The 72,089-nt window shown below is 38.4% G+C and overlaps 1 protein-coding gene, 1 long non-coding RNA gene and 1 other non-coding gene across 3 annotated transcripts; 2 read left to right on the forward strand and 1 right to left on the reverse strand.

Moving 5' to 3' along the window:
* Positions 1–18,339: 18,339 nt before the first annotated feature.
* TRNAD-GUC (transfer RNA aspartic acid (anticodon GUC)) lies at positions 18,340–18,413 on the reverse strand. Its single transcript has one exon. It is a non-coding gene; the product is annotated as a tRNA-Asp (tRNA).
* Positions 18,414–30,820: 12,407 nt separating this feature from the next.
* Positions 30,821–31,461, forward strand: LOC149254691 (uncharacterized). Its single transcript, XR_016266307.1, has 3 exons — positions 30,821–31,021; positions 31,122–31,193; positions 31,289–31,461. It is a non-coding gene; the product is annotated as an uncharacterized LOC149254691 (long non-coding RNA).
* A 3,708-nt stretch (positions 31,462–35,169) lies between these two features.
* Positions 35,170–39,215, forward strand: LOC149254692 (phytochrome-interacting ankyrin-repeat protein 1-like). The gene is made up of 3 exons (XM_089460211.1): positions 35,170–36,021; positions 38,208–38,379; positions 38,677–39,215. Exons 1-3 carry the CDS (start codon positions 35,890–35,892, stop codon positions 38,889–38,891), a joined length of 519 nt encoding a protein of 172 aa, XP_089316337.1. The 5' UTR covers positions 35,170–35,889; the 3' UTR covers positions 38,892–39,215.
* Positions 39,216–72,089: the final 32,874 nt, after the last annotated feature.

The following is a 72,089-nucleotide window of genomic DNA, read 5'->3' on the forward strand; positions in this document are numbered from 1 at the left end:
GAATCTCCTGAGTATCTCATTGGCATACTTGCCTTGAGACACAAACACTTCCCCATCTTTTTGCCACACTTCCATGCCTAGAAAGTAGTGCATGAGACCCATGTCTTTCATCTCGAACTCTCTTGCAAGGTCCTCCTTGCAAGACATGATCAACTGATCATCACCTATCAATATCAGATCATCAACATAAAGAACAATGATCAACTGCTTACCTTCCACCATGATGTGGTATAAGTTCGCATCTGCTTCACTCTTTGTGAAGCCCAACTCGGTGAAGTAGTTGTCGATCCTGGTGTACCAAGCACAAGGTGCTTGCTTAAGCCCGTACAAAGCTCTCTTGAGTTGTCACACATGCGACTCACGATCAAAGGTCTCAAATCCTCCTGGCTGCTCTATGTACACCTCTTCCTCAATCTTTCCATTGAGGAATGTCATCTTCACATCCATCTGATGGATCTTCCAACCCATCTATGCTAATAGTGCCAACATCGATCTGATAGATGAGTATCTTGCTACTGGAGAAAAAGTCTCATCATAGTCGATCCCCTCGACCTGTGAGAAACCACGAGCAACAAAACTTGCCTTATGTTTCTCCACACTACCATCAGTTGCTTGCTTTACCTTGTAAAGCTAATGGGAACTCACCACTGACTTGTTCTCCGGTCTTGGAACAACATCCCAAACACTGTTCTGAACTATGGAGTCATACCCCTCCACCATAGCATCAACCCAGACTGGCTGCTGCAATGCTTCCTCGAAGGAAGATGGGTCGGTCTCTATACATTCCCCAATAAGGGCCATGTAACTAGTGTACTACTCAGGTGACCTCCTCTGTCTGCGCTGAGAAGATGGCTCTCCCACATTCTCTCTCGCATCCATCAACAATCTGTTAGCTTCCCTTGAGAGTTTCCACCGATCTCTGGAAGACTCTACATGAGTGGATGTCTCCACTCCTGGATCCTTTGCATGTGGCTACTCTGCATCAGTCTGAGGCTCCTCCTCCTTAGGAACGAAGAGTTCCTCCTTTGCATGCAACTTGAGCTCCCTCTCAAGGGAAACTCGCATGGCCTTCTACTCGTCAAACTTAAGATCTTTGCGAACCACTGTCCTCTAACTGCTAGGCAAATACACCCAATAGTTATGGGGAGTATCAGTGTACCCCACAAGTATCTCCAACTCTGTTGTTGGCTTTAGCTTCTTCCAAGCATCCTTGGTCACATGGCAATAAACCGATGAGCCAAAGATCTTGAAGTGACCCACATCTAGTCTCTTCCCAGAGAAAGCCTCCTCTAGTGTCTTCATCCCAAGTGTGCAAGACGGGCTTCTATTTTGCAAGTATACCATTGTATTGCATGCCTCAACCCATAAATGAAGTAGTAGGCCTTGGTCATGCAACATCGCCCGAGCTTCTCCCACAATCGTTCTGTTCTTCCTCTCAGCCACCCCATTCTGTTGTGGGTTATGGGGTGCCGTCAACTCTCGTTTAATTCCTTCTGCTGCACAGAAGTCCTTAAACTCTTGAGAGACATACTCTCCACCATTGTCGCTTCGCAAGGCCCTGATCTTCTTTCCTGATTCTTTCTCAACCAAGGCTTTGAACTCACAAAACCTTGAGAAGGTTTGATCCTTCTTCTGCATGAAATAGATCCAGCATCTACGAGAAAAATCATCAATGAAAATAACATAGTACCTTTGTTTAGTGGTGGAGGCTGTCGAGAATGGTCCACACACATCTGTATGAACTCGCTCCAAGATTGCTTAAGCTCGACTGTCTTCATCCTGAAAGGAAGATTTTTCATACTTATGCAAGGTACAACCTTTGCATGTATCTACTTGCTCAAGTTTACCCTTGGTAAGTCCAGTAGAAATCTGCTGACCCGTGGCGATGTGTCTCAGGAACGCCTTTCCTTTACTGAAGACTACATCATAGCCTTTGTCTTCCAACATTGCGACGGATACCAAGTTCTTTTTCAGTCCAGGGACATACTTTACATCAGTCAGGGTGAGAGGAGCTCCATGCTCCCTCTGAAACACAACCATACCTTCACCTGAAACACGGTACTTTCCATCATCGCCCATCTCTATGCACATCTGGAGGTCCTTCTCCTCCAAGGTACTGAATAAACTCTTGTCGCTGGTCATGTGGAATGAGGCTCCACTGTCCAAGTACCAAACACAACCCACCATCAATGAAACCATGCATGCGATGAGGGTAAAATCCAATTCGAACTGTGAGGCCAGTGCCTCACCATCTGATCCTTTCGAGGATCCCTTCTTGGATTTCTTCTGTGGACAATTTGTTGCATAATGGCCCACCTCATGACAATTAAAGCATTGCACTTTAGATTTGTCAATCTTCTTCCCACCATGGGAAGAACTCGATTTGGAATGGGAAGCCTTCCCTTTCCCTTTCCTCACCTTACTTGCTAAGGCTAGATTTTCTTCATCATCATGCTTTGATGAAGAACCATCTCTGGTGCTTCTCCTGATCTCCTCCTGCATCAGATCCGACCACAGTCATTCCAAATCTGGTAGTTTCTCTCTTCCATTCACTGAGTTTTGGTAGCTATGCCAGCTCTTAGGAAGACCGAGGAGAGCAAGACTCACCATGTCATCATCGGCTGTTTTGATTCCTACACTTCCAAGCTCATCCCTGCAGGTGGTGAGCTTGTTCAGATATGTAGAGATCATGTTGCCCTTTTCACACTTGATTTTCTGAAGCTTGTCTTTCAGCACTAGCTTCCTCTGATCGATGTTGTTCTGATATAGATCCTTCAATGTCTTCCACATTGAAAACGGTGTCTCCTTCCCATGGAGACTCGAGACAATATGTTCTCGAACTCCCTCCAGAAGAATCCTCCTCGCTCTAGCCACACATTTCTTCATTCCGCCAATTCTTGGGCATTAGCTGCTGCTGGCTTGGGGACTTCTTGATCAATGAAGTCCTTCAAACCATTGTCCTCTAATACAGCTTCCATGCGATCCTTCTAGGCTATATAATTCAAGCTACTATCCAGGGCATACTCGAGTCTCAAACCATTGAACACCATTGATGAACTTTGAGATGTGATAAGAATTTGATTTCTATAATCAAGAATTGCAAATTGTGAACTTCTCCCTTCTTTGTATACTATTCTTCGCTTTGATCACCTTTGCTCTGATACCATGTAGAAATTCTCACTGTAGATCACCTGATAATGCAATATACTAAAGCAAAATACTTGATCGACTTCTACAAACAAACTTGTCGAAGCTTAGTCGATTTTGAGCAAGATCAAATAGAACACATATAACAGATGAAGAAGAAATCAATCACACATGAACACAGAAGAATACTTTGGGGAAAGCCTTAGCTAAAAACTCCACTATCTGTATTATCATACAAGTAGAAATATCTCAGGATTACACAAAGCTTTAGCTCACAAGCTATCCAGCTCTCAGTACAATCCCTCACTGCTGCTCATAGACAGAATAGACAACACATATGCCTTCCTTCAGTCCTCCAAGCCTCCTATTTCCTTGCGTAGTTTCTCTTGGGTCCTCAAGCTACCACCTGTGTGTAATTACCTCACACACTACTCACTAAGCTCAGAAATAACTGCACAATCCTCAAGGAAAGAATTCCTTCTGCATGCAAGAGATATCCTCATGGGAATATTCCTACAACTGATAGTACACTGTCCCATCCTTTTATCTCAACCGGGTCTTTGTCTAAACTGACATGCATGAGTTATTTATGAGAGAATATTCAGTTATCTGGAGAACACTAGTTGCATGCATGCATGCATTAACTGACTGAACTCACAATTAGTTCCTCCAACTGTTTGGAACTAATTTAACTGGACTTAACTCAGTTAACTGAGCTAACTAATTACAACTCAAATACAACTCATCCTTATATCCTTAATTAAGGAATAATTGTTGCATGTCTTCACAAAGACTTCATGTTTGATTTTCTCCAACTAATTAACTCAAGATGAATTAATTAATTAATTTTCAAACAGCTGCTGTGATCAAATTCGAATTTTAATTCTCAATTTTAATTTAGGGACTAATTAAAATTGGAATCTATCCCGAAATGCTATCTATAGCAATGCTATTTTTAGCATTTCTTGTTGCTTTTTTCAACGCTCCCTCTCAACAAGAAAGGGATTATATGTCACCTTGATCCTGTCTCTGTGGAACTCGAATTTGCATTTTGACAATGCCTTAGTCAAAATTTCTTCATCTGGCTCCTCGGTCGAAACATACTGCAACAACATGATCATCTTCACCACACAATCTCGAAGATGATGATACCAGATATCAATGTGCTTGGACCTGTCATGGAACACTGGATTCTCAAAGAGTTTGATACAACTCTGACTATCGCAATAGATCACAGTTGGATCCATCCTCTGATCAACCAACCCAACTAGAATTTTCCACATCCAAATGGCCTCACATGGTGCCTGGATTGCAGCCATGTATTCAGCCTCTACTGAGCTAAGTGAAACTGACCTCTATTTCCTACTGTACTAAGAAATTGCAGCTGAACCAAGGTTGAAAATTCCTCGTGAAGTGCTCTTCTGATCTAATGGACTCCTTGCCCAATCTGCATCTGTGAAGCCCTGAAGCTTCACTCCCTCTGTCCATTTGTACCATAATCCATACTGAGATGTGCCTCTGAGGTATCTGAAAACATGCTTCGCTGCCTTCCAAAACAACTTGGTAGGCTGAACCATAGCTTGACTCAGCTGGTTCACCGCAAAGCACAAATCTGGGCATGTGTTCACTAAATACATCAGTGAACCCACAAGCTACCGATACACAGTAGCAGCTACTACCTCACCTGAAGTAGCATCCTCCTTCCTCCATTTGCCTCCTAGAGGATTCTGCATGGGCTTGCACTTCTCCATGTGGAATCTCCTAAGTATCTCATTGGCATACTTGCCTTGAGACACAAACACTTCCCCATCTTTTTGCCACACTTCCATGCCTAGAAAGTAGTGCATGAGACCCATGTCTTTCATCTCGAACTCTCTTGCAAGGTCCTCCTTGCAAGACATGATCAACTGATCATCACCTATCAATATCAGATCATCAACATAAAGAACAATGATAAATTGCTTACCTTCCACCATGATGTGGTATAAGTTCACATCTGCTTCACTCTTTGTGAAGCCCAACTCGGTGAAGTAGTTGTCGATCTTGGTGTACCAAGCACGAGGTGCTTGCTTAAGCCCGTACAAAGCTCTCTTGAGTCGGCACACATGCGACTCATGATCGAAGGTCTCAAATCCTTCTGGCTGCTCTATGTACACCTCTTCCTCAATCTTCCATTGAGGAATGCCATCTTCACATCCATATGATGGATCTTCCAACCCATCTGTGCTGATAGTGCCAACATTGATCTGATAAATGAGTATCTTGCTACTGGAGCAAAAGTCTCATCATAGTCGATCCCCTCGACCTGTGAGAAACCACAGGCAACAAACCTTGCCTTATGTTTCTCCACACTACCCTCAACTGCTTGCTTTACCTTGCAAAGCCAACGCGAACTCACCACTGACTTGTTCTCTAGTCTTGGAACAACATCCCAAACACTGTTCCGAACTATGGAGTCATACTCCTCCACCATAGCATCAACTCAGACTGGTTTCTGCACTACTTCCTCGAAGGAAGATGGTTCAGTCTCTATACATTCCCCAACAAGGGCCATGTAACCAGTGTATTGCTCAGGTGACCTCCTCTGTCTGTGCGGAGAAGATGGCTCTCCCACATTCTCTCTCGCATCCATCAATAATCTGTTAGCTTCCCTTGAGCGTTTCCGCCCATCTCTGGAAGACTCTGCATGAGTGGATGTCTCCACTCCTGGATCCTCTGCATGCGGCTGCTCCGCAATAGTCTGAGGCTCCTCCTCCTTAGGAACGAAGAGTTCCTCCTCTGCATGCAACTTGAGCTCCCTCTCAAGGGAAACTCGTATGGCCTTCTACTCGTCGAACTAAAGATCTCTGCGAACCACTGTCCTCTGACTGGTAGGAAAATACACTCGATAGTTGTGGGGAGTATTAGTGTACCCCACAAGTATCCCCAACTTTGTTGTTAGCTGTAGCTTCTTTCGGGCATCCTTGGTCACATGGCAATAAACCGATGAGCCAAAGATCCTGAAATGACCCACATCTAGTCTCTTCCCGGAGAAAGCCTCCTCTAGTGTCTTCATCCCAAGTATGTGACGTGGGCTTCTATTCTGCAAGTATACTGATGTATTGCATGCCTCAACCCATAAATGAAGTGGTAGGCCTTGGTCATGCAGCATCGCCCGAGCTGCTCCCACAGTCGTTCTATTCTTCCTCTCAGCCACCCCATTATGTTGTGGGTTATGGGGTGCCGTCAACTCCCGTTTAATTTCTTCTGCTGCACAGAAGTCTTTAAACTCTTGAGAGACATACTCTCCACCATTGTCGCTTCGCAAGGGCCTGATCTTCTTTCCTGATTCTTTCTCAACCAAGGCTTTGAACTTACAAAACCTTGAGAAGGTTTAATCCTTCTTCTGCATGAAATAGATCTATCATCTATGAGAAAAATCATCAATGAAAATAACATAGTACCTTTGTTTAGCGGTGGAGGCTGTCGGGAATGGTCCACACACATCTGTATGAACTCGCTCCAAGATTGCTTCAGCTCGACTGTCTTGATCCTGAAAGGAAGATTTTGCATACTTACCCAAGGTACAACCTTTGCATATATCTACTTACTCAAGTTTACCCTTGGGAAGTCCGGTAGAAATCTCCTGCATGATCTTCAAGGCCCCATGGTGCAAGTGGCCCAATATTCTATGCCATAGCACACCAATATCTTAGCTTTGCACCAACTCTGCTTTGGAACTCAATGCAACACAGTCATCTACCTCCAGCTTGTAGAGATTCTTTACTGGAATCCCAATCCTCTTGGTCTGACCCGTGGCGATGTGTCTCAAAAAGTCCTTTCCTTTATTGAAGACTACATCATAGCCTTTGTCTTCCAACTTTGTGACGGATACCAAGTTCTTCTTTAGTCCAAGCACATACTTTACATCAGTCAGGGTGAGAGGAGCTCCATGCTCCCTTTGAAACACAATCGTACCTTCACCTGAAACACACTACTTTCCATCATCGCCCATCTCTATGCGCATCTGGAGGTCCTTCTCCTCCAAGGTACTGAATAAACTCTTGACGTCGGTCATGTGGAATGAGGCTCCACTATCCAGGTACCAAACACAACCCACTATCGATGAAACCATGCATGCAATGAGGGTAAAATCCAATTCAAACTCTGAGGCCAGTGCTTCACCATCTGATCCTTTCGAGGATCCCTTCTTGGATTTCTTCTGTGGACAATTTGTTGCTTAATGGCCCACCTCATGACAATTAAAGCATCACACTTTAGATTTGTCAATCTTCTTCCCACCATGGGAAGAACTCGATTTGGAATGGGAAGCCTTCCCTTTAACTTTCCTTGCCTTACTTTCTAAGGCTAGATTTTCTTCATCAACATGCTTTGATGAAGAACCATCTCTGGTGCTTCTCCTGATCTTCTCCTACATCAGATCCGACCATAGTCGTTCCCAATCTGGCAGTTTCTCTCTTCCATTCACTGAGTCTTGGTAGCTATGCCAGCTCTTAGGAAGACCGAGGAGAGAAATACTCAGCATGTCATCATCGGTTGTCATGATTCCTACACTTCCAAGCTCATCCCTGCAGGTGGTGAGATTGTTCAGATATGTAGAGATTATGTCACCCTTTTCACACTTGATTTTCTGAAGCTTGTCTTTCAGTGCTAGCTTCCTCCGATCGCTGTTGTTCTGATATAGATCCTTCAATGTCTTCCACATTGAAAACGATGTCTCCTTCCCATGGAGACTTGAGACAATATGGTCTCGAACTCCCTCTAGAAGAATCCTCCTCGCTCTAACCACACATTTCTTCCATTCTGCCAATTCTTGGGCATTAGCTGCTGCTGGCTTGGGGACTTCTTGATCAATGAAGTCCTTCAAACCGTTGTCCTCTAATACCGCTTCCATGCGATCCTTCCAGGCTATATAATTCAAGCTTCCATCCAGGGCATACTCAAGTCTCAAACCATTGAACGCCATTGGTGAACTTTGAGATGTGATAAGAATTCGATTTCTATAATCAAGAACTTCAAACTTCGAACTTCTCCCTTCTTTGTATATTGTTCTCTGCTTTGATCACCTTTGCTCTAATACCATGTAGAAATTCTCACTATAGATCACCTGATAATGCAATATACTAAAGCAAAATACTTGATATACTTTTACAAACAAACTTGCGGAAGCTTAATCGATTTTGAGCAAGATCAAATAGAACACATATAACAGATGAAGCAGAAATCAATCACACATGAACACAAAAGAATACTCTCGGGAAAGCCTCAGCTAAAAACCCCGCTATTTGTATTATCATACAAGTGCAAATATATCAGGATTACACAAAGCTTTAGATCACAAGCTATCCAGATCTTAGTACAATCCCTCAGTGCTGCTCATAGACGGAATAGACAACACATATGCCTTCCTTCATTCCTCAAAGCCTCCTATTTTCTTGTGCAGTTTCTCCTGGGTCCTTAAGCTACCACCTGTGTGTAATTACCTCACACACTACTCACTAACCTCCGAAATAACTGCGCAATCCTCAAGGAAATAATTCCTTCTGCATGTAAGATATATCCTCATGGAAATATTCCTGCAGCTGATAGTACACTGTCCCATCCTTTGATCTCAATTGGGTCTCTGTCTGAACTGACATGCATGAGTTATTTATGAGAGAATATTCAGTTATCTGGAGAACACTAGTTGCATGCATGCATGCATTAACTGAGTGAACTCACAATTAGTTCCTCCAACTGTTTGGAACTAATTTAACTAGACTTAACTCAGTTAACTGAGCTAACCAATTACAACTCAAATACAACTCATCCTTATCTCCTTAATTAAGGGATAACTGTTGCATGTCTTCACAAAGACTTCATGTTTGATTTTCTCCAACTATTTTTTTTTCTAAGTTAAGTTAATATATTAATATGTAACAAAAAATGTACAATGAGGCTCAAGCCTCAGCAGTGCTGAACATAGTTTATCAGAGAATATCTTGACTGCCCCAACATTGGGGAAACCAGTCCGCAGAGGCAAAAATACCCAGATATGGGATATCAGTCTTTAAGACCAGGAAAAACAAAACGAGAGAAGTTTCACCAGGACAAAAATAAATCCAGACAAATTCCAGTAGAGCAAACATATAAAAAAAAGACCAGTCAATAAAGGAGACCTTAGCCGATGACACCTGGTAGCCACGCATCATCATTTGAACTCGTCTGGGATGGGTATCTCTTCAATCGGACATGCATACTGCTCCCAGTCATCCTCCTCCTCCGACGCGCCGCCGTGTGGCCCACACGCAGGTTGGACGCCACCATAGCTGCCAGTCGCCGCCTGCGGAGCTAACCCTTCAGTCCCGCTTCCACCTAGGGAGCGCGTGGTGCCAGAACTACCACCCTCAGCATGCTGACCGCCACCCATGGTATGGCCATGCAGAGCATCCTTTTCCTCGTCCAACAGATTCTTTCCAATGTCATGGCCATTCCTGTGTCTGTGAGCCTCCTCTTGCCACATTTCAGAACTTTCTGCCTGGGTAGCTTGCAACTCATTATCTTCAGTGAAAAGGATGGTGATTGTAGCAGTAATCACCGGTCTGTTCAGGTTGCTGCGAAATCTGAATTGGGTCGAGTGGGGCGCAGGGTGAGGGGGCAAAGGGAAATTGGCAGTGTGAATCATGAAATCTCTGCGACCATCACCTAGAGACAGAGCACGACCTCGACCACTGCGAGTATTGGGATACCTTCCCAAAACATAGCTATGGGGGTGAGAAAGTTCAGGGGAAGGAGAGGAGGTGGCGGGCTCAGGATTCGGCATCGTCTAAGGGCAGGCACTACCTCCCCGAGTCCCCCCTCTGCGGCTCCTCATGCGATGACGAACCATGATGAAATGCTTGGCTGAATGTTTAGTGGGAGCGATGGCAGAGGAATTGAGTAGAGGAACAAGGACCGGCTGGGCGGAGATTAACTGGCAGAACCTGGAATGGGAATGGTGATGCCCATTGCCGAAATCAACACAGCTCGCTAACCAGCAGCGACACCCAGTGACTGTGCAGGAGCTAGGTTCAGTAGCTTGGGGTGGGCAATTGCAGTGGAGCAGGGGAGAAGGAGACACAATAAGATGAGGGGAGTCCATGTCTGGGCAAATGATAGCCATTTCTCGACCCAAGCATTCATTAAATGCTGCTTGTGGTCTGTCATGAATTCGGCTCAAACTGGTGTGGGGTGAAGCGCCGACGGCCAAGTGGCCCATCTTCTCGCCGCCTTCCAATCTATTCTTCATTAGTTGCATTGAATGTCACCCACATCCGGGTGATTTTCTCCAACTAATTAACTCAAGATGAATTAATTAATTATTTTTCAAACAACTGCTGAGATCAAATTCGAATTTTAATTCTCAATTTTAATTTAGGGACTAATTAAAATTGGAATGTATCCCGAAATGCTATCTATATCAATGCTATTTTTAGCATTTCTTATTGCTATTTTCAACAAGCACGAATGAAAATACTCGACGAGAGTGCAAGAATCAATCCCGTGACATTATCACAAGACATGCCAGAGGAGGAGCTCCAATTTTCTAGTAAATTTTCCATCTAAACTTGACCCATCAAAATCGATCTTTACAACAAATGAAATAAACCTGCACTCTTTTCCAAAATCAACAAATACTGAGTAACAACTTGTGAAGGTTCAACTTCTATGTTATAGCTCTGATACCACTTGTTATAGTTCTAATACCACTTGTTATAGATATGATATGAAAATATAAGACAATGCAAATATACCCATGAAATAATTAGATAGAAATAGATAGAAATGCTTCTTTATTAATCAACCCTTAAGGTAGGGCAACACCATGGAAGGAGAACAATCCACAAGCCATATGCCTGTTCATACAATATTGCTTGACATCTCTCAATGGACAGTCTCTAACCTCTATATAGGCCTCATACATACAATACCATGGGTCATTACCATGGTTCCCTCAATACCATCTATTTAATACCATGGGCTATTACATTATTGCTAACTACTTGTGGTCTCTTACATGATATGCGTTAACCACCTTATTTATTACTATGGCCCATCCCATTATTACATTATTTCCTTGGGTACCTCCCTTTGTACCCCATATTAATCCCCCTAGGTATATTACATTCCACCCCCCTTAACATGTTTTGTCCCCGAAACATAGGAAGAACATAAATAATAAGATCTCCTCAAAAGAGTAGTCAATTGGTACCATGCACGTGCATCTAGCCATCCAAGAGAAAGGTGAACTCTCGATCTAGCTGGTGCCTCGCTTGCTTGAGATGGAAGTTGATCCTTGTAGCTCTTCTGTGTTGATGTATAGTAGGTGGATCATCGTCCCTCTCTATATGCCATGCGGGGGTTGTTGTCCTTGTAGCTAATTTGTTGCCATCTTGTTGGCTGTTTTCTTGCTGGGTGATGTGGGTGGTGATATGCTGAAGTTTTAACCAACAATGTATCTTTCTTTAATTTACCACCTAATGGAGCCTGATTGGTATCTGGTACATGTTGTGGTGCCTGTTGTTGTTTCTTATCTTCCAATATTACTTCAACCACTGAATCCTCATCTGATGTAACATTTTCTGCTTCAGCCTCCTTGGACTCTACCTGTTTTTCTGGTACCTGGTTTGACGTTTGTGTTTGGTTGTCGACCATCAATGGCTCATCATCTGATATGTCAGTCCCTGGAACATCTTCTGCTTTAGCCTCCGTGGACTCTACCTGTTTATTGATGGAAATATCCTGTAATGTAATTTTCTTCTTTTTATACCAAAGCTTCAAGAATTTCTTCTGCACATTAATATTCATAGTACCACCACTTCCATCCAAGGGTATCCCAAAACAACATCCACATTAGCCGTATCTGAAGCATAAAAATTAGAATGCAATACATACTTGTCCATAGAAATCTTCAAATCTTTATAAACTTGCACCTCCTCATTATTAACCTGTGTGTGCTCCCTTTGTTTTGCTAGGACTTGCAATTTTTTTGTCAAATTGACATTTATAAGATTCTGCTTGCAACTAAGATTTATAGAAACAATGATCTTCTCCTTCTGAAGCAATCCATGAACCTGCAATAAGGAGATACCAGTAGGAAATAACCCCACATGTTTTTCATTATCTTGTTTTCTAGCATGAGACCATCTGTCTAAAAGTAATTTTTCAAATTCTTCATCTGAAAGGTTGTAGAACTTCTTTTTGTTCAGTAATTCCCACCATGTGGCTGCCTCATCTGAAAAATGAGCCACTGCCAAAAATCTCCAATGTTGTGCCAATACTGACTTTTTTGCTTTTATGTATTCTTCAGTAGTAGGACCATTATCTTTTCCTGTAAAATATAGAATCACCATGATGAGGGTTTCGGAAAAATTCACTTACTTGGTGAAAATTTGGAATTGTCACAATTCTGTCAATATTGCTTAGAATCCCTATTATGACCTGTTTTTGGAAATGGAACAACCATTCTGCATTTGCCCATGTGATAGAAATCCCGATCTCGGTGCTGGAATTTTTGAATCATGCTGCATTTATCCTGCCGTCAAAAAAAAATTCTGAAAAAAGAGCTGATTTTAAATTAGCGATATCTCCTTCATCCGGACTCCGATTCGACTGATTTATTTTTGAAATTGGGTATTTTTTCACAAACAATCTAGATCTGCAATTAGATTCTGCAGATTTTGCACCAGAACGTACAGATATGCTTCACAAATTCGTCGCCCTGAAAAATGTCTGCAACCCAACTGATTTTTAAATCAAGTATATCTCCCTCATCCAAACTCTGATTCGGCCAATTTTTTTTTTGAGCTTGGGTATTTCTTCACAAACAATCCAGATTTGCAATTAAATTTTGCAGATTTTATACCAAAATGTACAGATCTGATCTGCAAACTCGCCGCCCCAAAAAGTTCCTGCAAAAAAAAAAATTCTCCACTTTGCCCAAGAAAGTGCTCTGATACCACTTGTTATAGCTCTGATACCACTTGTTATAGCTCTGATACCACTTGTTATAGCTTCGATACCACTTATTATAGATTTGATATGAAAATATAAGACAATGCAAATATACCCATGAAATAACCAGATAGAAATAAATAGAAATGCTTCTTTATTGATCAACCCTTAAGGTAGGGCAACACCATACGTTCACTCCTTAAGGAAGGAGAACACTTCACAAGCCATATGCCTGTTCATACAATATTCCTTGACATCTCTCAATGGGGAGTCTCTAGCCTCTATATAGGCCTCATACATATAATACCATAGGTCATTACCATGGTTCCCTCAATACCATCTATCTAATACCATGGGCTTATTACGTTATTGCTAACTACTTGTGGTCCCTTACATGGTATGAGTTAACCACCTTATTTATTACTATGGCCCATTCCATTATTACATTATTCCCTTGGGTACCTCCCTTTGTACCCCATATTATCCCCCTAGGTATACTACATTCTGACTTCGACAGGCTTGGAAATCAAACAAATTTTAAGAGAAGTGGAAAAAACAATCAATCTTTATAAAAATAAAAATACAACCACCTAATCTCACCAAAATAAAAAGAATCAAAACCAATAATAGTAATGTGGACCTCATGCCAGGGCCTCCCTTGCATGAGGCCCACCTGGCGTCTCTAGTAAACTGTCAAACCTTCCTCACATAGATTGATTAGGGAAAAATGAATGGACAATCTAGTCAATAAAGAATCATGCCCCTTCCTTCCTGCCTGCCTTTCGATAAAGATGCAACGAAACTAAGATCGCCTATATAGTGGGAGAGGAGGCTCACTGATTGTTGGTGCATACTAGAGTGGCTTTGCTTTATTGGCATCCTAACGAGCATCCTTTCCTAGTCCCAGCCCCCCCCCCGGTAGGTTTAAGATCCCTTTATATGAGCAGAAGCACTAGAGCAAGCAACAAAGAAATCATCCAAGTCATGTTTCGAGTTACAATTGGGTTGTTGACTTCGGGAAGTAAACATGGGTTATTATACTTCCTTTTTTCATTGTAATCCCCCATCTCTTGGGAAGAAATTTCTCTATCCATTGAATGCATTTTCTTCCCATACCAAACATAAACCACACTCGCTAAACTAATTGTAGCTACTTCCTTCCAACTAGGCTAAGGAGAAGAATGGATCGGGGCCGACACACATGACAATGATTTTGTGCATGGTGAATTGCCTAATTTGGTCACTAGTAAATAAAATCTCGGTGAATGTCAATTGGGCCTCTTTCAAGCTGCATGATTGGGAGGTTGACCAGGACATGAAGTTATCTGCTTCATGGAAGAACTTATGCAAGTTGCTCAATAGCTCAACAAAATTTTCTCCATCAACTATTGGGTAGTTACATGGTTCAATTGAATGGTTCACTTAGCGGGTTAGCATTATATTTTTGTTTTTGTTTATCCGAGGTTAGAGAGCTCCTTCCCATTCCCTACCCTAGATGAGTTGTTAACAATACATCTTCCTAACCTGGTTGGAAAGAAAGGTAGGTAGGCACGAGTCTTTTCACTGGAAGAGAAAAGAGATAGGCAACACTTGGAAAAAAGAGATAGACGACACCTATATAGAACACCTGGAGGAAGAGAAAATCTCTACTATGGAAGACGACGAATCTCTACAATGACTGAAAGAAGAACCACACAAGAAGACACCAATTGACGTAACAATGTTGGACATGTAAAAACAAAATATTATAATTTTATAGTCAATTAATATTATTAAATTTTATTAGTTAATATATAATAACTCATTACTATTATTTAATTAAATCACATTAAAATTTATAGAACTTATTAATAAAAACTATATGATTATAAGGGAAGATTAAAGTGAATCAAGAAATTGAAATTACTTCAAATGATTTCATCTCTATTTTCTCTATTTTTTCTTATAATATGAGCAAGAGTGAGGATCAATACAACAATATTTCTCATCCCTATGATATGTTACAAAGAATTGAATCTAAGTAAAAGAGATAAGGACAATTCTACCAATCACCTAAAATAATTCCAATTGACTATTTTATTTTTAATAATAATTTATATGTTTCTGTATTCAAGCTTTTGTGATCCATAATGAATTAAACAAAGTCTTTCGGTAGAAATCACATGAGAGAATTTTTTGGCCGACGCGTTTCGAACCAACAAGTGTGGTTCATCATCTGGTCTTGATGATGAACCACACTTGTTGGTTCGAAACGTGTCAGCCAAAAAATTCTCTCATGTGATTTCTACCAAAAGACTTTGTTTAATTTATATGTTATTAATTTAATGCTCAGATTTTTTAGAGAAATCACACAGAGAACAAAGGGTTGACGCGTTTTGAACCTAGATGTAGGTTCATCATGAGGACGAGGATGAGGAAGATCAAACCAATAGTATATAAATCTCAGATATGCAATTGTAATTTCCCAACGGTTAAAGAATAAAAATTAAAAGTTTTATAAAAATGAACATTAAAGGACCAAAGTCAAATTAGTTAAATTTGAATTTCCGAAACACCGTATTTGCTTAAAGGACAGAGGATTCTAAGGCCCTCGCGAGGGTTGATAATTTCCAACACCGAAAATTAAGAGAAGCCATTGAAATTGAAAAGAGAAGTAATAGGGTTAATAATTTCCAACACTGAAATTTAAAAGAAGCCATTGAAATTGAAAAGAGAAGTAATACTCTTTGCTTGGAGGATTCTAAGGTCGTTGTGATGGTTGATCATTTCCATCACTGAAAATTAAGAGAAGGCATTGAAATTGAAAAGAGAAGTAATACTCTTAATAGGGACGATGGATGGAAGTTAAACAACTCGTAGGTCCCTTCTCTTTGTTCTTTCCTCCATTAGTTTCCTTTTTCTGTCTATTTAAGTTTTTTTAATATATTCTAAATGATAATATAGTTGTATTTATTGATAATTTTATTTATTTATTATTTTTTTTAAGCCATCCTTTATTAAATTAATAAAATTCTAATATATTTATATTTATTAGGTGTTTTTTTTATAATATAGTTATATCTTAAAAATATAATAAATAAATTATAATATAAAATTTGTTAATAACAAAATATTAGAATACATTAAAAAAATAAAAATAAAATTCCTTTTTTTAATCTTAAAAATATAATAAATAAATTATAATATAAAATTTGTTAATAACAAAATATTAGAATCTATTAAAAAAATTAAAATTAAAATTCAATATTTTTTTTTAATAAATAAATTTTTGATTTATCAATTCAACATTTATAAGGGGATGCCCTTCTGGGCAAAGAGCTAGTTCCGCTGGTGAAGATCAATTGCATATAGAGCATGCATATCTATAGGTGCTAAGGCATGCGGTACGTGGGCATTCGAAATGTAGAATGGGTCCCGTGATGAATCCCAACCGAGTAAGCTAGGTGATAGAACTAAGCGATGACTAGCGGAGGGATTATAGGTATGGATGACTACGCGGGTTAACTACAGAAGGGGAGGTTGGGGTGCAGATGCGGGGTGCGTGGGCTGAGCATCTCAACTAAGCCAGGTATGGGTGGGCATAAGTGAAGTAGAAGGTGGGATGCTCCCGAATGGGAAAAGGTTGAATGCGGCGGGGGATGGGAAATACCATGCACGTGCTAAGGACAGCCCAATCCATCACCAGGCATACATACATATTTCTCCCACCCCAGCTGGGGTAGCAAATCCAGTGGGAACATCTTCCGATTGAATGAACAAGGTTTACGATTCTGCCCCGTCCCCACTAACCAATATAGACCACAGAACAAATCTCACGTTTACTGGTCCACACGACTTCGGGCAAATAGAGCAGCTATAGCGGTATAACTCGGATCTAACGGAATCAGTTTGGGGGTGATGAGTGGGTGAAATGTAAAGCTACGGACGTATATGAGACTTCTATACATAGTTTATGGGACCCTTTAGCGGTGATTCTCGATCCCGCCCGTCATCTTGAATTGAAAGCCAGCCCCCACTCACTCGAAAACCAGGAATGACCGCTAAGCCACCGAAGACGGAAGAGTTGCTATTTTGGTTTGTGCGGAATTGAAGTAACCCGAGCAATCAATGAGTTAGTGTTGGGAGGGAGGGGAGGAAGATAGAATAGGAGCAGCAACCACGAATGCCTTGTTCGCAAGCAGAACCAGAGAGATACGTTATGTGCTATAGTTCGGTGATGTACTGCTTCCGGGATCACTAAAGGTAATTCCTTATTACCGTTAGCAGAATCTTGTGAGTGAAGGAGGATTGGATTGAGCAACCCATCTTTCTTCGGGAGTTACCTATCTTTCTTAAGGTCTTTTTTTTGCCCAATCTGAGTCTTGATACGCCTCGGAAGGGAGGGGGAAAGAATGGCTTGATTCTCTAACAAACATTTAAGGTTAGTAAGGCCGCTCTATTGCTAAATAGAGGATTCTGGTCAAGAGATCGCTGGATGGAAGGCTTCCAGAAGAGATTCTCTTTGAATGTGAAGGTGAGCAGTGATCTCAGATCTTGGATTACGAAAAGCTTCCATTTAGATGTAATTACTGCAAGATTCACGGTCATTTGATCCGGGAATGCCCGTCTAGGGCTAAGGTCACCCTAAAGAGGAAAAGCCCTAGTGCTGCTTCTCCTTCCACACTGGATCGACAAGTTTATGGTCCCTCTGGATCTGATTGCATGGGTATGGATCCAAAGGTTAGTGTGGGCAAGAATCTTCCTGCAGCAGAATCACCAGAGCTGGATCCAAGGGTTAGTGTGGGCAAGAATCTTCCTGCAGCAAATTCGCCAGATCCGGATCTAAGGGTTGAGAGTAGAGTGGAGGATTTGGAGGAACCTTGTTCTCGGAAGAACAAGCGGCTTCGCACCTTGTGTAACTGCTCAGAAGGATATGCTTCTGTTTATCAGATCGGGGATAAGGATTGCAGGGACGGAGTCACTCACTATTCATATGGTGAGGGTGCGTAAGCACGCTCGACTGTCCAGGCCGCCATCGTTTTACAGCCCTCTACTTCTCTAATATATATATATAAGGAAGGGGCAATAAATGAGAAGGGTGAATCAGGATCATATCTGTCTGTTATATAAGGGTTGGTTAGGATCATATCTGTAGGTAGGGATCGAGGAGCCTAGCCTACAGGCAGGCCGACCAAAGGGAAGGGAGAAGCTCGCAACCTTATTCATGCCACTTGGCATGATCGGGGAAAACGGGGTTCGAACCCGCGACTTCTGGCGTGACAGACCAGCACTCTAACCGACTGAGCTATTTCCCCCTTCCAGATTCGGCCCCCCACCCAATAAGTAACTCAAGGTCGAAGGTTTCAAGCTACGCATCCTAGTAGCAAACGCCGGAGACCTACCTCGCGTAGAAGTACTTTGGGCGGCGTTTTTGAACTAAACAAGACACTTCGCGTTTCCACCCTCGCCCTCTTAATTACTTATTGGTTAGTGGGGGTATTTAGAGCGGCTCGTTTGCTCCTCGCCCCTATTAGGACGTCCCTGGGGCCCTTTTATTACTTAGTGGGGGCTGCTGGTCATGAATTATATACGTAATTACGCTTTAGCGAACAATGTTGCTATGGGCATATGTCATTATGCATTTCTGATTCTTTTCTTCGACAATGCTGCTATGGGCATATGTCATTACTTACGCTTTAGGCTCTCATAATCGATCCATACCTAATATCGTATACAAAGAGATATCTCATTATATATGTCATTATGCTTTTTCACTTTTCTTCCAGTCATGATGCGCAAGCAGGCTCGACCATAAGCCCACCACCCAATAAGCATCAAGGACCGGCAGGGTGAGGTACGTTAAGTGACTCGACCTATGCCCCCCCACCCAATAAGTAAAATGAATACGTCAGTGACTCGACTGATAAGGACCGGAGGCGCTCGACCATAGGACCTTTAGGTGCTCGACCATAAGGTCCGTCAGGGGCTCGACTGTTAAGGATGCGTAAGCAGGCTCGACCATAGCCCCCACCCAATAAGTAAATTGAACCTTTAGGTGCTCGACTGTTAAGGATGCGTAAGCAGGCTCGACTGTTAAGGCCGCCATCACCTTTAGGTGCTTGACTGTTAAGGATGCGTAAGCAGGCTCGACCATAGGGAGAGGACCCTTTAGGGTGCGTTAGCACACTCGACTAATAAGGATGCGTAAGCAGGCTCGACTGTTAAGGAGAGGACCTTTAGGTACTCGACCCCAAGGACCTTTAGGTACTCGACTGTTAAGGACCCTTTAGGGGGCTCGACTGATAAGGAGAGGAGAGGGAGAGGAGAGGGGGCTCGACTGATAAGGACCTTTAGGTACTCGACCCCAAGGATGCGTAAGCAGGCTCGACTGTTAAGGAGAGGACCTTTAGGTACTCGACTGTTAAGGATGCGTAAGCAGGCTCGACTGTTAAGGAGAGGACCTTTAGGTACTCGACCATAAGGGAGAGGAGAGGGAGAGGATGCGTAAGCAGGCTCGACTGTTAAGGAGAGGACCCTTTAGGGTGCTCGACCATAAGGACCTTTAGGTGCTCGACTGTTAAGGAGAGGGAGAGGAGAGGAGAGGGAGAGGAGAGCCCCCCCACCCGATAAGTAAATTGAGAGAAAGATGTTCAAACCTCCGCCTAAGGGGATTGGGTGGGTAAATAGTGGTCGAGCCTTAAAGCGCATCCCCAAATCGAGTTATCGCTTCATTCTTTGGGGGGTTTATATATTGCTCAAGGCTGCCTCTAGCTAGGAAATCACTATCATTATATATGTCATTACGCTAAGGTAAGGATTCGTTAGAAAGAAAGTATAGATAAAGCAACTCTTTGGCAAGCGAGTTCTTCTACGGATAAAGGAAGAGCTTTTATTGATGTTGCGATCGATGACTTAGGTAACTAGAGCTACTTAGGTTCCGATAGAGACTTACGAGGCCGAGGCTCTCTTAGTGTTTCCGGTTCTCTATTCCCATCAATCCCACCCAGCCATACCAGCCGTACCACGAAGCGAGGAGACGAGAATGGAGTTGATTAGAGAATTCTTAGTCAAACTCCGTCCCATCCAGCAAGCAAGACCGAGCCCTAACTTTCTACGTAAGAAGGGTAGAAAGGGCCGCCATCGAGCGATAGCTTTAACTGGAAGCAAGGGGACTCTTATGAGCGAATTCATTATCCCAACTTCACTTCATAATCCCAACGTTCGCTTTTAGCCAGCCAGTTGCCTTCCACTTCCGAATACAAGAAATCTCTCTAGCCAGTTGCCTTCCTTTCTCGCCGGTTCTCGCTAAAAAACTCGTTGGGCTAGAACTCCAATTAGCCTCCCAACTATTTGGTTAGGGCTAGACTACCTTAACTATAGTTAGTACAACTCTGTCGGAGATTTGAGTGGTGAAAAAATGTCCCACAGATGCCCGCCTTTACCCCTTCAACTTCTGCCTTCATCACCAAGTCCCACAGCAGAAGGAATCAGCCTTTCACCCAACAACCTATGGAGTGGGAGTGGAGTGTTGCCCAACCTCTTCTGAAGCCAGGAAGGAATATCAGTAGGGAGGGGACGACATAGATTCTCATTCCTTACCTTGTTTCCAACCCACCCACCTGCAAGAAAGAACTAGACCTGGAGCCATTCATAATGCACTTAGTTAGTTGGTACTGTTACCTTCTCTTAGAAACACTGGATGGAGGATAGATGGGGTCGATTAGCCAATAGGGACGGTTTCCCTTTCTCTTCTATCTTGAACTGCAGGCCAGATGGCTTGCGTGCAATTATGGTCCATCAGAGAACCTCGTTGGATTGATAATAAGCTTATTACTGATAGGAGATGCCTAGACAGCCAGCACTGCCAGGAAAAGTATTTGATTACACTTGATTAAGAAATTGCTTAGTGGGGAATGCTATGAACCCTTCTCTTATAAGGGACCGGTATAAGGACCGGATCACCTTACCCAGACTTGTTGATTACTGCCTTTCATCCTTTACTTATGAGCATCCACCGGTCTAACAAACTTGAACTTACTGCCTTGCCTTATTATGAACAACTCTTACGGGTACCACATATCCCTTTTGGGTACCGCTATGAACTATTCCACTTAGGAACGAAGTGAGTGAGACAAGTCTGTAATTAGAACCAAATCTTGTACCTTATAACCGACGATGGATGGAGTCCTATAACAAGGATGCTCAGTGGGGTCCAGTTGAACTAGCATAACCAGCAAGGTAGGGCCTGCTGATTGAACCGGAGGGAGGGGAAACAAAGGAGGTAGGCAAATAGAGAACATCGAGGACGGGCTCCTTCACTCAAGGCAGGAACTTCAGAATGCTCGACCGCCCTACTTTTATTAATTGGGTTGCCTTATTATAGGAGGCACAGTAGAAAACAAAGTCTTACCCCGCACCAACGGTTTCACTAGTTGAATTCCGATTAGTCCCAGCAAGGATGGATGGCTAGGATGGATACTTTATTTCACTCCCGGCTGAAATCGATCCTGCTGCATGAGAAGACTTTCTTGAACTATCGTTGACCTTACTTCCTTCAGTTGGGGTCCCTGCCTCCCTCGTTCATTAAGTATGGGGTCCCGGTTGATACAAACAAACAACTGTCTTGCCTGCTCGGACCAGATCTTGCCTCCCCGGCAGAAAACAATCAGATGGCCACGGTCCAGCTAGTGGAATGAAACTACCCGGTGAAGAGAATTGCCTGCCTCATTCATTCTCCTCGTTGAGTTCCGGATGGATAGGGTTAAGTTCAGTCTGTTAGCAGGATAGGCTCCAAAGAGGGGGTGCCATCGTGGGTGAGGGAAGGAAAGGCACCCTCGGTTAGGGGGCCCCAGGGCTCAAACTACAACTAGAATACTCCCTGCTTTGTTGAGCTACCGATTAGATTTGTTGAGTTGGAGGAGAATGAAAGAAAGCGGGCACCTCCCCTCTTACACATAGCCCAATGTCACCATCAGGGTTAGGTGCCTCACTACACACCATAGAGACCCATTACTACTTCTTACTCGATCTTCTCTTTCCTCACTTTTCTACTAAAGGAGAACCCCCAGCTCACCTGACAACCTGCCTGTGGGCGCCTGTTTATCACCAAAGCCTGTGGGCGTTTTTCACTTACGACTTGATTCCAGCAACTTGACATGCAGCCAGACAGCTCCTTGAACAGTCATTCTGATCCATCCAACTGGCTCTCAGGCCTGGCTCTCGTAATGACTTGTGCAGGCTCATGATTCCAGTGCAGGAGGATCTTGCTTTCCTTCATTGATCTATCATCAAGGTGCGAAGCCGCCAGAGAAGAAATAGGAGGGGCAAGGTTATTCCCCTTTCGCAAGTCGCCTACATTGGCAAACCTATATTTGGGGCGCCGCCAAACCTATATTTGGGGCAAAGACGTATTTGAAGGGTAAAGGACCCCCGGCACTAGGGCGGTAGATCTCGGTTCGAGTCCGAGCGTCTTTTCTTCGTTAGCACCTTAGCTGGATTGCTTTCTGTGTCTCGGTTCCACTGCGGAGTCCGCCATAAAGAAAGGGTTCGTTTGGGAGCATGCTGCACGTATGATTGTTCGTGATCTTTGAAACGTATCAAGTGAGGATGCGTAAGCAGGCTCGACTGATAAGGATGCGTAAGCAGGCTCGACTGTTAAGGCCGCCATCACCTTTAGGTGCTCGACCAAAAGGGAGAGGAGAGGATGCATAAGCATGCTCGACTGGCCGCCATCGGCTCGACTGTTAAGGATGCGTAAGCAGGCTCGACTGTTAAGGAGAGGACCCTTTAGGGTGCGTTAGCACACTCGACTGATAAGGATGCGTAAGCAGGCTCGACTGTTAAGGAGAGGACCTTTAGGTACTCGACCCCAAGGACCTTTAGGTACTCGACTGTTAAGGACCCTTTAGGGTGCTCGACCATAAGGGAGAGGAGAGGGAGAGGATGCGTAAGCAGGCTCGACTGTTAAGGATGCGTAAGCAGGCTCGACTGTTAAGGAGAGGACCCTTTAGGGTGCTCGACCATAAGGGAGAGGAGAGGAGAGGACCCTCACCATATGAATAGTGAGTGACTCCGTCGATGGCGGCCTTGACAGTCGAGTGTGCTAACGCACCCTTTAGGGGGCTCGACTGATAAGGACCTTTAGGTACTCGACCCCAAGGATGCGTAAGCAGGCTCGACTGTTAAGGAGAGGACCTTTAGGTACTCGACTATTAAGGATGCGTAAGCAGGCTCGACTGTTAAGGAGAGGACCTTTAGGTACTCGACCATAAGGGAGAGGAGAGGGAGAGGATGCCTAAGCAGGCTCGACTGTTAAGGCCGCCATCACCTTTAGGTGCTCGACCATAAGGACCTTTAGGTACTCGACCCCAAGGATGCGTAAGCAGGCTCGACTGTTAAGGAGAGGACCTTTAGGTACTCGACTGTTAAGGATGCGTAAGCAGGCTCGACTGTTAAGGAGAGGACCTTTAGGTACTCGACCATAAGGGAGAGGAGAGGGAGAGGAGAGGGAGAGGAGAGGGAGAGGATGCGCAAGCAGGCTCGACCATAGGGAGAGGACCCTTTAGGGTGCGTTAGCACACTCGACTAATAAGGATGCGTAAGCAGGCTCGACTGTTAAGGAGAGGACCTTTAGGTACTCGACCCCAAGGACCTTTAGGTACTCGACTGTTAAGGACCCTTTAGGGGGCTCGACTGATAAGGAGAGGAGAGGGAGAGGAGAGGGGGCTCGACTGATAAGGATGTGTAAGCAGGTTCGACTGTTAAGGAGAGGACCCTTTAGGGTGCTCGACCATAAGGGAGAGGAGAGGAGAGGACCCTCACCATATGAATAGTGAGTGACTCCGTCGATGGCGGCCTTGACAGTCGAGTGTGCTAACGCACCCTTTAGGGGGCTCGACTGATAAGGACCTTTAGGTACTCGACCCCAAGGATGCGTAAGCAGGCTCGACTGTTAAGGAGAGGACCTTTGGGTACTCGACTGTTAAGGATGCGTAAGCAGGCTCGACTGTTAAGGAGAGGACCTTTAGGTACTCGACCATAAGGGAGAGGAGAGGGAGAGGATGCATAAGCAGGCTCGACTGTTAAGGCCGCCATCACCTTTAGGTGCTCGACCATAAGGACCTTTAGGTACTCGACCCCAAGGATGCGTAAGCAGGCTCGACTGTTAAGGAGAGGACCTTTAGGTACTCGAATGTTAAGGATGCGTAAGCAGGCTCGACTGTTAAGGAGAGGACCCTTTAGGGTGCGTTAGCACACTCGACTAATAAGGATGCGTAAGCAGGCTCGACTATTAAGGAGAGGACCTTTAGGTACTCGACCCCAAGGACCTTTAGGTACTCGACTGTTAAGGACCCTTTAGGGGGCTCGACTGATAAGGAGAGGAGAGGGAGAGGAGAGGGGGCTCGACTGATAAGGATGCGTAAGCAGGCTCGACTGTTAAGGAGAGGACCCTTTAGGGTGCTCGACCATAAGGGAGAGGAGAGGAGAGGACCCTCACCATATGAATAGTGAGTGACTCCATCGATGGCGGCCTTGACAGTCGAGTGTGCTAACGCACCCTTTAGGGGGCTCGACTGATAAGGAGAGGAGAGGGAGAGGAGAGGAGAGGTACGTTAGTGACTCGACCAACGCCATCGATTTCACATCGATACCTAAACTACCACATGCTCATATATAACTACCACCATTTCACCTATCCTCTTTCGTAGCACCTACCCTTCTTCGTAGCACTTATCTTCCTTGCCCTCAGAAGCGCAAGCCCTCCGGACCTTCGAATGAATGACTGGTCTTTCTTCTCTCTCTCTAGCTAGGAAATCAATATCATTATATATGTCATTACGCCATCTCGCCGAGGTGCACATCTCTATCTCTACCTAAACTACCACATGCTCATATATAACTACCACCATAACAAGGACCGGAGGGGCTCGACCCTTTTTTTTACTTATTTGGGGGGGCCAATAAGTAAATTGAAACTTTAGTTGCTCGACCCTTTTTTTTACTTATTTGGGGGGGCCAATAAGTAAATTGAAACTTTAGTTGCTCGACCTTAAGGGCCGCCATCGAGAGGAGAGGATGCGTAAGCAGGCTCTCAATCTAGGGAGAGGATGTTTTCTAGAACTCGTATCCGGGCCAAGTATGCAAAAGCTGAGTATCCAAGTATAAAAACCAAGCGGAGCAGCCCAGTTGAGTAGTCCAGTCGAGTAGCAACTAAGCAATATCGCAGCAGCCATGCAGTCCGAGTATCCAAGCCAAGCTGAGTAGACCCGCCAAGTGGCCCAGTTGAGTATCCCAGCCCAGCTATTCCTGTGATCGAGTGCCTCAACACCTGGCATTTACTCTTTCATTGCCATCTGGATCGACTCTTGGATCGAATACCTCCATCTAGTGGATCGAAACCTACCTGGATTGAGTAGCGACAAAGAACCTGGCATGACTACCAGCATCGCAATCTGGGATCACCTCTTGGCTCACCCCTATCGGCAATAGATGTTGTCCTACGCCCCACGCCCAACGATGTTAATCAATATAATCAATCACTCCTCATTGGTCTCAAATCCTATATATAGTGTAAGGGACTCGGTCTATGGGAAGGTCTATACTAGGTAATGGGTATTAAGTGCTATGGGACTGTATTGAAGATAACTCCTCTCGGCATTGATGGCGAACCTCATTCATCAGTTCATAACCCTCATCAGTTAAGTGAACACCTCATCAGAGCCATTGTCCAACCCCGTTTCACTAATAAAATTTGTTAATAACAAAATATGAGCATGTATCAAATTTTTAAAATAAAAATTCAAAATAAAATAAATTAAAATAAAATTCAAATTTAACTAATTTGATTTTGGTTTTTTAACGTTCATTTTTATAAAAATTTTAATTTTTATTCTTTAAGCGTTGGGAATTTACCGTTGCATCTCTGAGATTAGTCTGGATGATGAACCTAGGTCCTCATGATGAACCTAGGTCTAGGTTTGAAAGGTTTCGATCTTTGTTCTCTATGTTATTAATGAATCATAGAAGCATAAAATCTGAGATGTTATTAATTTCATTAAAATTAATCTACATATATATTTAAGCTATTAAAATTAATATATATCCATGTTTAGGTTATTAAACACAAAGTGTTCTCTATGTTATTAATGAATCACAGAAGCATAAAATCTGAGATGTTATTAATTTCATTAAAATTAACCTACATATATATTTAAGCTATTAAAATTAATATATATCCATGTTTAGGTTATTAAACACAAAGTAGATGGCTTAGTCTAACTTATAGACAAAATGACCACGACCAAAATAAGGCAGATATTTTTAAAAACTTGAGTTTAAGTTGTTAATCTGTAGAATTCAAGTGCAGCTAGGGTTTTTGAGGGTTCTAATCTATTTATGCATTCAAAATTGTATTTTAAGTAACAAAAAATCACATATTCCAATGGGAAAAACTATTTTGTCTATAAATTAGACTACGCCCATGATAAACAACATACAACACCGATTAAATTTATATTTATAAATATATAAATAAATTTAAAATCTTGAAATTTTGTTATTATTTTTTTGCAATGGAAAAATCAAACTTTATATTAAGAATATAAAAAGTTACATCTAGATGCTTTAAACATATCCTGAAATTTATGGTTTCACATTGCTCTATAAACACAGTAAACACAATTCCTCTATAAAATCAGAAAACACACCATTCTCGAAGAGATTATGTTTAAGCTCCATCATTATCACAATATCAAAATAAAGAAAAAACATAAAAAGCCTCCCCAACATAGGAGAAACAACCCCATATACAAAAGTTTATACATATCAGTGTCTCAAGGTAAGTCCAAATCCTATTACAGACTTTGCTTAGAAAAGAGATCTGTTACCTTCTTTAGAAAAAAGATCTACTACGGTGTTACGGTAAATATAATAAACATTTTTTCAGAGAAAAAAAACAGCATAGCTTTATATTAAGAGTATATAAAAATCTTCAATACATAATTCAAGATGACTGATTTGGCATGGATATGCCCAGACCTCTTCATAATTAGGCCGATAGGCCTTCCTTTGAAAGGGACTTTCGTCGTCCCTTTGTTCCTCATGCTGACACGTGGCATAGGGAATGGCGGCGTCGTGTTAAGTTCGTGCAGTAACTGTTCTGCGGTTCCTTCTCTCCAGAGCCATGTTATCCACTGATTATACAACAGAGGAAACGGAATACTACTCCTCATCGTCCCCCTCGGAGGACAGCGGAGATCCATTTCGCCAGCATTTAAATTCTGATCCATTTCGCCACCAGTTAAATTCTATTCCATCATCCGAGTTAAATTCTATTCCATCATCTGATTCGGATGATGACTCAGGCGATGAGTCTGATTCGCCAGCTCCATCGCCCAAAATACAGAAGATTAAACAACAGCAGCAGATGCAGCGATCTCTGCCCCCATCCTCTTTCAATAATGGAAGTGCTTTCGGGGATGAGGAAACCGCAGACGGTAGGAGAAAACGTCCCAGAGCGCAGGGGAATGGAGTCCCTGAGCCTCCGACGAAGAAGAAAATGACAGGGAATGGAGTCCCCGAGCCTCCGACGAAGAAGAAAATGACAGTGAAGCATCGCGAAGAAATCGCCGTCAAAGGACAGAACAAAGCTCAGAAACAAAAAGTCACAGGAGATGCGAGCACTTCTAAAGAGGAGGAGGAAGCGCGGAAGCAAATTGGTGTAGAAACTGCAGGTGCTTCCAAAGCGAAGAAGGAAGTACAGAAACAAAGTTTCGCAGAAATTGCAAGCGGTTCCAAGGAGGAGAAGAAAAAGAAACAGAAGCAAACTGTAGCAGAAAATGGGAACACTTCCAAAGGAACGAAGAAAGTGCAAAAGCAAAATGTGGTAGAAAGTGTGAGCCCGCCATCTTCGCCACAACATTCTTCTAATGGCACCAGCAAGACGTTTGGACATAGAAGCTTACTTAGAGAGACTTAATCTCTTGCAAAAAGAGTCACATGCATATGGAAGACCTTGGAGCAACCATAGGTAATGACAATTTTTGAAAATGTCTACTGCTATGGTCCATAATTGGAGCGTGATTGCACAAGAGTTTCGAAGTGCTTGTTAGCGATTTCAGATATTAGAAGATGCCTCATCATAAGATATTGGCTGAGCACACACGCAAGTTTTCTCAAAATTTCTTGAAACTTATTGTAGTATATTATTTTTGTTTAAAGGAATATCTTTTAACTTTTTCACTGCTAAATACCTGCTGTCAGATTCTGTTGCTTATTACAATATGGATGATCTGTTTATAGCAATGCCTATTCTGGATAACTATTTTATTATATTTATTACTCGGACTTAACATTGAGGAGGATCCTGTAAAATGATCTTCAGGAAACTGTATCCCTTGGAAGTCCTAAATTCCTAATAAATGGGACCAATGAGGTGTTATTCCTAATTTTCTATACTCAACAGAGTTCGTTGTTGTTGGTGTAAAAGGCTGCAGCAAGTTATGGGCTTATTTAGCTGCTGTTATGTCTGAGTGAGTCCCATTTAGGCTGAATGTTAGATGAAGTTATTTTCATGGTCTACAATAACAGTTAGGTGTGCACATTGCCAAATTCCTACGCACCATTAGACAGTTAGGTTGTGAGTTGGTTATATACCAAATTGTAGCTTTATTTCATAACATATTTTAGAAGCTGTACTGCCAGTGGAAATGCTATACGTTTCTTTGTTAGTGCTCGAGTATTGGTTTTCTTTTTTTGAATTATATGAGCACACAATGCTACAACCCCATGTCAATTGTTTATCTCCAGCATGGTGATTATAGGCGAGATGTAAAAAATTTAAATGCAATTTATCGCTAAATGTCAGCTGGAAACAATAACTTTGGTAGCTAGTAGTCATCTTGTTTTGCCGACTAATAGTTAGGACGTTTTGAGTATACGCCTCTGTTCAAACATTATCATATCTTCCAGCTCTCATGTTGTAGGCTTACTCCTGCCACTTGTGTTATGCCAAGGTTCAATTTGCAGGTTGGGATTTCTCTACTCATTACTCATACTTCAAGGGGTTTTTAACTTTTGACTCCTTAAATTGAATGAATTTATTGCATTTTTCTTGTCTTATCAGTTATAGGCTGACCAGACTTATCTTTTTAACTTTAAAGTTTCTTTACATTTTAAAAAATCAAATCTTTGCCCGTAAGTTACCCCCTCAGAAACTCCAAGAAGGATTGCCATTAGTTAGTGATTAAGTGTAATAGTCGCATATTCATTGTGTGTGCAGCTGTGTGTTTTCATTACCTATGAGGCATCCTTGACTTTAATTCATATATGCTTTAAATTCTGTATGTGTTGACAAAGGGTGTGCCAGTGTGGAAGGGATGCCTTTGCATCTTTAGATTTTTGAGTTCTGAATATAGTAATTAATTCCACTATTACTCCAAGAGTTTGGATGACACATCTGCAATCAATCTTGCTAAGAGACTCATCTATCATTGTCTTCTCATTGTTGCTACAAAAAAGTGGAGATTTCCTTCAGTTTGATTTGTTGTAGTTATCTAGCTTTTCGGTGGACTTTTTGATTTAGGATTTCTGGCGGGCTGTATATTTTTTCCAATTAAAAATGTCATGCATGTTCCTTGTTATAATTAAAACCTATTGAGGGTATACGGAGGATCCATGTTGCATCTATGTTTCGTGGAGAAGTCTGATGTACCGTTATTTAGGCACCAACACGGCAATCTTTTTATCTCTTTGATTGCGAAACAGATAAATGGATATTGTGTATTTGATAAATGAAATAGGTGATGGTGTCTTGACTCTTGATTGTGTGCTCAATTGAACACCCCTGTTTGCGTCTTTGAGCTTGAATTGTTTTGATTTTTCTAGATTAAACCTATTGATTTTAATACCCAATACCAATGTCCTTGTTTATAGAAACTTGCAAAAATGGCAACTTTCAACTAGATGTTATGGAAGTTAATCTCGAAACAAAAATTAGCAAAATATCTGTTTCATAAATTGTATGTAAATATATTTACCTGGATATTCTATTTTGATTATCATGTACAAACTGAAGCTGGAAATAAAACAGTACATCATAAAATTCATCTGGAGTAATAATAGGCAGCTGAGTTCCATGGAACCAACAAACCATAACATACAAGCATTACAAAAGGAGAGAAGTCCATGGACCACTAAGCAACAAACCACAATGTACAAGTGCTACAAAAGGAGAGAAGCAAAACATGAGAACTTGGGGTGCCGGTAGGGCTTTGCCACTGGTGACTCGCCTGAATGTCCATGATAGGCAAAGATAGGGCTTTTACCTTCCTGCCTCGAAGGTGGAAGAATAGGCGAATCCATTTTTATTGTTGAGTGTTGTGTACCTGGGAAGGATAACGTGCATGGTATAGTTTGAGCAATTGATGGTTTTGCATATATTACAGTGGTCCAGCACCTCCAAAAACTCTTCGGATTATGTACATTTAATTGATAACTTTGAGAAAGTGATGGGCTTGCAGATATCAGTGGCCCAGCGCCTATAAAAACTCTTCACAGCTTATTGTTGTACATAGCATGTGGGTGGGTTCTCAATGCTCCTGCCAAATTGACAGTTTAACCGTCCTTACAACTCATCGTCTCTGTTTTTATCATAATCTGACCCTCACGAACGGGTCTCGGAGCTGGAAATCAACACAACATCATTTCTTCCAGGTGAGGTCATCGTCTCTGTTTTTATCATAATCTGACCCTTTCGCTTGGGAGGAGGTTTTACTATTCAGGTCGCTTTGCCAGTATTTTCATTGTCCCAGAGTTTACTTCCTGTCTGAGTTGCGCGTGCTGTTACAGAGTGTCCAGTTATCAGACAGTTTTACTGTCGGGGGTTTTTCCAGGTTCGAGCGGATGACGCTCTGCCCCTTTCCAGGTAATTCATCATCTCGACACCTCTTCTATTAATTCGCTCCATGACCGGGTTTCCTGGTATCTTATTAGGTTTAATTCATGAATTGAAATTCTTCTCGCAGGTTGCGCTCTCCAGATAGCAGAAGGCGTACTCTTCAATACCCAGTTCCAGATAATCGGAACCCTTGCCGTAGGTAAGATTAATGCACCCATTTTTTGCTTTACGGTTCATTATCATTGATACACATGATTATTTTAGGGTTTTCACCTCACGCCGTGCACTTCTCAGGTATGCTTCCACTGGGGTTCGGGAGTCTGGCAGCTTCTCAACACTGATATCCTTGGCTTCACAGGTGCTCTTTACTGACTTACTTGCAGCCTTACGGCGGGTTAAAGAATTATAGGAAGAGGGTTTACATTCTTATGTTATACCGAACTGAATAGTTTGCTTATCGAGAGGTCTCCTGGTACAACTGTCTCTAACTGTTTCTAACTGCGTGGAGGTTTCCCTCTTGAATTATGGAACTCCGTAATCATAAAATAATATTATTCGCTATTTAATTATTATAAAAAAATATCATTAGGCTTATTTACCAGTCTCAAGTAGGTAAAGTAATTCAAATGTATGTTATTCAATATTTAATTATTATAAAAAATATCATTAGGCTTCCAGGAGCCTTATTTATCAGTCTCAAGTAGGTAAAGTAATTCAAATGTCATCCTCGAGTGTTACTCCCGATCCCTATTTACCTAATATCATAGGAAAGTTTGAGAGAATGGGGAGATTGGACTTTGGTAATAGCATCTGGCTTTGTTTGCTTGCTTGCTAGGACATTATGTGCCAACAGGTCTTATAGTTTTCAGATGTTAATTTTTTGGGCATTGAAAATGTACCATATTTTTCTTATAAATCTAAAACAGAAGGTATGTAGTTTTACCTCAGTACAAGGAACGTCTATATCTTATTTCAAGTTAAACAGCAGAAAACAGGACGAAACAGAAAGAAACGAAATTTCATTCATAACTAATACATATAAAATATAGCGACTAATTGCAGATTACCTGTTTAACAACTGCAATTGCAGTGCTTCCACTGCAAAAGCAGTCTATAGTCGGACGAGACCTCAATTCTTTGTCCATTACTTTGTACGCTTTCAGGTAGGTATCTTTCCAGGCAGAAAAAAGACTGGACTCCTTTCTTGAACTGACTTGGCCATCACCACCCAAGTCATTTTGGCCATTTTTTGCCTTCTTTTTGTTATTGTATGTATCGGTAGCATTGATGTTGTTTGCTTTATCCTTGAAGGATTGCCAAAAAGAATGCAGTTTCACTGGTAATGAATCCCTGATCCTACGAGCAACAAGATGACCATAAGGACCATGGCCATCAAAAACCCCACAGAAGATTGAATCATCTGAAACAAAATCCTGTGAATGATAACAAAAGAATAATGAAAATATGAACTTTTTATTTCCAATTAGGACACAGCAAAATTTTGCTAAAAAATTGAATATCATTTGAACTGAAAAAGAACTCTGACCCATGAAAATTTCGAAACATTTCATTTGTGAACTCATGAGAAAAGAAGATTCACAGCATAAATGGCAATGTCCAAGAGTCACATAGTAGCCCTTGTTCCATTCATTACTAAGGGCTAGGATCCTTCTCGCACTGAATAGTGCATGCACATTGTTGCTACAGCATACATGTAGATTGCATATGTTACATTCTACATTCTAAAAAAATACCCTCTTGCATGAGGCACAGAGTGCTGTTTATTTTCTGCTGCTGTTTAGGAAGAGATTAGTGGAGAACAGTAAGAGATCAAAAGATACAAACAATTCTCAGTAAAACCAAAGACACACATATGAAAATTTAGAAAACTGAAGTTCTTATTCTTTGAAGAGCAGCATTGTTGGCTTTTTGTGAAGTGCATGGTGAAATTTTTCTGTCTTCCTTGGAAATCCTTGAATGGTTTCGGTTGCCTTAGCTGATAGTTATTGGTAGGTACTTCAAAGAATTCAACACTACAGGAGTTCCCTATTGTTCTCCGTCATCTTCTAACCAGATATTGCCAAAGTTGCAGTTTGCAGTGTAAATTGAGCATTTACATCTCAAACTACCATGGGGATTAATCTCCTGACTCTCTCTTGATGATTAGAATTATAACATGTGGCCATTCATGCCTTCAACGACACTGGTTGAGACTGATCTATATCGTCCATATGCAGCATGCCCCCATGGAGATCGATGTAACAATCATCAACCTCAACCTACATAGTGTATGCACATTATTTTTTCATGGCGATTGATCCTATGATTAACTCAAATGCCTCTGTCATTGTCTGCAGAAGCTAGCTCTTATGGGGGTTACCTTCTGAACTGTTTAGATTCCACACATCATATCCACAGAGGATTGGATCTCTCACAATGGCGAGGTCTTCAGTGTTTACATATAAACGTCTTCACTTCAATTAACGCCATGACCAAATCAACAAAAACGACTCCCCCAAGTTGTCGGCAATTTATGTCGTATGACAGGACAGAGTGACAAACCTCGCAGCCCACTGGATATATGGACTCTCAGTTCGAAGCAAACCTCAAGAGGACAACAAGTAAAAGGAAAAGGTCATAAAGGTTGCAGGGAAAACGCTAAATATGTAAGCAATTGTGAATCAGGATAGCATAAGTTTATTAATCTTTTATTAAAGGAAGCCTCTCTTTGCACTGCAGCCCCTTGAGGTATGTTTTTGTCAAGCATTCCAATATATATCTATATATATAAACTGCAGATACGTCTTCCCTTTTTTGAGGTTAGAGACATGAATTAAATGCCACACACACATATATCTTAGTCGAAGAGGTTAGTTCAGTTGGCTATGGCCAATGTTTTTAGGCATTTAGCTAATTTTGTGATAGCAGGTGCCGGATTAAAGCCTTTTTGATCAGGTGTACTAGTCTATGTTCATGGGTTTATCAAGAATGCCATCCAAAATGTGACAAAGTATTCCTCAGGTTCTCATTAAGTTTTGCTTGGAAAAATATATAGATAAATACCTCAGGCTACCAAAACAGTGCCAGAACAAGAAAAATATAACTAATCACATAGTCTAGAAATCATTATGTTATTAGACAATAACAGTTAGAATTTATATTCTAAAAAACTGTGGCTAAACCATATAGCGTAGGTTTACAAGAAATATATAGTTTTAGGTAGACATACCCTAGAGTGCACAGATAAGTATAAATTATCCAAAAAATATTGTGGAGGCCTATCCATTTCATTCTACTCTGAATTCTGCATGTCTGCTGCTTAACATTTCATTGAGTATATATCTACAAATCAGTGATTTTGGGATCAAATCCCACAAAGCAATTCTAGCAATTCTATACCCGCTCTTCAAATTCCTTCAAGCTTTTGAAAGCAAAACCAATGAATTATCAATATAATTTTACCATAATAAAAAAACAATTAGAAGGCGTTTAGCTAGCTCAAATTGCTCATCCGTTAGGCTTGAACCAACATCTCTTCTAGAGAAATTCAACAATTCTAATTTAATAATCCTATCGGCCTCTCTTTGTACCTTTTGGGACAATTGCTAGTGATACAAACAAATTCCCATACGGTAAATATGATAAACATATATATAATTAAAAATTATTTTTATTTGTAAAATATCTTCAAACAAAATACACTTCTTGCTCTCATTAAACTTAGTTAATAACATTTAACGAATCTCCCAAGATTGATACAAATTCAATCCCGAAGAACCTGATCCAGCATGATAGTAGTTTTCTTAAAATTTTGTTATTATACTAACTTTAAATTATAAATTTTATTAAAAATTAAAGTCTATTAATTCCAACCGTTTTTATTAATTTTACACTTTAATAATGAAAATAAAAACAAAGATAGCGTAAAAAAGATTCCTCTCATTGCAAATTTAGGCCCCGCCTTCTTGTTTTTTCCTTATTAAAAAAATAAAACACGAAAATGTTTCAAAGGGGAGACGAATTTACGTCGCCGACGTTTGAATAGTCCAATCTCTGTCGACCGGCTGCACCCGTCGAAGGTACCAGCATATCCGGTATCTCTCAGATACATATTCATCAAATATCAGACATTACCTGCATATCCGGTTGCTATCAAATATATATAGGTCGGCTATGCGATTCAAACTCAAGCTTTCCGCGTCCAATTTATTCTGGAAACCCTTTGCAAGGAATTCTTCAAGAAGCATCGCCTGTTTGCTTGACCTTTATTGCATCGTCATTTAGCTTGCTCTTAACAGTTGCATATCTCGATTCCCAAATGGTTCGGCGTCGCAGTTTCGAGCCCCCTCCCGTTCAGTAATAGCTTTGCCTTCGCATAATTCCAGATAAAACTTACGCTGATCCTCTAAGATTTGGGTTACCGAGTTTTCCTTTTGCCGTTCATCGGAGGGTTTGGGTATCTGTCGCTGAAAATAATGATTATTGTGACTGTCCTGGCGAAACTGATCACCGTTGGTTTCGATTTGCAGAATCTGCGTGTATTTGGGCCTGGGTTGAATCCGTTCTGCGGCATGGCCGATTATTCCAAATAAATATTTCTTCTATAGGGTTTTACGGAGTCGATCATGTAAATTCAAGCCGTTTGTCCTTGGTTTTTCTTTTTGGGAAAAGTTCCTGTGATTTTCAAGGGTTTGGTTATTGGTAGTTAATTGTGTGAAATCTTTACCCTAATCATGGTGGGAGCAGGTCCCTAGTTTTCAAGTCAGTTGTGGTTTTCAGAATTTCTTAGTTGAACAACTGGGTTTTAAGGGCAAATTATCATTCGTTTTATAAGCGGTTACTGGCTCTGCTTTTCTCTGTTTCTTTTTCTTTTGGGCTAGTCTGGGGGGTTAAATATGCCTCTGGAATCCGAGACGGTATCCCGGCGCCATTTAATGCGGAGGCGTTCGATGCCCAGGTCTCATGAAATAGATGACAGGGGTTGGACTTCTCTTCATATCGAAGCTCGTAGAGGCGATTTAAAGCAGGTTAGTTTTCATTGTCTTTTGTACTTTTTAAATTAAATTATTTTTGAACATAGCAAAACATGCGTGTACACAACACAAAAGCCCTCGGAAGAAAGAACGTCTATGAAAATCATTCTCTTGTAAAACGTATATGCTACTTTTGCATTTCCAATTCTTTCACATTTTATACCATGGGAACCTAATGGACCAGGAAATTTTATAAGAGATGTCCATCTAAAAACAAAGTGATAAAACCAACCAATATTAAAGTTATTATCTTAAATTTTATGAAACTGTGATTAAATTTGACTTTTTGTTTTCTTTCCAAGAAAAATGGGGTTCTACAGACCGGGCAGGTATTAGGGACCTGACCAGATTTTTTTTTTTGGATTTAAGGTTTGAATTCACATTCACCACTTTATTAATTTTAGGATATTTTTGAATTTACTTTCACCTCTTTTATTTTGATTTCAGGAATCTTTTTACGGAGTGCATTTTTTTAACTTCGTGATCGTGAAGACATAAGAAGCTTGTTACATACCTTAGTGCGACGTTGCTATTTATAATATTTTCTTTACCTAAATGTCTGGTGAAGGATGAATAGCTGTTCTCAAATTGCGATATGGATGCACCCAAAATATGATACATTTCCCCCCTGTATCCAGTCATATACAAGATGGAATAGATATGTGAATTTGCATTTCGGGCAACTTGCCCTTACATATTTGGGAACACACAGGCAAGTAGATAATGTCTAAAAGCACCTTTGCACCTGTTCAAGAAAAGGGCATTATTTATATCCTTATAGTACTACACAGTATTTTTGTCACTGTGAATTTATTGCGCCTAGAGGCGTAAATACAACCCAGTACAGTGGAGATGGTGGCGTGTTAGATGAAGCATTAGATCAAAACATAATAATAATAATAATAATAATAAAACATGATATTGTCTCGATTAAAAAGCAATAAAATGTTAAAAACATCATTAAGAATTAATATTGGGTCGGTCATGATTTAGGTTAAAGCTCCTAAATGTTCATATCATGGGCTGTTTTCCCATCGAATTTTTCTCCTTCTGTATTATTGCATAAAAGCATGTCCCTATTTTGGAGAGTTGCCTTTTGGTATTGCTATAAACAAGATACATTTGTGTGGTGAGACCAAGGCTGTTGCATAGTGACTCCGTGACCATTAGGTTAAAACGAGAGGTTATAATTGTTATCTTTTGGTATTGCATAATTGCTGTTAACAAGATACACTTGTACGGTAAAGCCCAAGGCCGGAACATATTGACTTACATGGCCATTAGGTAAAAACGAGAGCTTATGAGAAGATATTGAATTTTTTGGGTACATATGATTAAGCAACGAACAGTCACCAAGACATTGAGTCATCATTTTAGAGTCAGACCAATATTGTACATGACAGAAAAGTGAATTTGGGATCGGAAATCATATCGTGCTTATGAAACACTGCTTGTTAGGTTGCTACAATAACAGATGATTGCAGTATAGGCTCTACTCATTTTTATTGTTGATCATCATGTGTAAAATTTGATCACCATTCTCATTCCTCGTAGGCGTTATTTGCTATTCATATTCTTTTTATATGCCTCTTTAGCATATTACATCTGGATATTGCATTGTCACAATTTGTTACACCTTCTAGGTAATATGATTTTTATGAATATGGCAAATGAAATATCTACGTGGCCTTATTTTTTCTACTTTTGCTTTTCATCTGATTATTGCGCAAGTAATGAAATTTCATATGTTTATCCTAATTTCAAATGTGTTCACCTTGTCTGTCAGTACTGATCACTGTTTTTGGTTGATAGAATCATATTACCTATGCAAAAGAAGAGTCTTTTCTAATTGGATATAAATTGCGAAATTAATGAAATCGTCTAAATTAAGTGTACTGATCACTGTTTTTGGTTGATAGAATCATATTACCTATGCATGCAAAAGAAAAGTCTTTTCCAATTGGATATAAATTGCGAAATTAATGAAATCGTCTATGTTATTTCTAAATTAAGTGTGTTCCCATTGTCTTCTAAGGTCTGGTACTTACCACTGTTCTTGGTTGATATCACCATTCTTTTGCATATGCAAAAAAATCGGAAAAAAGTGCTTTCTTGCTTGACAAAATGGGTCTGCAACAAAGAAAATTGACAGTCTTTCTTCTGTTATTTATATGGTGTAGGTGAGACGGCTTCTCAATATGGGTGCAGATGTGAATGTACCTGCATTTGGCCCAAAATCTCCTGGGGCCACTCCACTACATCTTGCTGCTGCTGGTGGGCATTTGAAGGTGATGGATGAATTGCTTGAACGTGGAGCTGACATTGATGCACGGACTAAGGGTGGCTGTGGATGTAAGTTTGATTATTCTACCGTGAGTGTATTTTTCATTTTGGATTTGTTTCACACCTTGTGTTGGGAAAATAAGAAGAAAAACGAATCTCTTGTGATTTTGCCCAGAGAAAAAGCTGGATTCTAAAGCGTTTGTAGTCAATTGCATGCAACCATATTGTGCATGTTTAATGTTACTTGTATGGATATGTGCCTTCTGCTTCGTTAAAGTATTGAAGGTGGAAATGACGTTATAAACTTTTTTCTTAAAAATATATGTAGGTTTTATTGTTTAAACATAATTTTATGTTAATTTTCAGGGACTCCACTCCACAATGCAGCAAAGGAGCGGAATAGGAAAGCAATGGAATTTTTGATTGACAATGGGGCCTTTCTTCCTCCAGATATAAACGACAGGAGATTCAATCCTGACCTGCATTATTGTCCAGGACTTGAATGGGCTTATGAGATCAGAATGCAAAAAGAAGCAAGCTCCTCTGCTAGTGATGGGACTTGCAGTGAGGAAAACATTTAAGGAATCCACAGATATGTGGTTTTTACCCAGAAGTTATGGAAGAAAATGATACTAACTGTGAAATCATGAGATCTGAAAAAAACCACATATCTAGTTTTAGGTCATTAAGGTAGTCTAGTCTTATAGACTTCCTCTGATTTCCGATGCAGGCAGAACCTGAGCTTTATTGATATCAATCTTAGATTAGAACAATATACATTTAGAGGTCTACTTGCTTTTCATAAACGTTTAAAGGGAGTAGATCATACTATGGTACATTTACTCTCTTAGAAAAGCTCACTGTAATTGTTTTGTGAAATTTGTTATTGCATTATTTTTCTGTAACTTTGTATTGAATGCATTTGTTTTTGTTTTATATATCAATTAGATATTTACATCAGAAATCATTTTTCCTTTTTGAATTGCGAGGGACGTGAAAGACATTTATGCCTTTATAAATAATATGTAATTTGTGTTTATATATTACTAGGTTGAATTCCAAGTTTCTTAAAATTTTGAGATTATAACTTGTATAACCTGATGGATTCGACATTTTCTTATTGTCAATTTCTTCGTAAACAATATGTAATTCGTATCATGTATAATTACTTTAGACAATACGTAATTTGTACCCATTGTCAATGTTCGAGTACAGGTTAAACCTTATTTTTTTCTGAAATTTGGGCCTTTCTGGCCATGTTCTGATTACTAGGTTGAAGGTAATTTTTCTGATGTTCTGATTATTAGGTTGAACGTAATTTTCTCGAATTTTCTGTGATTATAACCTGTATGATATCATGGATTTGATTAAAAACTGACGGTAATTGAAGTGACTATTTTTTTAGTTTCTTTTTTTATGCCTTCGTATTTTATTTTTCAATTTAGGGGTAAAATTAGTATCGAATGTGATTTTCTTTTACTATTTTGAATCTCGTTCCTTGATTTAACTATTGATGACTTTTGAACCATTTTGAAAGGATCCTTTTGGGTGTTGTTTGTTGATATTAATATTCCAAAGTAGTTTTTTTTTAAATAACTATATATATGTTTTTTTAAATAACTATATATATATATATGTTTTTTAAATAACTATATATATGGTTTTGCTTTATTATGACATAGGAGTAAAATTATTTGGAAGATTGAAATTATTTTGTCGAAATCTTTCAAAAGTTTTATAGATAATTTTTTGAATCATTATCTAAATTGCTGAGTGAAGTTATTTATTTAGTGATTGTGTGCATAATGCGTGTTTGGATAGAGCTATTATAAATTTAAAGTTTCCTAGATAGATAGGAAAGACATGAAGTGTGTGTTTGGGCTCACTGTGGGCTTTTCCAACCTTTTCATCCTAATGCTGTGTTTTTGGTCAAACATTAATACAAAATCAAGGTGGCCTATAAGAGAACAATGAACTGGTTATTATAAATTTAAAGTTTCCTAGATAGATAGGAAAGTCATAAAGTGTGTGTTTGGGCTCACTGTGGGCTTTTCCAACCTTTTCAGCATAATGCTGTGTTTTTGGTCAAACATTAATACAAAATCAAGGTGGCCTATAAGAGAACAATTAACTGATTTGTATTTAAGCACAAGCCATGGAAACAAGTCCTTTTGTATATGGACTATCAACTGACTTGGGAAAGTGTAGAATTAAATTCTTGAAATCCGTTAAACTAGTTTAGCAAAGATGGTAAGCTTATTTTTGTCAAGTAAAAGGTATAGAAACCAGTCCTTTGTGTTTTAGTCTATAAGTGGTATTGAATCAATTTCTTTTAAGCATAAATCATAGAAATGGGTTGGGTTTTATATTTTGAGAATAGGGTTTTGGTAAGATGTGTTTTACATTTTAAGAATTTGTATTTTCCTACGGGTGGGAAAGGCAAGGTCTTATGCACACTTGAAAAGAAATAGTGAATTCATTATTAGATAGGTGGAGGTCTTAATTCATTTTGAGATTGAATATAAATTTTGAAATGTCCATGAAACCGATAATTTGAGTTTAAATTTAAATTTGGAAAATGTTTGTTGTGCAAGACCAGGTTTCATTTGATCTTGTATGAGCCATTTCTATCCAGTTTTTTTGGTTTTTTGTTTGTTTGTTTGTTTTGTTTTGTTTTTTTCTTTAATTTTTTTAAATAAATACTTATTTATATGAGTTTAATTTAATTATAATTTAATTTTGTTTGTTGTAAATTTATAGTAATGGGTATTTTTATATCAGATAAAGTTCTAGCAAGGAGCTAGAGAAATGGAAGTTAAAATAAATAAGCAATACATATAAAAATAGAATAAATCTTGAAAGTGATTTCCTTGCAACAGGGGGCACTGGATCTCTTTTATGTGGACTTTGCGGAGAAGTTGTTAATCCTTTCTTTGCTTGTTAAGTCCTCTCTCTCTTCTTCTTTGGAGACCATCTTGTCATTGAATGGAAAATATTGTCTTTAATTGTTGAGTCATGCTTTTTGACTATGGTGCCCTGAATTTATATTGGAAAGATAAGTGTGTAGAGATGCCATTGCTTGCTAGGTTGATCCGAGAGTGCTTTAAAGGAGGCTATGACAAGATTTTGTTGCATATATACTTGGATTCTAGCCATGTAAAACTTTACACATTGCAATTTAAGATTGGTCACTGTTTGAGGTGAGGGGTGTGAGCTTTAGAGAAGCCTTGTGAAGTTGAATCTATATCTCAAAGATTGCTTTAGAGGAGGGGATAGGTGGCTCCTTTTTTGATGTGCATTGACGAAGAAGAGTTGTTTGAGGAGTCTTCAAGAAACCAAATGGTAGTGTTGTTAACTTTTGCCTCTGAGGCAATGGTAGTGTTGTTAACTTCTTCCTTTGAGGCAAGTGGCTGGGTAATTTCACTAGATAACATTTCTACTTTGCAACCTTTGCAATTGTGTTTGTTCACTATACCTATTATTAATAGAGTTTAACACTTAGTTGCTAATAATTTACAACCTTCAATGTTTATTTGATCCTTGACTTGAATGGTTACTTGACTTAATAGAGCACCTTCATTAGCCTTTTTGCCAGCTTTTTATCAATCCCTTAGGACATGATATCCATCTAATCTTTTGAACAATTTTTTTTGTAGTCCCTATTCTCTTTAATATCAAACTTTAATCTTCTTTCACAAAGTCAACAATTAAAGTGTTGAATTGCCCATTTTGAGTCCCCCATGATAATGGCTTCCTTGATGCCATTCCTAAAGAGTAGTTGTAGTCCATTCCATAGAGCTTAAGGCCTTTGCTGAATTGGTGGTGTTTTTTCCTAGGCCCTAGGTGAAGGTTAAGAAGGTGTTTCTTGTGGAGTTTTTAATCAAGCCTCTTGCTCTTGATGGACCAGGGTTTCCTTTGGAAGCTCGATCAAAGAAAAGAATAGAACTTCCTTTGTCTCTTTCCCATTTCTCCAATTCATCTAGACTTAATCCTAGTTCCCAAGTAAGAAAGCTCTTTGGTCTATATCTTCTTGTGCTGGCATTGCTCCCAGGGTTGAACCCTCAAAGCCATAAAAGCTCCCTTGTGTTGAGGTTCTCCTCCCAATTACTTGGTAATCCGATTGAAGACAAGGCTTCAAACAAGAGAGTTTTTGTTTTTGTAGCACATAGAGAAGTTGAAAGCAATCTATTGTTAAAATTGGCTTTATTTCTCGCTATAACCATATTCTCAAACAAATGTATTTTGGATTGCTCTTTTAAGGGTCTATTTCCTTAGATTTAAATGATAGTCTAAATACTAGGTTTGGAACATTGAGGTCCAATCTTTGGGAATGTTAGTGAAGATCTACAACTCTTCAAGCGTCGACTCCCAAGCTTTTTTGTGTAGTTACATTCCTTGAATATATGGGAAATGTTCTCTTTTGAGTTCTGACATAGAGTGCATCTTGAGGGGCCCTTTATATTTCTCTTTCTAAGGTTTTTAGATGTTAGGATTTTTCCTTGCACTAATAACCAACAAAAAAACATTGACCTTGGGTATTCCATCTTTGTGCCATATTGTGTTCTAGATTGTCCCCACATGAGCATTTCCAAATTTTATTTTTGATAAATCATAAAATCTTTTGACAAAGTTTTGTGCTCTTCAATCCATCTTCTTTTGTCTTCTAATTTCTTACCTATAGGGGCATGACCTTTCAACGCGCTTAGGAAGGAAGAGTAGGTAGTTTATAACTCTCTTGGAATTGAGTTTAGTCTAGTTTTGCCAAAGATTTTCTTCCCACTTAGATATATCCCAAAGAAAAAAAATTACAACCTTTCATCCACTTTTCCAAAGATTTGATGTCTTGCTTTCAAGTATTTTGACTCTTTTAATATCCTCCCATAAGTTGATTTTCTTTCCATTGCTAGGTGTCCAACTATTTTCTTTCAACCTTTCATCAACTTTTCCGAAGATTTGATATTGTCTTGTTTCTAAAAGTGATTTGACACTTTTGATATCCTACCAGAGGTTGATTTTCTTTCCATTGCTAGGTGTCCAGCTTAAATGTTTCATTAGTAAACTTATGCTTTTTTTACATAATCTCCAAATGCAAGTTTTAGACTCCTTCCAGTTTAGAAGCTTTGGCCTTTCCAAATTTGCATTTTGCAAGTATTTTCTTCTCAAAGCTTGTGCCTACAAGGAGTTGCCTTTTGTTAGTAGTTTACACACTAATTTTGCTCCTAATGTATGATTTAGAAGTATTGAGTCCTTGATATTAAGACCTATTTTTTCTATGTCCAATTTAATTATTTCCCAGTTCACCAAATGATATATATATATATATATATATTTTATGGTATTGCTTCCTTGCCATATAATTTTTTTGATGTTATAAAAAATACTCTTTGGTGCTAGAAGAGTTGAAGCCAGATATATTTGAATGGTGGATAGGTTGGATTTTACTAGAGTTACTCTTCTTGGTATATTGAGCCATTTTGCGCTCCAAGAATTAATTTTCTGCGTGATTTTGCAATGATGCTTACTTAGTCTTTAGGTTTTTGCCCTTTATGGGAAATGGGTAGACCCAAGTAATTGAAAGTATGCCAATATGTTTGTCATTTGAAACGAAGAATATTTACGATTTCTTGCATTTTATTGTTTGGGGTGTTCCATCCATAGATCTTGCTTTTATCAATATTGATTTGTTCGCTTGATCCTTGAGTGATATTTTGCAAAATTTGTTTAAATCTCCTTGCTATGATTGATGATGCTTTTCCAATCAAAATTGTCGTCTCCGAATTGTTTGTGGCTCAATGTTTTTACTCTGACAATTTGCAGACCTATCAAATATCCATTTAAATGAGTAGATTCCAATCTTTTGCTTAATGAATTTGCCATTATGATGTAGAGAAGAGGGGACAAGTGGCAACCTTGTCTCAGTGCCCTTGAGGCTTGAAAGAACTAAGCATTCCATTGACTAGAGGAGTTATCCATGGTGATCTTATGGAAGTTTTTAACCTTTCAACAAAGAAGGGAATGAAACCAATTTTTTCTAAGTCACTGAGAAGAAAATCATGATTGACTTTGTCAAATGCTGAAGCGCTTTATTGCCATACATTGAATATTAGATGTATTGCTGGTATGAATTGCTTCTTAATTAAATTTATGTTTTCTATAATATGCCTTTTGGCTATAAATCCACTTTGGTTCTCCGATACCAGTTTATTTCAGAGTTCTTCTTCTTTTTCTTTATTTATTTATTTTTTTTTATTTTCAGTCTGATAGCTATAACTTTAGAGGGTATTTTATAGGAGGTATTGCATAAGCTTATTGGTGCAAACCTGGCAAAAGAGGAGGGCTAGCTTTGGAGATCAAGGTTCGATGCAATCCCCGGGTGATTTTGACGGAAGCTTAGATGCCCTTGGAAAGTGGTTACTCAAGCCACAAGTTAAGCATGCAATGTTGGCATTATGACTAATGTGTTGTCCTTGATGTGTTGCATTTTGATGGCAACTTGCTTGAGGAAGATATCAATAGGATGTGTCTACATGTGACAAAGAGCCACAAGTTAAGCATGCAATGTTGGCATTATGACTAATGTGTTGTCTTTGATGTGTTGCATTTTGATGGCAACCTGCTTGATGAAGATGTCAATAGGATGTGTCTACATGTGACAAAGAGTTTGGTCAAAGACATAGCAGTTTAGAGATAGAGGAATGATAAAGATGAAGTTTGAAGAGATCTACACGGGATTTGTGAAGCGAAGTCGTGTACATACTAAGGTTTGGTGAAGCAAAGTCATGTATATGGAGGTTTTATGAAGCAAAGCTGTGTACATACTCAGGTTTGGTGAAGCAAAGTCCAGTATATGCGAGTTCTGTGACTAAAAGCTGCGTACACACACGGGATAAAGCGGAAAAGGCACGTACATATTTCACATCATGGTATTCCAAATATCAAGGGTCTTTACCATGGTATTGACCTATGGTATTGAACCCAACAATGGATATTTCATCCTGTCAAAGAATACCATTGACGCTAGTGTAGTTTTGACCTGTGGTATTGTATAAGGGCTAAGCTATATGAGGAGATGAAGATCAAAGTACTAAGTGTGTGCAAGTGATGAATATTTCATGAATAGTTAGATTTGAAGCAAGTGTGCATATAATGAGCTATTATTGATTTGTTTGATCTGAAATTAAGTATGCACTTGAGAATTTGATTATCGATCAAATCCAATAGATCTGAAATAAAAGTATTGATTATGGGTTGATTTGTTCTGTGATGATAATGTTTTGATGTGTGATTATTCTATGTACATCGAGATTTGGGTACATCTGAAGTTATGTTATGCATCGAAGGTTTTGTGTTAATAATTGTAGATATGTATGTGGGTTTGATAACCTGAAAGGTGTGTACACACGCATGTTTAATACTGGTAAGTCACGTATCTATTCAGATTTGTACGCGGGTTTGATTCCTTAAAATTGCATATACACACGGAAATTTTTGAGGAAAGCGCGTATATAAGGTAGGGTTTTTCCGAAGAAGATGTCTGATCAATTTAATCAGTCTTGTTGTGTTTTTGTTGTCTGTCACTGAAGTCTTAATGATCTGGGCTTAATAGTGATGTTTGAAGATGAATTGATTAAGGATTGATATGTTGAAGAATGATGATGATGCTTGCTGTTTGTGATTGAAGATCAATGATGTTTTTGTGTGCAACTCGGAGTTTATTTCAAAATGACAGTGATTTAGTTTCAGGGATCAATACTTTAAGATATGTACGCGGGTATACTTCAATGAAGTAGCATATACACGCGGGTTTGGTAAAGTAAAATCGCGTATATATTCTGACATTTTATTGATCAAGGTTTTCAATTGGTTTAGTAAGTTGATGCAGTGTTTGGGTTCAGTGTTGGTATTTTGGTTAAAGTGATCTAATAGTTCTCGTTGTTTATAAGTTGATTGATTTAGGTTTTAGTTGATTTAGTGATTGGTTGATTCAGTTGGTTTAATGATTAGTTGTTTCAGTTGGTTCCATAATTGAGTGATTTGTTGTAGTGATCAGTTTTAGTATTGATATTTGGCTTTGGGCTTAAATGACGATAGTGGGTCCAATTTGAAAATTTGATGAAAAGTGGCCTACAAGTTGTGATGTTTTGTAGCGGGTGGATCCAATATGAAAATTTATGAAATGTGGTCAATGGAGGTGTTGAGGGTTGGAGCCTTTAGTCAAGAAGTTGAAGCTTCCCTTCAGTGGTAGCTGGTAAATCATATCAAGAGGTTGGAGCTTCCTTCCGGTGGGTGCCGATAAACAAGATCAAGGGGTTGGAGCTCCCTTACAATGGGTGTTGGAGAATGAGAGAAGGTTGTAGCCTTCTGCAGGTGGGTACCTGCGTACTGGTATAAATCTGCGCCAGTACAAGATTGTAAGAAGTTCATTATAATAAAAGATGAAGAGAGAGACGACAACAACAATGGTTTTTTGTCCACATTGGGCTTTCACCTAAAAATCTTGGTGTTCATTTGTGTTGATGTGTTGCTTATGTATGATGGTTATTCTGTTCTTATTTCACATAGTCACTGTTGAATTAATGCCTATTGAAACACTGAGACAATGGTTTAAGTTAAACAGAGGACGAATTAACTGAAAAATAAGTTAATTGGATATACGTTAGTTGCCTACATAACAGTCGCGTACATACGCAGGTTTCCTTCAATAAAGTCGCGTACATAAATATGAGTAAGAAAAGAAATGTTTTAGTGAGTTTTAAACATTGCTAGTTGTTTGTGTTGCTTACGTGTGATGGTTATTTTGTGTATTCCGAGATCTGGATACGTCTGAAGTTTTGTTATGCAACGAAGGTTTTGTGCCAATAATTGTAGATATATACGCGAGTTTGATAACCTGAAAGGCGCGTACACACGTAGGTTTAATACTGGTAACTCATGTATGTATTTAGATTTGTACGTGGATTTGATTCCTGAAAAGTGCGTATACACGCATAAATGTTTTGAGGAAAGCGTGTATATAAGCTAGGGTTTTGCTAAAGAAGATGTCTGATCAGTTTAATCAGTGTTGCTGTGTTTTTGTTGTTTGTCAATGAATTCGTACTTAATGATCTGGGCTTAATAATGATGTTTGAAGATGAATTGATTAAGGATTTATATGTTGAAGAATGATGATGATGCTAGCTGTTTGTGATTGAAGATCAGTGATGGTTTTGTGATTATTTCAAAATGATTCAGTGGTTCAGTGTGTGACTCAGAGTTTATTTCAGAATGACAGTGATTCAGTTTCAGGATTCAATACTTTAAAATCTGTACGCGGGTATACTTCAAGGGAGTCACGTATACATGCGGGTTTGGTAAAGTAGTATATATATTTTGACATTTTATTGATCAGGGTTTTCAGTTGGTTCAGTAAGTTTATGCAGTGTTTAGGTTCAATATTGGTATTCTAGTTACAATGATCTAACTGCTCTCGTTGTGTATAAGTTGATTGATTTGGGTTTTAGTTGATTCAGGTGGTTCAGTGATTGGTTGTTTCAGTTGGTTCAATGATTGAGTGATTTGTTGTAGTGATCAGTTTCAGTATTGATGTTTAGTTTTGGGCTTTAAATGATAAAAGTGGCCTATAAGTTGTGATGTTTTGTAGCAAGTGGATCCAGTATGAAAATTTATGAAACATGGTCCATGAAGGTGTTGAGGGTTGGAGCCTTCAGTGAGGAAGTCAAAGCTTCATTTCAGTGGTCGCTGATAAATCATATCAGGGGGTTAGAGTGCCCTTCCAGTGGGTACCGGTGAACAAGATCAGGGGGTTGGAGATTCCTTATAGTGGGCGCTGGAGAACGAGATAAGTTTGTAGCCTTCTACATGTGGGTGCCTATGTACTGGTATAAGTCTGCACTAGTACAATATTGTAAGAAGTTTTTTTTATTATAATTAAAGATGAAGACAAAGACAACAACAATGGTGGTTTTTTTCCACATTGAGTTTCCACCTAAAAATTATGGTGTTCATGTGTGTTGATGTGTTGCTTATGTGTGATGGTTATTCTGTTTTTACTGCACATGGTTACTGTTTAATTAATTCCTATTTAATTAATGATACACTAGTTTAAATTAAACAGATGATGAATTACCTGAAAAATAAGTTAACTGGATATACGTTAGTTGTCCGCATAATAGTCGCGTACATACACATGTTTTTTTTTCCAGTAAAGCCGCATATAGAAATATGAGTAAGAAAATAAAATTTTTAGTGAGTTTTAAATATTGATTCACCCGTTCCCCCTCGGTATTTTTCCCAACAGTTGGTATCAGGGCTAGGTCCTTCAGAAGAAGCTTGATCACTTGAAGAAGATCCATCAAGATGATGGAAAAGAAGAAGATTGCTCGAAGAAGGGATTCATAACACTGTGACAGTGATATATCAAATGCAGTGACAGTTACAAATGTTAGCAAATATTCAAGTTTGGGAGCACCCGAATTTTTGTTGATCAAGAATGAAGAAGATGGTAAGAAAGAAATATCAGGAATGAGATTTTGTTTTAACTGTGATCCAATTCCTTGTTTGTGCAATAATGATGGTGATGATGACAGTGAAACAACTAAACTTTAACTTATGGGTAAAAGTGAAAGAAAACACTCCCGAGAAAATAGATTAAAAAATGATGCCTTTAGAAGCAAAAGATCAAGGCAAGTCAGAAACAATGGACAATGCAGAGGTCCCTATGTTGAGCAAAGATAATTATCAACAATGGGAAGAAAAGATGATGTATAATCTAATGGATCTTGACGTTTGGTATTTAATATGCAATGGCTACACAAAGACTCCTCCATCAGATGAGGAAGTGCAAAAGAAGAGTAAGGCTTTGAGTGACATCTTTTGTAGCATACCTGATTGAACATTAAATAAGGTTATGCATTATACAACTACAAAGCAAACGTGGTATAAAATACAAGCAATCCACGAAGAAATCTCAAAGGAATATTCCTCATCAAGGGAACTACTAGGTAATCTTATCCCTAACAATGTGTCCAAAATGTCAGATGGAGTTGTTGATTCAAAAGAAGACAGGTTAGAAGAAATTTTTGATCTTAGAACAAAACTTGATCTTGCTTTGAAAATGATTGTTAATCTTAAAGATAAGTTGCATGCATATGATAATAAGGATCATGATGGTATGGTATCTAAACAATATTGTGAAGGTCTTGAAGTTAATATTGTATCTCTAAGAAGATCTTGAAAAATCAGATAAGTGGAATGAAGAACTACTTCAAGCATTTGAAGAACAAGAAAATGGGCTAAAAGATGAGATTCTCAAATTAAAGGAGCAAGTGTAAGAAGGAAGAATGGTTGAAGAAGGTATGAAGAAGCAATATCTAGAAAAGGAAAAGTAATATCAAAGAAGAGGTTGAGGTAAACATCCTAAAAGGTATATTAGAAGAAAAAGATAAACGTTTGCGATTTCAAGATAGTACTAAGATTTTGGATAATATTCTTAGTGGTCAAAGGTCTCTTGCCATCAAATTTAGTCTTGGTTTTAATGAAATTGTTGAAGGAGAATCTAGCTCACAAGCCAAGGCAAGGAATTTTAAGGGTAACAATGCAAGACCTGAAATGCTCAACAAAGAGATAAGAAGTCAACCTGATCAACAACCAAGGAAAGTGAGCCTTCAAAGAAAATCATTTACTCTTAATTATAGAAATTTTAATTGATTCTCTCCTCTCACCAATAATGTTGAATGTTCTATATGTCATAATTATGGACACGTTGCAGTGAATTGCAGAAGTATTCTGTTTCAAGCTAATAACCGCCTCACAGAAAGATCATCAACTTCCATGGATTTTAAGTGATATTGGCTTTCTTGCAATATATTTGGTCACAAAGCCATTGATTGGAATACAAAGAATATGAAACAAAAATATTATAATTCCTCTGCTCATATAAGATGTTATGCTTGTAAAAAGTTTGGGCATGTAGTGAAAGAATGCAAGAACAAGTCTATGGATCATCGCAGACAACATGGTAAGCAACTGGATAAGAATATCGATGTCAAAAGACCTGAAAAACATGGATACACCAATATTGCTCATAATAAGGATAAATAAGAAGAATAGATACAGTGTGGTTTTGCTCTCTGCTCATTTGAAAAACAAGACAAATGGTACATAGATAGTAGATGCTCTCATCACATGACTAGAGATAAGAGTAAGATGGAGTCTCTCAAGAAAAACCAATATGGTAATATTATTCTTAGAAATAGTGCTCCAGCAAAAGTTCTGGGAGAGGGTAGAACCAAAATTAATAAACATATAGGACCAGCTGATGCTTTGTTAGTTCAAGGGCTAAAGAAAAATATTCTAAGTGTAGGTCAAATAACATATAAAGGAAATATAATTGTGTTTACATCAACCAAGTGCAAGGTGATGGATGAAGAAACTGGGAAAGTCATAACAAGAGGATATATAAACCCAAATAAACTATATGTGCTTGAAGAATGAAATTCTCGTAGATATGAGGAGGATTCAAACTCAGAGTGAAAAAAGGATGGTTCCCATTGCAATCCATTATTCTTAAAATAATACTTCTAACATTGATTGCATAAGTGATGTGAGGTACATGACCTCATAAGAGCAGAAGATGATTCTTAGGTCCTCAGGATCAGTGATGTATAATCTCATGGGTAGCAATGCATGTTTTGTCTTGATGATGATTCTCATGGTTGTTTTTGATATTCATGTTGCTTACATTACTAACAATTCATCTGATGTAGTAACAGTGAACATGTACGAACATAACAGGCTCAAGGGGAGATGTGGTTATAAAATATCAACATTTTACTTTTTGTATGCAGATCCTATGAAGATAAGTTGCGTATATACACGAATTCTGATCTGAGCAATCACGTATGTTTTTCTATGATGAAGAAATAGTGAGACAAACTTAGGAAAATACTCTGATATGCTCCAGACAATTATTATTTGGCTTTCCTATTATGTTGATTGTCGTTTACAGTCTGTTGATGCTATTTAGAAGTGGTTTTGGTTTTAATAAGTTGTTGATGCCTTTATGCATGACCGATTGATGAAGATACTTTGATTTCCTTATTGATATATGAGATGATATGATCATATCTAGTACTGAACACTTGACACAGGGTCAAGGAGAGCATTTTCTATGCTTCTAATAATGCATTGTTGGCATCATGTTTGCTTTAGAAATCCTTGGTACATATGATGCTTATCAATGGTAATGCTACTTATGTTGTTGAAGTTCTTGAATGATGATGCATGAGTTTCTAATTATGGTTGATGTGGCATGATATAAAACTTTCTAGTGACAATACATGTATGATATGTTGGGGATTGTTGTGGAAAGAACATTTATATCTTGTTATCTCATGCTATGATTATTTGATGATAATGTTTCTATCATGGATGAAGCCTATGGGATGATTAGTTGATAATGATGTCTACTTGAGTTGCATATTGGTGAAATAGCCCTTGATGAATTGGTGTTGGTGTGATAGTTATTCTTGCATGAAGAAAATGGTGTTATTGCAAGTTTCATGAAGACATTTGTTGAAGGTTACTATAGGAGACATGACATACTTAGTCACATATTGCTGATGGTAATGAATGATGCTATTTTATGATGATATGATTGGTTCTCACATATGTTGATTATGCCCTTGAAAAACATGGATTGAGGCTCTTCCTACTAAGGGAAAGAACAAGTTGACCTTGATGAGGTCAAGAGGATGAGTTAATATCAGATCTCTATGGAAAATCTTATGCTGCATACTTGGTCATAGGTTGATGGTATTAAAGCTACATTGTCTTATCTTGCATATTGATGAGAAAATGTGCAGGTTGTTGTTGACAAATGCTTATGGTGCATATATTACATAATATATGATGGTTGTTGGAGACTATCTTGGTCTTGTTACCTCACTATAGAGGTCTTTGATCTTTGTTATAAATGCCATATTTGTCATTTGATGTAAAGGTCATGTAAAGACCTATGATGTAATCATTGTAAAATTCAGTCATGTATGGACTATTGTGGTCAAATCACGTCATCCCATCTTTTTGGGCATATGATATAGTTTGTAATCCCATTGTGATTGGATGACTGATGTAAGTTTGAGTCCTTGGTGATAGGAAAGGTCATGTCATATAGTCATGTACTTCTTTGTATATATTCAGAAAATTTAACATGTGCTCATGGGGAGCATGGTCAACAAAGGGAGAGAAGCCTTCATTCAAGCAATGGCCAGTCCTTTGCCCTTGATGTCGAAGGGGGAGAGTAACTAGGTGTTTGAAAAGCCTGGTGCTTAGCTTGATGTGTCTTACCGGTATCTACAGCTGGTGGTGACCAAACACCAAAGTGGTTGCCATCAAGTCCAGAGGGGAAGATTGTTGGCATTATGACTAATGTATTTTACTTGATGGAAACCTACTTGATGTGTTACCTTTTGATGAAATCCTACTTGATGAAGATGTTAACAAGATGTGTATACATGTGATAGAGAGTTTTGTAAAAGGCATATCAATTCAGAGACAAATGAATGATAAAGATGAAGTTTGAAGAAGTATACGCAGGTTCTATGAAGAAAACTCGTGTACACACTCATGTTTGGTGAAGCAAAGTCATGTATACGCAGGTTCTATGAAGCAAAGCTGTGTACATACTCAGGTTTGGTGAAGAAAAGTTGAGTATACGCAAGTTCTGTACCTAAAAGCCACGTACACACGTGTATGAAACAGAAAATCCGCATGCATATTCTGCACCATTGTATTCCATCCAGCAACAGATATTTGATTCCATCCAAGAATACCGTTAGCACTAGTATGGTTTTGGTCTGTGGTATTATCTAAGGGCTAAGCTATATAAGGAGATGAAGATCAAAGTACTAAGTGTGTGCAAGTGATAAATATTTCATGAATAGTTAGATCTGAATCAAGTGTGCATATAATGAGATATTATTGATTTGTTTGATCTAAAACTAAGTATGCACCCATGAATTTGATGATGGATCAAATATAATAGATCTGAAATGACAATATTGATTTTGGGTTGATTTGATCTGTGATGATAATGTTTTGATGTGTGATTATTTTTTGTATGCCAAGATCTGGGTACGTCTGAAGTTCTGTTATGAAGCAAATATTTTGTGCCAATAATTGTAGATATGTATGCAGGTTTGATAACCTGAAAGGCGCGTACACACGCAGGTTTAATACTAGTAAGTCACGTATCTATTCAGATCTATATGCAGGTTTGATTCATGAAAAGAGCGTATACACGTAGAAATGTTTTGAGGAAAGCTCGTATATAATATAGGGTTTTGTTGAAGAAGATGTCTGATCAGTTTAATCAATCTTGTTGTGTTTCTGTTGTCTGCCAATGAAGTCTTACTTAATGATATAGGCTTAATAGTGATGTTTGAAGATAAATTGATTAAGGATTTATATGTTGAAGAATGATGATGATGCTAGTTGTTTCTGATTGAAATCAGTGATGGATTTGTGATTATTTTAGAATGATTCAGTGATTCTTTGTGTGACTTGGAGTTTATTTCAGAATGACAGTGATTCAGTGTTAGGGTTCAATACTTTACGCGGGTATGCTTCAAGTCACATATACACACATGTTTGGTAAAGTAAAGTAGCATATATATTCTAACATTTTGTTGATCAGGGTTTTCAGTTGGTTTAGTAAGTTGACGTAGTGTCTGTGTTCAATATTGGTATTCTGGTTACAGTGATCTAACTGCTCTGGTTGTTTATAAGTTGATTGATTTGGGTTTTAGTTGATTTAGTGATTGGTTGATTCAATTGGTTCAATGATTGGTTTTTTTTAGTTGGTTCGATGATTGAGTGATTTTTTGCAGTGATCAGTTTCAGTATTGATATTTGGTTTTGGGCTTAGATGATGATAGTGGGTCTAGTCTGAAAATTTGATGAAAAGTGGCCTACAAGTTGTGATGTTTTGTAGCAAGTGGATCCAATATGAAATTTATGAAACATGGTCCATGAAGGTGTTGAGGGTTGGAGCTCCATCTAGTGGGTGTCGGTAAACAAGATTAGGGGGTTGGAGCTCCCTTCAAGTGGGTGCTAGAGAACAAGAGAAGGTTGTAGCCTTTTGCAGGTAGGTTCTTACATACTAGTATAAGTCTGCGCCAGTACAAGATTGTAAGAAATTTTTCATTATAATAAAAGATGAAGACAAAGACGACAATAGCGGTGGTTTTTTCCCACATTGGGTTTCCACCTAAAAATCCTATTGTTCATGTGCGTTGATGTGTTATTTATGTGTGATGGTTATTATGTTCTTACTGCACATGGTTACTGTTTAATTAATGCCTATTGAAGTACTAATACACTGGTTTAAGTTAAAAGAATGACGAATTAACTGAAAAATAAGTTAACTAGATATACGCTAGTTGTCTGCAGAATAGTTGCGTACATATGTAGGTTTCTTTCAGTAAAGTCGCGGACATAATATGAGTAAGAAAATAAAAGGTTTTAGTGAGTTTTAAATACTGATTCAAACCCCTTACCTCCCTTCCCCTCCTCTCCCCTCTTAGTATTTTTCCCAACATGCAAGTTGTCTTAGGACTCACATAACCTAACAAAAAAAAAATATGTTAATGTGTTTTCCAAAATATATTAATAACAAAAATAACATTTTTATATGAACAATATGATTCATAAAAAAAATATTTTAATGACCATGTTAAATAGAATATTTCAATGTGAGTTATGTATATATTATATATGGTTTTAAAAACAAAACCATGTATATATTATATAAAGAAATTGAAAAAATATAAATTCACATAATTAAAAAAATTCAAGTATTTTCACTATTCTACATTCATGTATTTTTTTTAAAGTTATTTTTTTTCTTGAAATTTAATAAAGATTTCTTGGATTTGCAAGTTTAATCAATATAGCCTACAAATCCAAGTGTCGAAGTGATGAATCCATTTATACATTAAAAAATTATTATATATATTGTAAATCCATTTAAACCACATATCTATCAAGTTTCAAGAGTGATAAAATCTGTAGAGATACAAACATTTTTTCAAATTTTGCACTCTGTTTTTTTTGTATGAGATGTGGTTTCTCTCAACGTTTTTTAGATATTTAATTAATACTATACTAGTTTAATACCAAAAAAATATATGTAGAAATTCCTTGTAGATTCAAATTGCTAATTGTAATTTACTAAGACAATAGGACTTGAATCTACTCTACTCATCGGTGAAAACAATCAAACGATTGTGAAATCACGAAGCATACAAGAGAAAGAATTCAATCAACACATTACATAATTATTTCCTAGGGAAATCCATAACTAAAAACCCCTGCTATATGTATATTGCATTAGTTAGAAAACATGAGAAGATTACAATGCTTTGGTCAAGCCCGAGCAACCTTTGCACTATCTCTATCTATCTCACAGTGTCCTAAATAAGCCTAGCCAATACTTAACCAATTTTTTTCTTGCCTAAGTCCATATTTCATTGCATTTTTTCCTTGGGAATTAGCCCTCTGTTAATTAGGGAAATTCCTCAATTAGAATTGCACAATCCTCATAGGTCTTCCTCTGACTGCATGCACCATCTGTACAATTAAGATGATTATACAACTGCTAGTACACTGTCCCTGAACTCCAATATCAACTGGATAACTCTCGGATATGACATGCATGAGTTATTTATGAATGAATCATTAGCTTACTGGTTGATTACTACAAGCAACACCACACTACACTGCAGAAAACACCACACTACTAGACCTGCCACTAGTTCCTCCAACAGTTGGAATTTGTTTAACTGACTTTAACTCAATTAAACTGAATTATTTAATTACAATGTTGAAATATGGCAACAAGAATATTCCAATTTAATTTTTCCTTAAATTAAATTGTGAATTAAAATCGAATTTAGTCTTAACAACTACTTGGAAATAATTAATTAATTCGATTTGAATTAATTAGTTGGAGAAATTCAAGTTAGAAGTCTTTTTGAAGTCATGCAAGAGTTATCTCTTAAATTAAGGAGATAAGATTGAGTTATATTTGAGTTGTAATTAGCTAACTCAGTTTACTGAGTTAAGTCCAGTTAAATTAGTTCCAAACTGTTTGAGGAACTAATAGAGAGTTAACAATCAGTGGATGCATGCATGCACTCAACTAGTGTACTCTAGTTCACTAAAGATTCCCTCATCAAAAACTCATGCATGCCTTTTCTGAGAAACACCCAATTGAGATTAAAGACAAGGACATTGTACTATCAGTTGCATGTGTTTCCTTATAAAGAAAACTCATGCTTGCAGTCAAGGTATCATCCTTGAAGATTGCACAATTTTGGAGGCTTGATCATCCACTTGGTAGGAGATCATCCCTTTGGTTGAAGGATAATCATCCACAAGGAATAGCGCAAGGAAATAGGAGCTTGGAGGGCAGAGAGGAAGGCTGGAGAGAAGCCAATATTGCCTCTGAGTATCTGTGGGGATTGTACTGAGCGCTGTCTCGCTGTGAGAGCTAAGGCTTTGTATAATTCCTATGTATTTCCACCTTGTATGATAATACAGATAGCGGGGTTTTTAGTTGAGGCTTTCCCCAAAGTATTTTCATGTGTATTGTGCATTGATTCTTCTTCTTCTAGTTATATTGTTCAGCTCGATATTTAAGCTTCCACAAATTGATAGTAGAAGTAGGTTATAATATTCTGCTTTGATTTATATTGCATCGTGTGTAGTTTTTTTTTTTTTTTTTTTTTTTTTTTTTTTTTTTTTTGGAGTTCTCGCATCCATATTTGTTTGAATCGACGTTTCAAACCATCCACCATGGCTCATCATCAGGATAGATCAGTGATTGTGTAAGACAAATCTCATTGGAATGCATAAATAGAGTTAAGAGATGTAAAGGGAATGGGAGCCGATCCTGTCATAATTGTTTTATAATATTTTGGATTTAATTTAATTATACAATAATAAAAATAAAATGATTTAAATTGAAATATTTAATTATATCATAAGAATTTTAATTATTTTCAGTTTATTGAGAATAAAAATAAAAATGAATTTTTATTTATTTTTATTTTTAATTAATTATCTTATATTTGTTTTTATTTTATTTATAATTAATTTTATTTTGGTTTTGTTCTTACTTTAAAATAAATTAATTAGATTGATTTTAATAATAATCTTATTAGTGTTGATTAATACTAATTTTTAATATTAGTGTTGTTCCTAATTTTTTTTTTGAATTTTTATTTTATTTATGATCTATAAATTGATTTTAATCTTAACTAAGAATCCTATTAATTTTCTTAAATGAAATTCTTATAATTTTTTTTTTTGAATTGGTTTATATGTTTTAATAGTAATCTTATTAGTGTTAATTAATATTAATTTTTAATATTAGTGCTGTTCCTAGAAATTTTTATAATTTTAATGATTTTTATTTTATTTATGATCCATAAATTGATTTTAATCTTGACCAAAAATCCTATTAATTTTTTTAAATGTAATTCTTATAAATTTTTTTGAATTGGTTTATATGTTTAAATAATATAAATGAGGAATAGTATTAATATTAATGTTAATACTAGTGATGAAAACTAATTTAATTATTTGTTTAGACTTTTCTTAAATTAAATTTTCATAAAATCTTCTAATTTAAGTTAATTTGAATTGGTATTATCATTCTAAGAAGTATTAATATTTTTTTTTTTCTAGGTTAAGACTAAACTAAGTACCCACGGGGAATTGAACCAGTGACCTATCACAAGGAGTGCCTTAACAGCGCACCCATTCACCGTCAATCCAAAGCCCCGTGGGCCTAAGAAGTATTAATATTAATTGATATTAATGTTAATATTATTAATGACCTTTGAAACTAATTTAATTATTTGTTAAAATTTTCTCAATTATCTAAGGTTTTTTTGTTTTTAGTTAAAATGCAAATTAATATTTAAATTTTAAGAATTGGAAATTAGGATAAGTGTTTAATACGAGTGCAAAGTGTAGAGAGAGAGAAGTGAGGTTGGAGAGGGAGGTGAGAGGTCAAGCGTAATGGTGGAAGGGTTAAGTTAGGAGAGGGTGTTCTAGGATGTTAAAGTAGGAATCCAATTGTCACTTATTTTCCATCCTTCGTCTCGATTGAGGTTGTTAGGGTGCCTTCCTATTTCTATGGCTTCTCTCAGTGTTCTATGGTGATAATGATCAATTTTTGCTACTACCCTAAAGTTTTCAATACAGACGTGATGATTGGTTTTACTGGAATGTTCGGCTAGGGCTGAGGTTTTTGAGCGGTTATGTTTTATATCGGTGGCATGTTCTTGAATCCTAGTATGGATAGATCGACTAGTTTATCCAATGTAGGTTTTTCCACATGAACACGGAACCATGTAAACTCCTTTGTGGCATTTGGGATCGACGGGATCTTTGACAGATTTTAGGCATCTACTGATGGTGTTCATGGGTCTGAAAGTTGTTCTAATTTTGTTTCTTTTTAAAATGTGTGCAATTTTATTTGTTGTGCCTAATATGTAAGGGAGGTGTACCTTACCTAAATGATCATCTAGTGGTTGTTTTTTTTTAGGATTCTTTGCATTCTTAAAGGCTTTGATCACTTGCTGTTTATTGTATCCATTCTCTGCAAATACATTCATAAGATGGTTCTTCTCATCTTCAAAGTGATTTTCATCTGAAATACGAATGACCCTGGTTGCTAGAGTGTTGAGAACACCGATTTTTTGGGATGGATGGTGGTGAGAGTTGGCATGTAGGTAATGTTCCGTGTGGGTTTTCTTACGATATACTTGGTGTGATATGGAGCCATCTTTGTTTCTTTTAATTAGGATGTCAAGAAAGGGAAGGCTATCATTTTCCTCTATTTCCATGGTAAATTTGATAGAATTGGGTTGGCCTTTTTAGGTGTTGCAGGAAAGTGTTTAATTTTTATTTTCCATGAGGCCAAATAATGAAAGTGTCATTGACAAACCTTTTCCAAAGTTTGGGTTTTAATGGGGCAGATTCAATGGCCTTAGTTTCAAAATCCTCCATAAAGAGATTGGCAATGATAGGAGATAGAGGGGATCCCATGGCTACACCGCATGTCTGTTCATAAATTTCATCCTTAAAACTAAAGAAGGTAGATTTGAGACAGACCTCAATTAATTTGGTCGTGTCAGAGTTCGTGATTTTATGGATCACTTCCATGGCTTCATCTATGGGAATGTTGGTATAAAGAGATTTAACATCAAAACTGACTAATATGTCATTGACATCTAGGTTTAGATTTTTGATCTCATTGATGAGGTGGGTGGAGTCTTTGACAAAGGAACTAGTGTTGCCAACCAGAGGTTGTAGTTTTTTAACTAAGTATTTTGCCAACTGGTAAGTGGGACCTCTTATAATATCGACAATGGGTCTTATGGGGACGCCTTCTTTGTGTATCTTCGGGGCTCCATAGATTCTGGGGGTGTATGGGTTGTTTTCTAATAGATTTTTAATGTTGTGTTCTTTATTTGATTTTATCAGATTATGTACGTTCCTGGAGATCTTTTTTAAGGGATTCTTATTTAATTTAATGTAACAACCATTGTTGGTGAGGTGGTCTATCATATTTTCATTGTAATCATTTGTGTTCATTATATTGCATTATCGGGTTAACCTACATTAGACATTTTCTACATGGTATCGGAGCTGGATTTGTAGAAATTTTCTACATGGTATCGAAGCTGTGAACAATATACTGAGAAGAGAATTCAAAGTTTGAAGTTCGAGGTTGCAGGTGCAAATCGAATTCATATCATACTTCAAAGTTGGCCAATGGCGTTCTATGGCTTGAGACTCGAGTATGCCTTGGAAGGTAGCTCGAATTACATAGCATGGAAAGATAAAATGGAGGCTGTATTAGAAGACAATGGCTTGAAGGAATTCATTGATCAAGAAATCCCAAAGCTAGCTTCAACTAATGCACAAGAGTTGGTTGAGTGGAAGAAGTGTGTGGCGAAGGCGAGACGGATCATCCTTGAGGGAGTTCGAGACCATATTGTTTTGAGTCTCCATGGCAAGAATACTCCATTTTCAATGTGGAAGACATTGAAGGACCTCTACCAGAACAATAGCGACCAGAGGAAATTGGCGCTCAAGGATAAGCTTCGAAGAATCAATATTGAGAAGGGCGATACTATTTCCACATATCTGAACAAGCTCACCACCTGCAGAGATGAGCTTGGTAGTGTGGGAATAACTACTGCCGATGATGATATGGTGAGCCTCGCTCTCCTTGGCCTTTCAAAGAGTTGGAATAACTACCAGGACTCTATGAATGGAAGGGAGAAACTGCCGGATTGAGAACGACTGTGGTCGGATCTTATGCAGGAGGAGATCAAGAGGAGCACACGAGATGGTTCGTCATCCAAGAATGATGATGGAGAAAATTTGGCCTTAGCAAGTAAGGCAAGAAAAGGGAAGGGGAAGGCTTCCCATTTCAAATCGAATTTTTTTCATGGAGGGAAGAAGGGTGACATGTCTAAAGTAAGATGCTTTAATTGTCATAAGATGGGATATTATGTGACTAATTGCCCATCGAAGAAGTCCAAGAAGGGATCCTCGGAAGGATCGGAAGGTGAGGCATTAGCCTCTCAGTTCAAAATGGACTTTACCCTCATCGCATGCATGGTGTCGTCGATGATGGGTTGTTTCTGGTATCTTGACAGTAGAGCCTCATTCCACATGACTGGTGATAAAAAATTATTCAGTGCCTTGGAGGAGAAAGACCTCAAGATGCACATCGAGATGGGTGATGACGGAAGGTATAGTGTTTCAGGAGTAGGCACGGTTGCTTTTCAGAGGGAGCATGGAGCTCCTCTCACCTTAATAGATGTGATGTATGTTCCTGGACTGAAGAAGAACTTGGAATCGGTCATGATGTTGGAGGAAAAAGGCTACGATGTTGTCTTCAGTAAAGGAAAGGCGTTCCTAAGACACATAGCCACGGGTCAGACCAAGAGGATAGGGATTCGGGTGAAGAATCTCTATAAACTAGAGGTAGATGATTGTGTAGCATTGAGTATGAAATTAGAATTGGTGCAAAGCAAAGACATTGGCGAGTTGTGGCACAGGTGGTTGGGCCATTTGCATCATGGGGCTTTGAAGATAATGCAACAGATATCTACAGGACTTCCCAAAGGTAAACTTGAGCAAGTTGACACATGCAAAGGTTGTACCTTAGGAAAGTACACCAAGTCTTCCTTTCATGATCGAGACAGTCAAGCAAAGGCTATCTTAGAGCGAGTTCATACTGATTTGTGTGGACCATTCTCGACGACATCCACAACAAAGCAAAGGTATTATGTGATTTTCATTGATGACTATTCTCATAAATGATGGATTTATTTCATGCAGAAGAAGGACCAAACCTTCACAAAGTTTTGTGAGTTCAAAGCTTTGGTCGAGAAAGAGTTAGGGAAGAAGATCAAGGCCTTGAGAAGCGACAACGGTGGAGAATATGTCTCTCAAGAGTTTAAGGACTTCTATGCAGCGGAAGGAATTAAACGAGAGTTGACGACACCTCATAACCCACAGTAGAATGGGGTGGCCGAGAGGAAGAACATAACTATTGTAGGGGCAACACGGGAAATGCTGCATGACCAAGGCCTACCACTTCAGTTGTGGACTGACGCATGCAATACAACGGTCTATTTGCAGAATAGAAGCCTGCATTGCATACTTGGGATGAAGACACCAGAGGAAGCTTTCTCTGGTAAGAGACCAGATGTGGGTCACTTCAGGATATTTGGCTCATCGGTATATTGCCATGTGACAAAGGATGCACGGAAGAAGCTTGAGTCGACAACAGAGTTGGGGATATTTTTGGGGTACATTGATACACCTCACAACTATCGGGTGTACTTGCCTACCAGTCGGAGGATAGTGGTTCGCAGAGATCTCAAGTTTGATGAGCAGAAGGCCATGTGAGTTCCCCTTAAGAGGGAGCCCCAACTACAGGTTGTGGAGGAACTGTTGGTTCCTAAGGATGAGGAGCCTAAAATTGATGCAAAGCAGCCGCATGTAGAGGTTCCAAGAGTGGAGACATCCACTCAAGAAGAGTCTTTCAGAGATGTACAGAAGCGCACCAAAAAAGCTGACAGATTGTTGGAGGATGCGAGAGAGAATGTGGGATCACCATCTTCTCAGCACAAACAGAGGAGGTCACCTGAGAGGTACACTGGATACATGGCCCTTGTTGGGGAATGTGTTGAGACCGAGCCATCTTCCTTTGAGGAAGCAGTGCAACAGCCGATTTGGGTTGATCCTATGGTGGAGGAGTATGACTCCATAGTTCGTAACAGTGTTTGGGATGTGGTTCCGAGACCAAAGAACAAGTCGGTTGTGAGTTCCCGTTGGCTTTACAAGGTAAAGCAAGCTGCTGATGGTAGTGTGAAGAAGCATAAGGAAAGATTTGTTGCCCGTGGCTTTTCACATGTTGAGGGGATTGACTATGATGAGACTTGTTCTCCTATCACAAGGTACTCATCTATCAGATCTATGTTGGCACTATCAGCACAGATGGGTTGGAAGATCCATCAGATGGATGTGAAGACTACATTCGTCAATGGCAAGATTGAGGAAGAGGTGTACATAGAGCAACCGAAAGGTTTTGAGACCTTCGATCGTGAGTCGCATGTGTGCTGACTCAAGAGAGAGTTGTACGGGCTGAAGCAAGCACCTCGTGCTTGGTACACTAGGATAGACAACTACTTCACTGGGTTGGGCTTCACAAAGAGTGAAGCTGATGCGAACCTATACCACATCGTGGTGAAAGGTAAGCTGTTGATCATCGTACTTTACGTAGATGATCTTATATTGACTGGTGATGATCATTTGATCGTGTTGCAAGATAATTCGAGATGAAAGACATGGGTCTCATGCATTACTTCCTTGGCATGGAAGTGTGGCAGAAGGATGAGGAGTTGTTTGTGTCTCAAGGCAAGTATGCCAACGAGATACTTAGGAGATTCCACATGGAGAAGTGCAAGCCCATGCAGACTCCTCTAGCTAGTAACTGGAGGAAGGAGGATGCTACTTCAGGAGAAGTAGTGGAAGCTATTGTGTACAGGCAGCTTGTGGGTTCACTCATGTATTTGGTGAACACATGACCATATTTGTGCTATGCGGTGAATCAGCTGAGTCAAGCAATGGTTCAGCCTACCAAGTTGTTTTGGAAGGCGAAAAAGCATGTATTGAGATACCTCAGAGGAACATCTCAGTGGATTATGGTACAGATGGACAGAGGGAGTGAAGTTATAGGGCTTCACTGATGCAGATTGGGTAGGGAGTCCATCAGATCGGAAGAGCACATCAGGAGGGATTTTCAACCTTGGGTCAGTGGCAGTTTCTTTGTACAACAGGAAATAGAGGTCGGTTGCACTCAGCTCGGCAGAGGTAGAATACATGGCTGCAAGTCAGGAAACATGTGAGGCCATCTGGATGCGGAAAATCCTAGTTGGTTTGTTTGATCAGAGGATGAATCCAATTGTGATCTATTGTGATAATCAGATTTGTATCAAACTCTCTGAGATTCCAATATTTCATGATAGGTCCAAGCACATCGACATCCGATATCATCATCTCAGAGACTGTGTAGCGAGGAGGGTCATGTTGCTGCAGTGTATTTCGATAGAAGAGTAAGATGATGACATTTTGACAAAGGCATTTTCAAAGTGTAAATTCAAGTTCCATAGAGACAGGATCGAGGTGGCAGATAATCCCTTTCTTGTTGAGAGGGAGTGTTGAAATATGGGAACAAGAATATTTAATTTTTTCTTGAATTAAATTGTGAATTAAAATCGAATTTAGTCTTAACAACTACTTGGAAATAATTAATTAATTCGATTTGAATTAACTAGTTGGAGAAATTCAAGTTAGAAGTCTTTCTAAAGTTATGCAAGAGTTATCCCTTAAATTAAGGAGATAAGATTGAGTTATATTTGAGTTGTAATTAGTTAACTCAGTTTACTGATTTAAGTCTAGTTAAATTAGTTCCAAACTGTTTGAGGAACTAATAGAGAGTTAACAGTTAGTTGATGCATGCATGCACTCAACTAGTGTACTCTAGTTAGCTGAAGATTCCCTCATCAGAAACTCATGCATGTCTATTCTGAGAAAGACCCAAATGAGATTAAAGATAAAGACAATGTACTATCAGTTGCAAGTGTTTTATTATAAAGAAAACTCATGCATGCATTCAAGGTATCATCCTTGAAGATTGCGCAGTTTTGGAGGCTTGATCATCCACTTGGTAGGAGATCATTCCCTTGGTTGAAGGATAATCATCCACAAGGAACAACGCTAGGAAATAGGAACATGGAAGGCAGAGAGGAAGGCTGGAGAGAAGCCAAGATTGCCTATGAGCATCTGTGAGGATTGTACTGAGAGTTAGCTAGCTGTGAGAGCTAAGGCTTGTATAATTCCTATGTATTTCCACCTTGTATGATAATACAAATAGTGGGGTTTTTAGTTGAGGCTTTCCCCAAAGTATTTTCATGTGTATTGTGCATTGATTCTTTTTCTTCTGGTTATATTGTTCAACCCGATATTTAAGCTTCCGCAAATTGATAGTAGAAGTAGGTTATAGTATTCTGCTTTGATTTATATTGCACTATTGGGTTAACCTACATCAGAGATTTTCTACATGGTATCAGAGCTGGATTTGTAGAAATTTAATACATACAACTCAAAATAAACTCGACCAGGGCTCCTATAAAGTAGGAGACACTCTAGATGACTCAAGTTAGACTGTCAACTCAAATTAATTGAGCCAACTAAGTCAAATTAACTTAGTTAACTAATACAAGTTGTCATGAGATGTGGAATTACAATTTTATTCCCAATTTAATCTAAGGACACAATTAAATTAGGATTTTCTTGTTGCATTTTCAACAATATATAGACAATGAACAAATTAATAAAAATGTAACATAGCATTTTTTAAAAACAACACAATAAACTCAAACACACTAGATGAAAAATTCAAACTATTTTTTATTAAAACAAAAACATATAATTATATAGCTTTAATAAAATAACATTGCATAGTAATACATGTTGGCATTATGGCTAAAGTGTTGTCTTTGATGGAAACCTGATTGATAAAGATGTACTTGATGTCAACATTGTGATAATATGATCTCATATAGTTTTCTACAAAAACTACAAATGCTATGAGCAGATAAATGACAGTTCAAAGAAAGATGGATGTTTAAGTTGAAGTTTGAGAAAGTATATGTGGTTCCTGTGAAGAAGGGTCACGTACATACACAGGTCTTGTAAGAAAAAGTCACTTATAAAATCCGAACCATGTAATTATGGATACTAGGGGTCATTACCATGGTATTGACCCATAGTAATGGTTGCGACAACAATTATTTGTTGGTGTCAAAGAATACTAACAAATTTACCAAGGGATTTACGTAAGGTATTGGCTAAGGCTAAAACTATATAAGAAGAGGGAGATCAAGTTGTTATGTGTGCAAGTTATGGATTATTCATGTGTAATCTGATCTGAAACAGGGATGCACCAGAAAGCAAGGAGAAGACTCAGATCTGAAAGATCTAAAGCATGCTGAAATATATGCTTGATTTATTTACTTAGTGAAAATGTCTAAGTAACTAACAATGATAGGTCTATGGTTATAATGAATTATTTAGAAGTCTGTAGTTTTGATAGTAAAGGTTGCGGAGAGTGAAGTTATGTTTGTAGTGATCTAAATGAATTATTTAGAAGTCTGTATTGCGGAGAGTGAAGTTATGTTTGTAGCGAAAGTTTTCAGATCTATACGCAGATTTATATTTGGATGGTTACGTACATACACGGATCTGTGTCTGTGGGGTCACGTATATATTCTGAGATATGGTATTCAATATGTTGAGATATATACACAGGTGTTATGCATGGTAGTTGCATACATATGATGATATGCTTCATGAATGTCACGTATATGTTATAAGGTTTTGCAGTATGGCTTGATGATCACATTTGATGAATTCTGATTTGTTTGCTAATGTCTCTATCTTGATGATATGTGTCTAAAAATGTTGATTGAGTTAAATATGGAATGGAATATTGATTGGTAATGATGTTACATTATGGTGATATGTGATTGGTTTTAGTGATTCATTCAATGATCTATGTATTGTTTAATGGTTAATTTAGTGTTGCAGTGACTCATGATGTAGTAGTTAGTGATTTGAGATCTGTACACGGGTGTAATACAGAGGAAGCACGTACATACGTGGGTCTACTTTAGAATAGTAGGGTATGCATTCTGAAGAAAGTGTAATAAGGGTTTGCAATGACAACACTTTGTTTTTGTGATGGTTAACAATATATGGCTTATTTATGAGTGGTTTGCATGATCTGGGTATGTTTTATATCTATTATGGATTGGTTTGATCTAGTTGCAATGGTTGATTGAGTTTTAGTTCAGTGATTGGTTTCATAATGATACAATGATTCAATTGGTATTGTGATTAAAGTTCAAATTCAATATTCAGTGTGATATTGAGCGTACTGTTGGGTGTGGGTCCAATTTGAAAATATGATGAAAGGTGGCCTGTAGGGTTTGATGTTTTGAGTCAGGTGGATCCAGTATGAAATATTAAGAAACATGGTCCACAAAGGGTGCTGAGGATTGAAGCATTCAATGAGGGAGTCAGAACTTCCTTCTAGTGGTAGTTGGTAACTTTGTTTGGGGGGTAGGTGCCCCCTTCCACTAGGAGTCGGTAAATGAGATCAGGGTGTTGGGGCTCCCTTCCAGTGGGTGCTGGAGAACGAGTGGAGGTTGTAGCCTCCTACAGGCGGGTTCCTGCGTGCTGGTAAGAGTCTATGACAATACAATATTGTAATAATATTTTATTTATATAATAAGAAAGAAGACAAATACGACGACAATGGTGGTTTTCTCCCACATAGGTTTTCAACCTAAAAATCCTAGTGTTATCATGCGTTGTTGTGATGCTTATGTGTTATGGTTTATTTTTCTCTTACTACTCATGGTTACTGTTTAATTAATGGATAATGAAATAATGAAGAACTGGTTGAAGATGAACATTTGATGAAACATATAAAAATTTAAAGTGAGTTTAAAATACTAATTCACCCCCCCTCCCCCACCCAATATTTTTCCTAACAATTGGAATTAGAGTAGGTCACTCAAGTAGAAGCTTAACTTCTTGAGAGTGGATCAGGGGCAATGAGAAAGAAGCAAAATAAGAAGGTAGCTCAAAGGAAGAAGCTGGTTTAAGAAAACTGAGGCAGTGAAAGTGATATATCATATAAAGTGACGATTATTGATGTCAGGAAATATTCAGCTACAGGAACACCCCGCTTTTTGGTGACCAAGAATGAAGAAGATAGTGATGAAGAACTACTAGGTACTAGTTTTCGTTTTAATTGTAGACATGATGACCATTGTACAAGTTATTTTACATTCCCTTTCTCATGTAGTGATGATGATAATACTGAAATTGCTTTTATGGGTAGAAGTGAAAGTAATCATTCTGCAAAAAAAATCATATTCAAAACTAATGGCCTTAGAAGCATAAATTAAAAGGATTACAAATGAAAATAGAGATATAAAAAGGTATTGCAACAATTTGATGTAAAATAACATTCCTACAAAGAAAATATTGTCACATTAAAAATCCAGCTGAAAGAAGGAAGAAAATTAAAGGAATGAGGAAGCAGTATAAGGAAAAGGAAGATCAATGTCAAATATTGGAGGGTGAAGTAGCACCATTACTAAATAAAATTGGAAAGAAGGTAAATGATATGAGGATACTATTCAAGTATTTGAAGAACAAGAAAACGAGCTTAAGAAGGAGATCATTGAGTTGAGAACTCAATTGGAAAAGATTAGAGGTGAAAAAGAGGTTGAGGTAAATATTCTAGAAGGTAAGTTAGCAGAAAAGGATAACCAATTGATATTTCAAGATAACTCAAATATACTGGACAATCTTCTTAGCAGTCAAAGCTCTCCCTCCATTAAAACAACTCTTGTTTTTCATGAAAATGTAAAAGGAGAATCTAGCTCACAAGCTTGTGCAAGGAACTTGAAGGATAACAATGCAAAATATGAAATTTTTGATAAAGAGATAAGATGTCAACCAAACCAACAACCAAAGAAATAACATTTTCAAAGGAACTCATATGATCGTAACTATAAAAGTATAAATCAGTTTTCTCCTTTGAAAATGATGTTGAATGTTTTATCTGCCATAACTTTGGACACTTTGCAGCTAATTACGGAAGCAAATTCACAGGAAGATCATCAACTCCCATGTACTTAGGCTTATTTAAGGGACATTGTTTTGCTTGCAACATATTTGGTCACAAAGATATTGATTGAAATAGGAGGAATATGAAATAGAAATATTAAGATTCTTCTGCTCCCTTTTTTGGTCATATAAGATGTTATACTTGTAACAATTTTGGGCATGTAGCAAAATATTGCAAGAAGAAGTCAATGAATCAACACAAACAACAAGTTGGTTTCCTCCAAGGCATGCAACCAGACAAGAATATTGTTACCAAAATACCTGAGAAATATGGATCCACCAACACTTCTCATAATAAGCAGAAAGAAGAAGAACAAATAAGGTGTGGCCTTGCTCTTTGTTCATTTGAAGATGAAGATGAATGGTACATAGAGAACGGATGCTCTCATCACATGACTAGAGATAAGAACAAGTTTGAGTCTCTCAAGAAAAACAAATATGGTAAGATTATTCTTGGAAATAGTGCTCTAGTAAAAGTTACGGCAAAATGTAGAATCAAACTTGATAAGTATGCAAAAGTAGTTGATGCATTATTAGTTCAAGGACTAAAACATAGTATTCTAAGTTTAGGTCAAATGGTTGACAAATGACGTATAATTGTATTTACATCAATTAAATGAAAAATTATAGGAGAAGAAAATAGAAAGGTTATAGCAAGAGGATACAAAAATACTGACAAATTATATGTGCTAGTAAAGAAGAATTCATGCATAAATAAGAAGTATAGTTCCTCTTCTTCAGATTAAGAGTAAAAGAAGATGGTCCCCACTGCAGTGTATTTCGCTAACAGTGACTGCAGAAGTGAATATAAAGTAAATAACCTCATGAAGAGTAGGTGATGATTATCAGGTCCACAGGATCAATGGTGTATGAGCCCAGGGGGAGCTATGCATGTAGATGATGACTCCCTATGTTATCTTGATATTTTAATGACATTGTATTTGTTGAAGTAATACTGGACAAGAAAAAACATGTCACGTTCAGGGGGACTTGTAGTTGTGAAAAATCAACATTTATATTCTGTACACAGATCTTAGGAAAGATATACACGTGTATACATGGTTTTTGATCTAGACAGTCACGTATATTTCTTAGTGATGAATAAACAATGACACAGATTCAGGGGAAGCCTATCATATGTTTTTATCAGTGGGTTATTGGCATTCTAGCAATAACATTGGTTTACGACATACTGTTAAAAATGCCCACATGATGCTTAAGAATGATGTTGTTTCATGAGTAGTTGCAAAATCCTATATTGCTGCTGTTGAAAATATTCTTAATAGATTTGTTGATTGATGAGATGGATATGATAAAATTTGACAGTGAATAGTTGGAACAAGTTCAAGGGGAGCTGTGACTGAAAACATCAGTAGTTTAGCTTTTGTACGTGTTTCTCATGAAGGAAAGTTGCATGTATATGTGATTTTTGATCTAGACAATCACGTATGCTTCTCTACAATGAAAAACCAATGGCACAAATTCAGGGGGAGCTTATGATATGCTTCCATCAGTTCATTATTGGCATTCTGGTTTTGATGTTGATTTATTGTAGATTGTTGGTGATGCCCTTATGCTGCTTAGGGTATTGGCTCATGATGAGTTTATGAGTTGTTGTTGTAAATATTATATTGCTGCTAATGAAATGGTTCTTTGGTGCATTTGCTGATTGATGAGATGAATACAATGTGATCAGAATTGATGGTTTAGAGTTGGCACAAGTTCAGTGGGAGCATCTGCTATGCTTCTAATAGTGCATTGTTGGCATTATGGTTTCTTAAATATTACTTGTTGCATGTTGATGTTTATGATGAGTACATATCATTGCTAATGTATGATTGTTGTTGTTGTTACTACTAAAATTATATATGTTGTTGTCAGTATGTCATGAGTTATCAATGTGCATGGGTTTCATGTGGTGTAGTTATTGGTGATTCCTATATGTTTCTTGAGCTACATATGTTATGTTCATTAAATATGTTGTTTGATGATGTTGTCGTTCAATTTTATTCTATGTCTTGTGATGCTGACATATGTTGTATATGTTGCTTATGGTGTTGTGATACAAGAGATTGATATGTCTTTTGTACTTGAGGATTGCGTCTCTTCCTACAAATGGAAAGAGCATGTGGACCTTGATGATATAAATTCAAGAGGATGAGTTGCTGAAAAATATTTATTCCACTATCTTATGCACCTATTATTTAATTGGTGATGCTTGGAAGCACTGCACATTTGGTCACATGTTGATGACATTGGAGACATTGATACTACACGGTCTTATCTTACTTGTTGATGATGAGGATGTTCATGATGTCGTCTATGTTGATTCTATCAGATGTTTATGTTGTTGATTCATATATGGTGAATGATGGTTGGTGATGACTAGTATGGTCTTGCTACCTCAAGGTGGAGGTATAGATTTCGTTATAAGTGTCATATATGTTTTTTGATGTAAAGCTCATGAGAAATACCCATGTTGTAATCATTGTAAAATTTAGACATGTATGGGCTATTGGGATCAAGTTATGCTATATATGTAATCCCATTATTTCGGGAAATTGATGTTAAGTTGGGTTATTGATGTAATCATAGGAACATAGAGTCATTTGTTAGAAAATTATATATTACGGAGCAATGGAACACATAAAATATTGCAGAAATATAAACACAGAAAACACACAAAACAAGAGAGACACAGATATACGTGGTTCACCCAGTTTGGGCTACGTCCACCCCGAACAGCCAGTCCTTCCTTTTTATTATCCAGCAAAATGAAGAGACACAACCTACAACAAATCCGCTGTAATATCCTCTGTTTTCTCTCACAGTCTCACCTCTCTGTTTCTCACTCACAGAATACACATCTATCACACAGCCTCAAATACAATACCCTCATACAAAGAGAGGGGTTGCCTTCTAGGGCAAAAAACCCTAAACTAAACATAAGTTCTACCGTCAGATCATCCGCCTAATGAACGGCCCAGATTGACTAGAAATTACTATACTTTTACAAGGAAATTTTACAGCTGTTTCCGCCCCCCCTAGACCCCCCCTGCAGTGAAAATTTTACGGGCGGCGTTGCCGCCCCCATTTCGAGTTGGGGTCCTATGTGGCGATACCTTTGAATATAGAAGATAATCAGGCTCCACACCCAACAATCTCCCACTTGGAGACTGATTGTAGCAACTCCACCGCTGCTCCATTTGCTGGACAATGACTCCTCTTTGGACCTGGCTGTTTCTCATATTCATCGTCATCCTTGAAGACCAACTGAAACTGAGCATATTCTCAGTTTCTCCCTGGTTACAACTTTTGTTAGCATATCTGTAGGATTCTGGCTAGTGTGTATCTTTTCCAGCTTCAACTCTCCATCTTCCAACACTGATCGTATGAAATGGTACTTGAGCTGTATGTGT

This window comes from Pinus tabuliformis, chromosome 7 (assembly GCF_031772625.1).
Source record: "Pinus tabuliformis cultivar Carrire ecotype Pingquan chromosome 7, CPIR1, whole genome shotgun sequence".
Taxonomy (NCBI): Eukaryota; Viridiplantae; Streptophyta; class Pinopsida; order Pinales; family Pinaceae; genus Pinus; species Pinus tabuliformis.

What these genes read in the sequence shown, in the direction of transcription:
- LOC149254692 (XM_089460211.1), top strand. Translation starts at nt 35,890, where the DNA reads ATGCCTCTGGAATCCGAGACGGTATCCCGGCGCCATTTAATGCGGAGG. An exon ending in GTAGAGGCGATTTAAAGCAG is followed by an intron (nt 36,022 to 38,207) that starts GTTAGTTTTCAT and finishes TATATGGTGTAG; the next exon opens with GTGAGACGGCTTCTCAATAT. An exon ending in GACTAAGGGTGGCTGTGGAT is followed by an intron (nt 38,380 to 38,676) that starts GTAAGTTTGATT and finishes GTTAATTTTCAG; the next exon opens with GGACTCCACTCCACAATGCA.